The 72,089-nt window shown below is 40.3% G+C and overlaps 3 protein-coding genes and 2 long non-coding RNA genes across 6 annotated transcripts in view; 2 read left to right on the top strand and 3 right to left on the bottom strand.

Moving 5' to 3' along the window:
* Positions 1 to 27,817: 27,817 nt before the first annotated feature.
* LOC112486532 (uncharacterized) lies at positions 27,818 to 56,782 on the bottom strand. 2 transcript variants are annotated; one of them, XR_003048988.1, is made up of 3 exons: positions 56,526 to 56,782; positions 55,386 to 55,951; positions 27,818 to 28,409 (listed from the first exon to the last, which is right to left on the bottom strand). It is a non-coding gene; the product is annotated as an uncharacterized LOC112486532 (long non-coding RNA). The 2 variants fall into 2 exon arrangements; XR_003048987.1 differs by lacking the exon at positions 27,818 to 28,409 and adding an exon at positions 43,395 to 44,510.
* Positions 56,783 to 59,420: 2,638 nt separating this feature from the next.
* e2f8 (E2F transcription factor 8) lies at positions 59,421 to 65,811 on the top strand. Its single transcript, XM_008336978.3, has 13 exons — positions 59,421 to 59,680; positions 60,976 to 61,191; positions 61,270 to 61,426; positions 61,556 to 61,858; positions 62,040 to 62,201; positions 62,365 to 62,502; positions 62,620 to 62,835; positions 62,935 to 63,013; positions 63,125 to 63,593; positions 63,682 to 63,924; positions 64,003 to 64,138; positions 64,445 to 64,806; positions 65,226 to 65,811. The coding sequence occupies exons 2-13, from the start codon at positions 61,009 to 61,011 to the stop codon at positions 65,394 to 65,396; spliced, it is 2,619 nt and encodes an 872-aa protein (XP_008335200.1). The 5' UTR covers positions 59,421 to 59,680; positions 60,976 to 61,008; the 3' UTR covers positions 65,397 to 65,811.
* Positions 63,400 to 69,706, bottom strand: LOC112486531 (uncharacterized). Its single transcript, XR_003048986.1, has 4 exons — positions 68,876 to 69,706; positions 68,673 to 68,784; positions 63,663 to 63,852; positions 63,400 to 63,540 (listed from the first exon to the last, which is right to left on the bottom strand). It is a non-coding gene; the product is annotated as an uncharacterized LOC112486531 (long non-coding RNA).
* On the top strand, positions 66,795 to 71,209 carry csrp3 (cysteine and glycine-rich protein 3 (cardiac LIM protein)). Its single transcript, XM_008336977.2, has 6 exons — positions 66,795 to 67,481; positions 68,323 to 68,434; positions 69,721 to 69,892; positions 70,020 to 70,149; positions 70,285 to 70,378; positions 70,469 to 71,209. Exons 2-6 carry the CDS (start codon positions 68,323 to 68,325, stop codon positions 70,540 to 70,542), a joined length of 582 nt encoding a protein of 193 aa, XP_008335199.1. The 5' UTR covers positions 66,795 to 67,481; the 3' UTR covers positions 70,543 to 71,209.
* Positions 71,210 to 71,660: 451 nt separating this feature from the next.
* The window catches only part of zdhhc13 (zDHHC palmitoyltransferase 13), a 6,956-nt gene continuing 6,527 nt past the window's right edge, over positions 71,661 to 72,089 (bottom strand). The window contains exon 17 of the mRNA XM_008336976.3: positions 71,661 to 72,089. This exon is cut by the window's right edge and continues 95 nt beyond it. Coding sequence (XP_008335198.1) covers positions 72,046 to 72,089 — 44 coding nt within the window. The 3' untranslated portion in view covers positions 71,661 to 72,045.

Genomic DNA, 72,089 nt, shown 5'->3' with positions numbered 1-72,089 from the left:
CTCAGAGGTGAATTAAACAACGATGCAAAAACGGACATGGGTGAGGGGAAACTCACAGGTCCAGCAGTATTCACTGAGCAAGCAAAAGTAAATGTCATAAATACAAACGTTTTTAGGAAATGTAATTAAAATAAAATGCAAAGAGTTAAATTCAATAAATGCCAAATTATGTACATTATTATGGCTTTTTCCCAATGAGCAGCTTGGTCCGCTCAGAATGGTATTTTAACAGTACTACACAGTACTGTTGTTCCATATGGCACACAGTACAGAGGTGTGATTTAATATTCAGAGTGAGTGCTGGTCATCCTGCGTATAAAGACCTGTAATGCCCTCTGGGTTATAAACTTGGTCACTACCATTCTGGGAAATGTGGTGAATGAACAATAATGTGGTGGAGAAAGTGACTCAACCAACACTGGAGACTACAGCTCATTGTTGTAAAAATTAAAAACAACGCCCAGGTAGGGAGGAGTGAGAATCAGCCAGGTTTGATGGCTAAATCTGGAACTGGACCTGGACTCAGACTGGCTCTTTGCCAGCTCCACTTTTCCATGGCTGGCATCCTTTCACTGAACACCACTGCACCTGAAAGCTGTGCAGTGGGTTATTAACAGCTGCCGGAGGGAAAAAATACAAACTGGAGGAAGTTAACTGAAGGCTCTTCACAACTTTCATCCTTTAGCTCTTAGAGAGGATCATTTGTCAGACAGGAACCAAAGCTGGCACTTAGTGTGGGTTTTAAATACAGAGGGCTTTATACCAGACAAGGGTCAGATTTAACCACTGACCAGAACACATGATGCTCCAGTTCTCGTGAGGGTTCTAAGGAGCTGCAGCATGGGAGCATCAAAAGACCTTTTTACTAAACTAATTCACGGTAAACATTAAAAACACTGCTGTGATGGTGCAGGGGAAAAACCTGACTGAGATCAGTCTTTTTTTGACATATAATTACTGAAAAAAATCAAATTTAGTAGTAACTTTTGATTCAAAACTGTATCACTGTTAAATTAGATGAACCAAGTTAAGTGGATTAGGAGGAGCTCTTTGATGAAGATGTCACCATGTCTACATGAGGGGAGCGTGATCATAACAGCTGAGAGACATGCAGCACAGCCAGGGTCCTGTCAAGATGAATTGGTGTAATTAAATTAATCAACAAAGATAATAGCTAAAGTAATGCAATCAGTTTGGATGCATCTCCATCAGGGGCAGCATTCATTCATTCCTTCATTCAAAGACTTAAAGACATTTCTTAAAGACCTTTTATTTTTCTCTTATCTGTCTTGTACCAGTTTTTTCATTACTTATTTATTTTTGGCCACAACGGAATAAAAAGGATTATTGTAGTCCTAGGAACTATGACTCGAAATAATCAAAGCCACAGAAAACGAGGACTCAAATTTTGAGATGCACGTGTTGGCCCGAGTTAGAAGAGGATTCTGATGTTAACGTTGATGTTCCGTGACAAGAACTGACAGCCTGGGAGGAGAGGCTGCAGCAGCAAACACTGGTCTACATGGAAGGAGCTGAGAACAGAGACAGGGACTGAAGTAATATATGTATATATATATATATACATATATATGTATATATATATATACTGTATATATACTGTTGTGTGTATGTATATATATATATACACATATAACTCAGTATGCATATACTGTGTAGTTTATACATACATGTATTTATAAATATATATAAATACATACATACATATAGCTATCTTTCTCTCTTGATGTTCTATGTTTCAAACTTTGACCTCTGAACCCTGACCTCTGTCATCATCACAGTGATTGACACTTCATAAAGACTTGTCTTAGAGGGATAATGTTTCCTGAAGACATCTTCATGGAAACAATTTGCTTTTCAAAGCTAAAGACCCATCACACCATCATGCACTCACGTGCTGACAAACACACACACACACACACCTCCACTCAAGGGAGTCCTCTCTCCAGCGAACAGACCCCTTGCACATTGCCTTTGTCTTCTGTTTCCATGGCAACGTGCCGCCTCCCTCCACAGCATATCGATGAAACAGCCTGAAACACGCAGAAAAATAGCAGGCAGAGCTATTTCTGCTCATTAGGCACCCAGTGTGGCAGCAGACCGACGGGAAGGAGTTCAAAGCCTTAAACATTCTTTCACTCAAGACTGAACTACAAACACTGACCCGTCCCACGGTTCACAGCCAGAAGTAAAACAGGTCCAGACATGCAGATCACCAAATACGTATGACAAAGGCTCATGAGGTGCAGTGACAGTGACCCTCCCTTCTGCACCTGCACATTACCATGTTACATCTATAGTCATGTTTCTGTGCGTGTGCAGATGAGGAGCCCTAATGAGGTGAGGTGTGGAATAAAACTGTACTTTGTAATGACTAGTGCTGGACATAAACACTCCCACTTGGGGGTAATTGGACTTCTTAATAAAACTGGAACTCTGCTGGAGTCTTTGATGGAAAATCAAGGGCTGACCCTAATCAAGACAAATCTGCACACGTGTCTGTTTTATATCCTGCTGATTTATACCAACCTCCCCTGTTAAAATCACTACCTTTGACAAAATGTCAGAGTTTATTACACAGGAATGTGTGTGTCAGGGCAGAATAAAGGCATATTAGCAGAGCATGGAAAACTATAAAACTAATAGAAAATCTATTTTTAGCTGCAGTGTGAAAACTTCTCCAGTGAAAACACAGACAGAACCAAACATTGTTCGCACTCAGGGTTTAGTCTCTTTTCAAAAACCCGGTCCAAATTACTCAAATCGGACTCACACTTACAGCCAGTGGCCAGCAGTGAGAAGAACCAGTGGGTGTCATGTTTTCATTACAGGCTGAGTGACGCACGTGGCAGTCATGTTGTGGTTAGAGGTGCTACAGCTGCTGCTGCCAGAGTGTGGGGGTTCAGGGACCACCAAGGCTTCCCGACTGGGATTCTATACAAATATGGTGTAATGTTCAGTATTACATTGTTTAATAGTGTTTTGAAATGCACAAGACACATTCTACATACAGTATGTCTCCCCTTTTATCCATTTTTATTCAGGCTGGAAAACATGAGACTGTATCCGCGATCACGCGGCTAATAAGACACATGAAGTTTCAACAACAAGGTCTGTTTGAAAAATGCAATGCATCACAGCACTGATGTCAAAAATGACTTACTTTCCTCCTTCCCAGACTATTTGGAGTCAGGGCCTAAAGATGCATCACACGTCATTGTGTCTGCTTCAAAATAAAGGTGTGGGACAAAGCCCAAATATAGTAGTAGTAGTGATACGTTTGGTCCATTTGAACCCATATATCCAACAACTACTACACCATGAGGGATCACATAGACTTGTCTTGCCGTCTGCAGCAAGAACTAAAAAGCGTTTTTGTTAAGTTTCCAGATCAACTCAAACCCCAAAGTTACTTTTTTATATTAACTCTCTCTGGTCGTCTCGTCAGGGAAGAAAACGAGTCACTGTTTGACAGTTATTCTTAGTGAGTCTATTTCCTTTTATTTGGAGTCAATCACTGCTTCATTACCATTTTCTTTTGTTCATTCTACACCAGGGAGCAGTTTCTCTTTAACAGCTGTCACTGTACATGTGACACTGATTGGTAGTGAGGGAGTTGTGAGGGGCAGACAGAAAGAGAGAGAGAGAGAGAGAGAGGGAGAGGGAGAGAGTCAGTGCTGGAAGGAGGCCAAGGCATCACCCAGAGTGTAAATCCCAGACTCAGACACTTACATGTAAAAGAAAACGCCTTTACGCTGCAAGTGTTGGGACAGAGTTACCTATTTATAATAAGTCCGTGACGCACAAATGAGTCCCGATTTCCAAGCAAAATATCCCAGAAACCTCTAATGGAAGGCTGTGAGGTGGGAGGGAGGGAACCCACATAAAGGGAATCAACCACCGTCACAACTTTGGTTCCACTTGGGCTACTTTCCATTTGAACTATATAGCTAAACATCTGGTGCTCAACACCCTGGTCCTCCTTCTCCTCCAATTAGCCTGCCCTCTCTCCTCCGTGTCACTAACAGCATCACAATCACAGCACGACATGGAAGTTCTCCCTGCCCGACCCGCTGACTGGGTTTCAGCCTCTTTTAGGGAAAGCTCTCATGCTCATCAGGCAGGTTTCACTCCGAGTGGGCCCAAACGTGATTCTTCCAGGATTTATGAGCTGAGTTTTGATACAAATATAACGTTACTCGACACATTGTGTCCAAGTGCAGTATTTGAGAAAGGTTTAAATCAAATTCCAGTTGACGGTCAACAGCTCAGATGGTCAGTATTGCTAAGCCACACATGGAGTCATGAAGAATCCCACTCAAATCTACAACTCATTTTAAAACAAAGTCTGTGTCAATTTCAACATTTTTTCCCATGTTAAAAGCCAACAAGTATGTTGAAATCCCCTGCACTTCACTGCAGCCTAATTCCCAGTCTGAAGGTGTTGGACCGTGGGTGGAAACCAAAATATCTGAAGAGAAAACTTATGTGCACACAGGGAGAGCATGTAAACAAGGCCATCTCTACAGGATCTGATGAAAACGTCACATCCCTGCTAAAAGCAACATCACTACCACTCAATTAATGCAGCCACTTTCAGAGTGGAAAAAATCATCTTAATTGACAAATTTCCAATTTATAAAATGAGTAAACCTCTGATGTCAGTGCTGATGAAGGGAAAATCAAAGACATATTGGTTTAAACTTTCTTTGGAAGGAAATCTAAGGAAAGAAATCTCAATGGCTATTTCCGCTGGCAAACATGTTAACAATGAGTTCCTATTGTGTCAGCCTCAGTACTTCAGCTGCTTACATAACCCGCTATGGAAGAGCGATGCTGAGCAGTTCTTCCAGGGACTGAGGTTGTGCCCTTTCAGGAGGCCCAGGATGGGCATTCTTTCCTGGGCTGCTTCCACTCAGCCACTCCTGCCAGGAAAACTCTACTTAGCGATAACACTGTGTATAAATAAAGGAGCAGGTAATGAGGCACGGAGGAGACAAGGCAGGCCTGACAAAAAAAAAAGGGCGTCGGGTGTCATGTGTACAGTGGAGCTGAATGAATTAAGCTGCTCATCATTCTCCTGCAGAGAAATATTATCAGATAAAGTGAGTGCACTGAGTCAAAGTCTGCTCCAAATGAGCTTAGTGCCAACATAAAACATCGGGGCAGTGCTTTGCTTGGCTGCTGCCTCACAACACACACTGTGGCAGTGAATGATGGACTTATTTGGTTGTTCTGGTACCAGACCTACGGTCCAACAAAAGCACAACTAAAGGAGTGATCAGTAAGAAAAAAAATAGAAAGAAAGATTCAGGACAGTGAGTGAGGGAGAAGGGGAGCTGGTGATTTAAGGGCACAGCAGCAGTGTTTGGAAGAGAGTGGGCTTCTGGGTAAACGCTGGACATGCGGGTGCTCCAGGTTTCCTCTGGACCACCAGCAAAGACTAGCATAAACACAAAGATGAAAGACTGGCACTGACATGAAGCTGAATAATGAAACAACATGCAGGATGTTTGAGTGGAGGGCTGTTATAAGGTCATATACATAAAGGAGGGGTACTAAAGTTCTGGCCCAGGGGCCACATAAGGACCACAAACACCTCAAATCCGGCCCGCAACTAGATTTTAATTTCAACATTGACCTTTGAGGTTAATGTTTTATTTTTTCATTGTAGTGTTTGTTGGATCATTATATACTTTAGTTGTTCATTAAAATGAAAAAGAAAGGGTTACATTTGTTGTTTGCACTAATAGTAAACTACTTTATAAAAAATTTAAAAACTCATTTGAACACCAAACAGTGAATTTCCCTCCTCTGACATGATGGTGGCAGCATTGGCCCTCAGCTCATTTGAATTTGTGTATCTGTATCTAAAAGACAGGAGACACAGGACATTTGTGTGACCCGACCCTGTAACAGAGCAGAATGGAAACTGTCCAACATTAGGATGATCTTATTCTAGTACGACATTAACTCCATGCACGACACGTGTCCTCAGCATTTTTGATACAAACGCCGTTGAGGTCTAGTTCATTTAAACCACTGTGGTGTCACCAGTGAAACGTGTGTGTCACCTCACAGTCGAAACAACCATGAGTTTTAATATTACAACTCTTGAAGCTTGAAATTGCCCTTAATTCATTAGTGCAGTAAACGGATGACATTGCCCTCTGGTGGTCAATTTTAGCACCTGCACTTGAGGCTTCTAAATTCAAGGGTGCAGTACACGGTGGTTAAATTTAAAAGAAACAATTAGGTTATTTAAAATAACAGGTGAATATTTCATTTAATTTACTTAGTTATTTGATTATTTAAAAATTAATTAAATAATTTTTTTTTCACTGAGACTATTAAAACAGTGGGTTTTATTACTGTTTCTTTACCCAAATCTTTACCCAATGACAGGTCTTGTTATTATAAATTATCAGGGCACATCCTGCCTGAGGTGTGATATTAATTCAGTTCGATCTTCTTTCAATAACGTTTGGGAGAAATGCCCTTAAATCTTGCACATGTACATTGGCTGAATGGATTTTGCAAGAAAAAAAAAGCTGCCTTACAGGGAAATTATGTTCCTCATTTCCATAAATTTCCCCTTAATTAAGCCATTAAATATGATCCCCCACACACACACTTGAACACACAGCAGATGAGCAAACACACACACATTGAAAACCTCCTGGGAGCATGTGGGCTTGTAATGCGATTAAAGTCTGCCTAAAGACACCACTCCACGGTGTAATTTCACACTCATTGTTTTTGCAACAAAAAAAGAAGATAACCGTAACTGAGCGGGGCTCATCTCATTCATGCTCTCCATTTCACACAGAAAGGAGCAGAGAGTAGAGGCAGACAGGGAGACAGTGGCATTTCACACACCCCACACAACAGGAATGTTTTACTGCTGTGTGAGCAGAAATAAACAAACCTACACACAACTTTTTTTTTAAGATAAAATGACTAAAAACACATTATGTGAGAACGAACCTTCTAACAGAGAAAACATTTACTGCTGTATCCCAGCTGGTTCTCAGGTTAACAATAATAAATTCAGATTGGGTTTATTTTAAACTGAAAAGACACGTGCAGTCAACAACTGCAGACTTTTAGTAAGAATCTCTTACCCCACTCCCCCAAAAAACACTTTCAATCAATACAGTAGACATTCACATTAATATTGAAGTCACTAAAACTAAATTCCTCTGAGTCTGGTCCTTAATTACAGTACAAAGCAATAAGTAAAAAAGGCTAATATATATATTTATACAACGTATCTGTGCTTTTAGCCGTGTATGTGTGTGTGTATGTAAAACTAAGCCTTAATTTTACATAAGAAAAACAGAATTTAATTCAGTTTACAAATTATAATAAGTGATAATAAAGGTTTAACAAAGGACCAGTGCTTTGATTCATCTGAAACCACAGATACTCCTCCTCATCTGCCTGGTTAAATGCATTACAGTGAGGATAAATGTATCAGAGTAAATGGACGTGGTTATTCACCTGCTGAAAGTTGACCATATATATCAACGGTCAGAGGAAGAAAATGTCTTTATGGACAACTGCCAAATATTAATATCTCACATTATATATAAAAACAAAAAACCAGGGGAAAACGTGACATGTTAAAGCCACCAGAAGGTGGCAGCAAATAGCGTCCTTATTCCCTACATCCTTTGTGGCCTCCTTGCCTTGGAAATAGAATGTGCCAGAACTGTTTTGTAGAAGTGAATGAACGAAGGTGGCAAATCAGATCTTGTCAACAGATTGATAATCAAAAAAGTTTCATCATAGTGAAACTCTTTTTTTTTTTTTTTAGCACAGCCTTTTAACTCAAACACATGACGCACTGAGGAAATTGTTGGTAATAAAAAGGAATAAATTATGTAGCAGGCAGAAAGGCTTGTTCTACCCACACCCACTCCCATGATATCTCCAAGATATATACTGCTGCAACAGCAAAGCAGACAAGACGAGCAGCAGACACTTAAGACATGCACATACATACACACGTGCACACATACATAGGGTAAAGTGCCCTTCACTGTGTGGGCGGCTCAGATCCTCCACAGAAAACCTCACCATAACCTAACTGGATCCATTAGGAGGTCTGTGGCAAACACAATAAATGAAAAGGGCTTCCACCAGAGAGTTGTTCAAGCACTCTATTACCTCATCTCATTTATTGCAAATACACACACACACACACACACTGATATTCACAGGACCAAAGCAACAAGCCCCTCTGACTCTCATGTCAGTGTTCAGTGACAGGTCTTCTGCAGGGCCCAGCCAATTAAAGAGCTCTGGTGATGTCTTTAGCACCACTTGGCTTGGAGAAGAAGAAGACAGGGAGACAGTGGAAGGAGAGGGAGAGAAAAGAAAATCATGGATGGGAAATCAAGGAAAACCAAGGAGGGTAAAGGGCTTTCTGGGAGGGCTCCCCTTTGAGGGATTCTATATAAACCCTGGTTAGTCTTTTTTTTTTTTACAAGGGCAAATGAATGAAGCTGAGACTGCTAAAGTCTTCTTTGTCCCAGAGAATCGATCCAAATCTCTTAGACCTGCATGTAATATCTGATTCTTACGAGGCTGACTCACCAGTGCCACCCTATAGGCACTTAGGAACATCAATACTGGCTAATTCTGCACAACGTCCCTTTGCTTTTAGCGTCATGTTTTGGCTACAACAGTAATGTTAAGGTCAAAAGACGATTGTGATTGCTATTTTTAAGAAAACAAATATTGGCCAGTAGGGGGACGGGACCTTGCTCATAAAGGTTGTGTGGATGCTACTGCTCATGTTCTCACTCTCTGGAAGAAGTTTATTTCTTATCAGATATTCTGAACTATGTTCATTTTTATAGATCTCACTTCCTGTGTGTCAGACTAATTCTTTTTGATTTGCTTCTGTATTTCTCGCTCACACACTGTCTATAAAACTGACCCAGGGTTGAATTTCAAGAAACCAATGTCTAAAGAGAACTTTTGTTCAAATATCTAAATAACTCAAATTTTCAAATTATCCTACCATTAACTTCATCAGCCTTGATGGACAGTGGGGCCACTGTGAACACTGACCAGTGTATGAGGTTTTTCTAGTCATTCTACAGACACCTCACAGAGCAGAGGTGATGAGTTTGATGCCCAGCTGCAGAGAGGAGCAGTTAAAGGATGCTATTGTTTATAACACAGTGCTGGGGCCTGGCTGACCACAGCTGCCTTTTCACAGGGGATAAAAAGCCACATGAGTTTTGATCTATGGAGACCATTACTGGGCTCCCAGTGCCTCGGGGAAGTGGAGCAACACCAGGACATGGGCACATGCACACAGATAATTAAGTTTTATTGGGGCTTAGAATCATGGAGCAAACTGTTAGATAAGGAGTGGCTAAATTATTGTTTAATGATTAAACATTTTATTGTCCCCTTCTCTCTACACTGCAGCCACTCCTTTCCCCTGCTTTATCCCTCTCTTCTCTGCCACCATCTGTCTATTATACCCATTACAAATCTCCTTTTATACAAAACCCAGTTTTTCTTCTACCTTCACCTTCTCCACTGTTGTTTAATCATTCATATCCATACCTTTTGTTGTCTTCTGCCCCATTGTCATTGTTGCTACTGTTTAATCACATCCCTGAACCGTGCCTTTCTACTGCTCTACAGGACGGTGCAGATTATCCCAGGCAGACACATCAGTATGTCTGTATATTATGAGAGATCCTTTTATCACTAAATAGTCTCTATTAAAAATTAGAGAAAGTAGTAAGATAAATACTGTGGACAGCTTCTTCCGTCTCCGTCCAATCATTAACAACCAGGGCTGTTAACAGGCAACACACCCTGGACCAGGGGTTGGCAAACTGTTCCAAAAAGGGGCAACTGTGGCTGCAGGTTTTTGTTCCATCCTCTGCAGAGCACACTGACTGACCAATCAACTGTCTGAAGGCTCAGATCAGTGGATTACATAAGCCTAGTCAGGTGGGCTGCTGCCTGGTTGGAACAAAAACCTGCAGCCACAGTGGGTAGTCCAGTCTGTCCTGGACAGTTCACCAGTCTGAGTATAATGAGCCTCGGGGATTATTAAACAAAAAGGAAACAATAAGGATTCACCTGTAGCCACAGAGCAGTATTTTGTAGTGGTTAATTCCGGCTGTGTCATTTCCCATAATCCCCATCTGTCCTTCTGAGACAAGTTTCCTTCTTCTCATCTAAAGCACCTGAGCATCTAATTGGAATGTGCTGTGTGGTGATGTTGACATGCTCTCTGCAGACAGACGCTCCCTCCGCTCCCATCTGTCTGCTGTCTCTGACTGCTCAGCGACAGCTCCGTACAAGTGGGGAACAGAACACACAGCTGACACACACACACACACACACACACACACACACACAGAGGCAGAAAGTCACGCATCGCTGGATTGAAGATGTGAATCTGCTGCAGCCTTGCATGTGTTCAGGACTTAGATGACATGTTCTGAACCCGTCACCCTGCACACTGAAAGGTTAACGAAATCTTACACACATCCAAGGTTGGATCTTGGGGGGTAAAAAATAGAATTGAATTCAGAGTAGTGTGCTCACACGTCTGAGAGTCTACAAGTATACACTGAGGACATGTTAACAGGCTGGACTTTTAAGGTTTCCCAGGAAGGACTTTCATTGGACCAGACTCAGGCTTTGATCCTTGGATGTGAACAAAGCTCTTTCTCATTCTTCTGGTCACACAGGCCTTTTCTTCACGGTGTTCCTCACCTCCTCTCCTAACCTCCATCAAACCACTAACCTTCATCAACCTTCTTCTCTTTTGTCCCGCTTGCCTATTTGCTGTTGCTGGTCTTTGTGGCCCTGCTCAGACCTGCTGTGGACATGTGTCCTGACTCATCTGTCATTTGAAAACTGCTCTGTGCAGAACTGCTCATGACTGGCATTCAAATACTCTGACTCTGGCTTTGAGACGACTTGACCATCTAACCAATGTGGAAAAGCTTATAAAAAATTTAAAAAACATAGATAAGTCTATTAGAGATTACTGACAACATGTAACATAAAAACAAAAAATCACAACATTTCTACCATGAAACTACAGTGGGCCAGTATATGTCAGCTACACAGGCTGGATCATGCTGACACAGGGTAAAAATGTGACCAAACCTGCCCCCAAACAGCCCGGGTGTTTGTTCTCTTTAAATCTGAGGATATAGTCAGGATCAGGTTGCACTTGAAATGTTGGGAGCTGATCTCAGAGCTGTCTTTGTGTGATAGGATGACCAAGGACACATCTTAGCACCAGGTCTGAGCGTGGCTCACTGTTCCTCTGCTGTATGTGCGGCTATGACAGTTTCTTGCCTGAATGAATTATTAATCAGGCAGACAGAAAGGATGAAGGCATTGATAACAAAGGACACGACTGAAAGGTGGACATGGAGAAAAGTCTCCGCAAACACCTGAGAAAGCATCAACGGTCACAAATGCAGGGATGCGTTTCCACTGCTGCACCTCAGTTCACATTTTATTACCATAGATATATATCACTGCTGCCTTTGTCCACGTATTTTCCATTATATATTTTATGGTGAATCCTATTCTGTACCCCTTCTGTCCATCTTCATGGATGGACGTCCTACAGCATCTACGCAGTCATCTGACAGTTAACACCAGTGGCGTTTACCCTGTGAGAATCCCCTCACAATTCCAAATGGGATTACATGAAATTCCCAATGTTGATCCATTTTCTCCACGCCCACATCTTCTGTGCCAGAAGGAGACTCAGATATAGAGTAAGAACACAATCCCATTTCACCAAAACATGCTCTTACTTTCACTCCTTTCACAAGGCTGATCGGTTCTTTTTTGCTTCTTGACAGCAGACACAAAACAAACAGCTCCTTCCTGGCTTCCCCCATTGATTCAATCCCGTTGCTTTGTGTCATTAATTCTAGAAGTGGTGACATCCGCTCCTATTCCTGCAATTATTGTTGAATAGGTTGGCAATTTATCCAGATAAAATTTCATGTTTTCCACTGCGAGGGCAGCTCGTCTTCTCTTCACTCAGCTGGCTCTGAAGCTGCTGAAAGACAACCGGCCTTTGATGCACACAATTGATTCTGTGGCCTTTCTCGGTCACTAAAACACGAGAAGCTAATAGCTGGGAAAGCCTACGCACCCAGACTGTGACCCCAGATGGATGACCTCTCAAAGCTGGACGACAGACGAGCGAGGGAGGAAGGAACATTAGAATCGAACGCTGTAATAGTGGAGGGGTAGATGCTTGGAGGCTGGGAGACGGACAGTTACAGAGTACTGCCGCAAACAAGGCCAGGGAGTGACAGGGGAGGGAAGAAATGGAAGAAACTTAACTAGTTCTCCTGAAACACCTTAAACCTTGGAGATAGTCTGGCCTACTTTACTATTTATACACGTGCAGACTGTGTGTTCATGCAGGTACATGTGTGTATGTGTGTGTGTATGTAATGATGTAGACATAATGGGGACGAATGAGGTCATTCCAGCAGTTGTGGTGATGCTGGTGGTGTTTCATGAGAAGGATGATAAATGTGAGCTGGTAGACTGTTCAAATACACAGAGTCACAATCATCACCAACATCTAAGTCTTCACCATGTACCATCCATCACCCGCCCTGACCACAGCCATTATCCATCAGCCACTACAGCATAGACTGGTGAGTACAAACCTTGTTTCCATATCAGCTATGTCTCTGTTACTTTCCTAAGTATAATATTTGTCTGTTATCAAGGAGTTGAGCTGCTCACCAGACAAGGAAAATGTGACAGAAAGTGACAGATCTGCACTGCAGGCAGGCCAGTGAAAAGACAAGGCTGACCCAACACTGAGCCAACATCAGTGACCCTCACAGAACTGCAGATTCCCACTGCTGTGGATACAACTACACCTGAATCCTAACCTTCATCTTTTGGATCATTTTTGTCCTGCTATTAGTCAAAATAAACACCATATTGGAACAGTCACTGGTTCAGATAGAGAATAATTTTTCCCCTATTACACTTCATAACAATAACATGAGCTAACCCTGGTATATTATTAGCAACCCAGTGCGTGTCATACCAGAGCAGAATTCGTGCCAAAGTTACAGTCATTAACCATGAATCAGTGCAGCTGGGCAGTCTCTGACCTGAAGCATAAACATGACCGGGGCATTCAGAGAGAGAGAGAGAGACGCTGTCCTTGAAGACTAACCCCATCACAGAGGAGGAGTCCTTCTGATTTGTCAGACCAGACAGAACAACAGGGAGGGCTGAACTTCAACAAGTGTACAGGTAAATACAAATATACTGTACAACGGACAAGGTCAAGCAATAGTGCACGGTGTCGGAAATGTGCTCGCTCATCCCAGGCAGTATTTGCACTGTAGGCAGTTCAGTAGGAACATCCAGCTGATGGCAAAATAAACTGCTGCTGACTGGTGTGTATCCTCAGCTCTGCTCAGAGAAAGTTCACATGATGATGTAAGCTGTCATCTCACTTCGACGGCACTTCATTTGTTATCACTGGTTGATCAAATTTTAAATGACTTTTATTCAAGGTGTCAGTTGTGAAGACACTCACAGAGAGCATTTGGGAAATGACATTAATAAATAACTTTATCAACAATGTTTTCTGTCATGTATGATCATGAACAAAAACTACAGTTAAACTACAGTTAATTAAGGCAGTAGTTCATGAAGTATCATCATGAGTTTAATTTTTAAAAAGTATCTAATGCCTGTTTCTGCTGCCATAAAAAGATTTTGCAAGTCATTAATAACAGCCAACGCTCAAGCCTGCAGAGAGAGAGAGGTGTCAGAGTCATGGTCTAAAATTATCTACTGCCTCTGCTCTGACTGGAGGTGGAAAAAGAAAATGAAGAAACTGAAAAAAAACAAAAAACTGGAAAATTAAAGCAAACGAATTTGGGATGGAAAAACAGGTACAATATCTTCTCATGTGTTCAAAACTTTAATTAGATGAATCTTTTAAAGTTAACGTGTTAACATGTCGATTTTCACAGCCTTAATGGAGGATCGTTCATTTTAACCAGTGCAAAATTCATTCTCATTGTATTATTGGCTTTATGATATATTTCGCAACACTTGATGTTTAAAAAACAAATCTTTCTCCTTCTCACCCACACCCACACACACACACACACGACTGTTGACTGTAAGGTCTGACTCATGTATAAATATTTTTTAGTTCTGACAATACTGCCTGCTTGAATACAGAGAGTGGAGAGTCATTTTAATGTGATGCAGATGTATGGAGACAGCCAGGACTGTTGCACTGAACACTGTCTGCATAGGACTGGATTTCTGACAGACCAGGGCTCAAAGAGGGGAAGAGAACAAACAGTCTCCAAGGTTGAATGAATTTTAGTGTTTGTCATAAACAGCAGGGGTCGATGAAGCTAAACTGTAAAATTTCAGCACCAAACATCATCTGCAAACATCAGACCGCAGCGTCTCTTCAAGGACTGACATCAGACCCAGCAGGAGTTCATCCCAAAAACATTATTTCACAGTCACAGGAGCAGCTGAGCTCATCACAGGACAAGTACAGAGGAAAATGACTGAGTATTCACTGACTTACATACAATAATAATAACCAGACAACATCATATTTACACTTTGTCACCAGTATTTCCAGTTTAGCCTCAGGATGTCTCTACAATGACAACACTATCACGTCAGAAATAACCCCACCCATCTCCTACAATGATGTTTGAAGTGGGTTGTATATAAAGGTTCAGCAAATGACAGCTCAGAAAAGCTTCTTCAAAATAATGACCTTAATTACACCAAACTACTGGACTTTGGATTTCTACTAGCCACAGGAGTCAGTGCACTTTACTGAGAGAATATAGACACTCCGTCTATCAAACAGTCGACAAATAAAAGTCTAACAGAGACTGTCGAATGAAAACCGTTTATAAACCTTTGTGAACTTATATCATCTATAAATATGTGGGACAGATATGTTAACATCTAAACAGCTACAGTTTTTATGTAATGTATGATACTTTAGGATATTGAAGCTAACTGCTACAAAAACTTTGGCAGTTTACTTTACGTGAGTAAAAAAGCTGTTGTTAAATAAAAATTCACCTGTATTCTGTCAAAGTCTCTATAAATGAAGTCAAAATGAGGAAATGAAATACTAAGAACTATAAATTCTACTTTCCACCACAGCAGTAACATCTACTGCATAGTATTTACAGGCTTTTACCCCACTGTATGATGGGCTGTCTCAAATGCCACAGTCCTAAAGCATTGGAAAATTGGCACAAATGAAAGAAAAAGGCTGTAAAAACACAGGCAGTCAGGCGACCCCACGAGAGGACGTCACATCTGCCCTGATGGAGTTTTTATGGGGCAGGGCCAGAGTGACAGTAACACTAACAGCCTCATAATGTAGCTATTAGCCTCAAATGGGATGAGATGTGGTGGCGCTGCAGCAGCACCTTGGTGACAGCGCTGCTCCCTGGGGGAGCAGGGAGCCAGTGAGAGGAGGACAGACAAGTCTTCATATGAACACTGCTTCAGCTCAGAGGCTTCCACCTCCTCCTCCATCCTCTGCTCCTCCCCAAAAGACTTATAAATCAGCTGGCTCCTGACAGCTGTGGTGTGGAGAGGAGTCACCTTGGGTGGAGCCCATGGCTTCTGGACTGGTGGATCTCCACTAACTAATGACATTTTCACCCTCTTCTTTTTCTTACATCACAATGTATCCTCACATACACTCTGAAAGTGAGGGAAAGAAAGAGTGAGCGAGAGAGCGAGAGAGAGAGAGGAAACGCCCTGTTGTGCAAAAGCTTAGCAGTTCTCCCTCTCATCCTTTTTTTTTTTTTTTTTGCATGATGATGTTTCCTCCTCAGTGACTGCAGCAGAACAACGTCACAGCTTTTTAGCAAAGCTCTGCCCAACACTGCTGCAGCAGCAGCAGCACTGAGCTGAAGAAAAATGCTGGAGGAATTAAAAGGATAACAGAGCTTTAACAAAAAACTTGAATATTACCCATTCATTTTCTTTCACTCTCTCTCTCTCTCTCTCTCTCTCTGTGTCTCCTTCATCTCTGTGTACTCCAGTGACTCAGTAGCTCGTCTTCCCTGCCTGACATGTTGTGTACCTGATGCCTCCTGTCTGTCAAACTCACTTCTGTCACACAACAGTAAGGGAATCATTTGCTGTCAAAGAGTTTTCCACTTCCTCCCTTCCCTCCTCCTCCTGGTGGAACAAACAAACCCCCTGTTCATGGGTTCAGATTAACCCAGCAAGTCAACCCCGTAGATTTCCTTTTATCTGCTGATGGTGCAATCTTGTATTTCTGTCAGGAGCACACTCTCTGCTCTTTCTGCAGCCCCGATGGAGCCGATGAAGTCTGGCACTTGTTCATCAATCAGGATGAATCTGTCAAGGCACCGGAGGATGTAAACTAGAAAGAACTAAAAAAAAAAAGCACAAACATAAATGCTTCTGGTTGAAAAACTCTTAAAAGTCCCACAGGTTGTTTTGTTTTCTCTTCTGTTTCATGCAAATATTCAACTTTTACAATAAGACTTTAACCTACTTTATGAGATCATAAAGGCTGCTATCTTCCACCAACACCTCACATGTTGGACCTGTGAGTTTGAAAGCAGGGAACAGCTGTGAGATTTGCCATCGTTTGCTCTCTTCTTTACCAGACAGCTCATCGCCCCTTTGAGATTGCACCCTACTGCAGTCTACTCATCTGCAGCGAATCATCAGGTTGCCTTTCTTTCTTTCTTTCTTTCTTCCCTAACCCTGACTGTTTCCAATATTTGGTTTGTAATATGAAGTAAATTAAGGATGACTTACACAGAGCACACTTCAGTGATTAGTGTGTCCGACCTGCAGCTATGTGACAGATTTATTTTGAAAGTTTAACCGTCTCATGATTTGTACACAATAAAAGAAAATTAAATACATTTTATTTTCCTTCTAGGAATAAAATGAGACTTGATTCCTTTTGTTTCCTTGCATTAATACCAAACAACAACCACAACAGTCAAAACCTGGACTAAAAACAGCTGTTTTTAAACTACATCCCAGACCAGAACGTACTGTGTGATAATGATTTATTCAGCCTTTTGTTTTGACTCTCAGACTTTTTGATGTTTCCAAGATGCTCTTAGGTTTTACTGTCACGTTCTGTCTTTGTCTCTAGGGTGTCACCGTATACAGAACACATGCATGTGTGTCTGCGGGGGTGTGTGTTTGGTCTTTCTCATAGTTAATTCCTGTTACTGTAAATTAAACACCACGCTATTCCAGACCAGAACCAATTCAATTCTAATTATTTGAGTATTTTCTCTCGTGTGGTCTCTCTGGAAGTTTACATGGAAAATTAAAACTTTTGCTTTGTCAGAAAAACGTTAACCTTCCTTAAGTAATAATGTCAGTTAGTTCAATGTGTATCTCAGGAGGTGAAGAGATAGAAAGCAAAAGAAAACAGTGATGATCTAGTTATTTTATAAGAAAACCTAAAAGTCATGTGACATTTGACATGGCATCACAACATGGTCACCATCATCATAATGTAACATGGAATTTGATTGGCTAGCTGTACCATATGTTCTTACTATAGAAAATAGAAATCAGTATTAGATGTCAAAGTGAACAAACTTCACCAAGAGCAAGGGCAAATTTAGCATGTTTCCAAAAAAGTGAATTTTCTTTTTATAATAATATTATATATATATATATATATATATAAATAAAACTACTCAAACCCCCTACAGGTCTCTGATGGAGGGAAAAACAAAGAAAGCAGCGTTTCACCACAAGTACACACAATGCAAGCCTCCGTTACCATAGAGACAGGGTGCTGTGGACATATTGAGGATTTATTAGGGGAAAAAAAACTCTGGCAGTATTTTTCCTATTACACCCTGAGAGCAGAGATATAAACTGTCACCAGGCTGCAGGGGAAAGGAGACACGCAGACAGTCTCAACGTCTAACGACGTTAGAAGAGCAAATATTTCATATCCAGCTCTTGCTGACTCCATATTGTCATATACACATTATTATGACAATCCTTAGCATCTGTACAGCATTTGATTTCATCGTATGGTTACAGCTAAAGTTATGAGGCCACAGTACAGAGACAGTGTTGTCAAACAGGAAGTGACAGCAGAAGTATTTTACATTCTGTCCTACGTGGTGAGGTCTGAGACTGGAGTAAACACAGACCTGCCTGAATAGCACCTTAGTGACAAAATAATATTTATTATTATTATTATTTTTTTTTTTTTTGTGCCTTCCATTTCATGTTTTTTCTAAACAGTGTCAACACCAAGAGGAATATGAATGTGTCAGAATAAAATTTAATATAAAATCATTCAGTTCTTCACTTTTTCTCATTTTGTGTTAATTAATGTATTGGCATACTTGGTTCACAACTGTTTTAAAATAATTTAATCATAACTAATCCAAAATCAATAACATGTCATATTTAAATATGACATGTTCGAAATGTGTGTTTATTCACATAAAAACAAATACGATATAATACGCACACACACACACACAGACCTGGAACCCACTTCTACTCTTGCATCTTTATGACACCATGAGAAAAAGAAAGTGAAATGTGAACAGAGGTTTGGGGAGATAAACAGATAAAAGCAGACATGACGGATGGAGTGCTGCTGGTCGGAGCAGCTGTGTAATGATTCCTAATTTCAGAAGGAGAAATGAAGCTTCCACCTCTTCCTGGTTTTCCCTGGGGCTGTTCCACATGACTTCTGCATCCACCAAGCAGAGTGAGGCCAGACCCACGACTCTGTGACATTTGACAGTGGAACTGTGTGCATGCACGGGTGGCAAAGAAAGACAAGCCTGTCCATTATTTCCACCTGCACAAAGAACATTGTCCCCAGTAAGGAACAGTGCAGGGGTTACAGCAGGAAGCGGGAGGACAGCTGAATGTCAGAAGAGCTCGACATGGGGAAAGAAAAGGAAAGTGGGAATGGGGGGGGATAAAAGACCTCACCCCCTTTACAGAGAAGATCAAATATGACTTAGAGGACATGAGAGAGATGATGAAATGGGACAAAAGAAAAAAAAACGACATGGCGAGACATGAGGAAAGCAGACAGAATTAATGGTTAACATCCATTTGGAATGACAAAAAACACACATTTTGTGAACCCTAAATTTTCCCTCTGCCCTCTCTGTGCTCTGATACTACCAATTCATCAAGACACCCACCTCAACCTTTGAAGTTGTCCTACATGCTGCTGTTCTTATGCATTGCCAGGGGTCTCAGCCATACAGGCAGGACACGGAAGAATGGGACAGGATAGGCCTGGGAGTGGGTCTGATTTATATTCGTCCTCACACCAGTAACTACACTGCACCCCGAGCTAAAAGTAAAGTGAAATATTCCAAAACCAATCATGGTTGCTGGTGAATAGGAAAACAGCTCAGTCTGCTGAATTTAAAAACACGGCTGGAGAAACGTCTACACATGTAAATTTGGTTTTAAAAAAAAAAACGTACCCCAGACCACAGGTTTGGGTAAACATTTCAGATGGTAAACCCACAGGTTAACCTGTGGTGTTAGGTTTATTGTTGATAGTGAGAAAAATGTCTGACTTTCCTGAATGTCATTCTTACTCTTACTACAATGTACGACAAATTATGGCTCCACTGATTGGCATCCCAGTGACCAGACTGGGCACTGCACAACTCTGACTTCGTTTTAACATCTTCAACTGCCGTAACATTATATTGAACACATCAAACTAAAACCCTCTCTGTTGCCTTGTGTCTTGTCCATCGTTTGACATATAGAACAATAACGTAAGGTGAACTGTTTTACATAAATTATTCATTTAAGCAGCGCTAGACACAGTTTTATTAAAGCAATAACACCACGTTGTTAAAGAACGCCATGGCAGCAGGCACTAATGTTTCAGTAAAAGCTCGTCTTTAAGGAAGGATGATGCCAACTACTTACCACCGTCTGCCTCGGCCTCTGTGTGAGTAAATGCTAAAGGTGAGAACAGCAGCGGCTTCTGCAGGGGCTTGGCCGCCCTTATCCAAGAGTACGATTCAAAAGTCACCAATCAGGAGCTGCCACTGATTTAAACTTCGCCGTTCAAAATGCAGACCTCTGCTCCACTCTCTCCAGTTAAACTGTCAACGTGTAGCGTGACCAGAGTTGAATATTAACAAGAAGATGACATCATGCCGTCTAAACCGACATCAAACAAAGAACAACAAAGTGAAAGTAATAACATAACTGCTCAGCACTGGTTTTCTCTCATGCCAGGCAGTTTTTTTGACAGTTCTTGTTGCTTAAGTAAATTATTCCCAGACTAAATGAATCGCCCACTGTGTAACTAAATATAGAAAAACACATTTTTTTCATCATTTCACAGGAGAAAATGAAGCAGGATTAAACCATCAACACACATTTATGTCTACTGCACCACTACACATCTGCATTTACGGCAGCGACACCATTTCTTCATTGCAACTCCCGGCCAAAGACCCCGGTGCTGCCAAACGCCAAGTCAGAGACTGGTGGCCGACTGTTACTTAAAACACCAGCGTCTCTGTTTGGATACAATGAAGTACTCTGAAATAAAGTCTCTATTTATGGAACGGAAATGTGTCGTCATGGCAGAAGGAGATTCTTGAGTCAAATCCTGAAGGTGTAACGTTTTCACACGTTCATAAAGATCGGTCTTCAGGATTTAATATAAAGCTTCAGATACGGACACAAAAGAAAAACATTTAAATAACAATCGTCTCAAATGTAACAGTAATGAAAAACCTTACTTCCTGTGTGCCACACCCTGATGTCCCCAACACACGATCTGAACTGGAAACCTAGAGAATTGTGGGTAAATGATTCCTTGCATCAGAAGTTTTAAAAACCTTACATTCCCACTTGCCTTCATTTTGTAGTAGTACAGTATTTTATTCTAATCCCGTGTTTCTTTGAACATGTCGGTTCTTATTACAGTTTTTTTTATTATTATTATTTGTCAACACATGTTATGCAGTTTAAATCAAGTGGGAATTTGTCTAAAGTTTACACGGTGTTAAATCCCCCAACATCTGTTTATCATAAGAGCACTTTGGTGCTGCCTGCAGCTTTGAAACCAAACAGAACTTCTGAGCTGATGGTGCATCTGGGGACAGAAAGATTTTACTTTTTTGCAAGAGATCATAAAACCTCTGAGGAGAAGCTGAAAAAAATGAGCAGTGTCAGCATTAAAGGCAAGCAGCCCCATCCCAGGCTGTATTTTGCACAAGATAGTTTCACATACGACGGGGGTTTATATTGATGTCTGGAGGATGAAATTTTGAATCTTGTACCTTTTCTCTTTCATGTGTGCACAACAGAAGACCTCACCACAAATCCACACTCCCCAGATGAGGCCGTCACTGTTTAATGGAGACTCTGGTGAATTTATGTGCTGTGATACAGTGTTTGGGTTGTGGAGATGAAGGGGAGTTCACTGGAGACTTCATTAACAACTAATTGATTTCATTTACAGTATGCTGAGACGGATGGTGCACAATTTGGACCAAATCAGCCTGAGATGAAACCTTAATATCCATCAGCAGATAATGGATGGGAAATGAGCGGTCTACAGTGGGGAGGAGAATAATGGTTACTAATAATCTCCAAGATACAACAGTGTTTGACAAAGGAAGAGACATTCACTGCACACTTCAACCCCACCTCCTTTACATCCACTATTCTGTCGTAATCCAGGCTAATCCCATTACAGATGTTAAATTAAACATTACGCGACACATTAATGTAATTATATGGATTTTTAAAGCAACACTTCCAACACACAGAAACCAACTACTACTGTATAGTACGCACCTCTAAAGTGGCTTAAATGTGCGCATGTTCCAGTCATTTCTTACTGCGTGGAGCTGTGGCTGTAATGACCCCTCACTGTAATTTATTACCCTCTTAGGATCTATCATAAAGCAGTCCAACAGATGAACGGGGGCTAGAGATAGGATGGGCACCACTGGTTCCTGTGTGAAAGGGGAGAAACGACCTTGGATGCGTAAATCTCTGGAACCCTTCATTAGCGCACGACAAAGCCACAATAAGCCGTCAAACTGCTCCTAACAGCTCCGCAGTCAGCTGCCGGCTTACTGACTGGGATGCTGTGGTCACTGACACTGTGAGTGGTCACTGAGTGCCTGGTCTGGAAGGTGGTGTAAAAGTCTATCCTCTCAAATTAGCAGCTCTATTTAAAAAATATGACCTGGCTGCTAACAGCCTGGCTGTGTCTTCCAGTCAGTAGTAATTAGCCAGGACCCTTAGGAGGCTCCGCTCACTTGCTGATCCGAGGGCTACTATTAAATCCGCTCCTCATTTCCACAGTCCTCTCTCCCACACTTCAGCAGCAACTGGAAGCCAAAGCTGTCAAACCTACGTTGTCCTGGCAACCATCTCTCTGGAAACAAGGGAAGCAGCCGCCCTAACATTGGTTTATTGTGTGGCAGGAACAACAAACAGTAGATAGATAAAAAGAGAAGAACAACTCAGGAGTACAAAGTTCACAAGAGAAATTTGAATATGAAAATACTGCCAACTCTTAAATAAATAACACCAGGTAAATGACTGAAGATCAGAAAGAAAAGAAAGTTGACGCATAGGCTGGTGCACTGTAACACAGTTCCCAGTGTCAATGTGGCTGTAGACCACCAATGTCACCTTAAGATGTTAAACATCACATGCCAAATAAAATCATGATATTTTTTTTCCCAGTTTATCTCCAACAAAAGAAGATATTTTTGTCTCCCGCACATCATCCATTCCAGACACATGCAAATGCACAAAAACAAACAGTGGATCTAACACACGTGTGTGAAAAAAAAGACCAAAAAAAAAAATTCAAGCCAAGACAAAACTGAAGCCTTTCATTAGAAGAAACAAAGAAACCAAAAATAGATTCCAAAAACAAGTGGACTGTGTTATTTTTACGTGTTGTCTTAGTAATTCAACTGACAAGGGTTGTTAAATCTAAGTAAAGCAATTAGGTTCAGCTTTTTAAGACACATAACACATAATAATATACAGACAGATCAACTGAAATTATAAACCCATATGATGTTAGGAGTGTAGTATCTGTATGGACATGAACAGACAGAAGACATTTTCGTGTCTTCAAATGCCCAGTCTGGTGCAGTTAAAGTGCCGTCACCTCCTTTTAGTATCCCATCCACCACCAGTCAAGGTAATGGGAGCTCCGCTGGAGCCAGACTCCATTACGGCAGGACAGATACACCACAGTTTCACCATTAGCACCTCACACACACGGCAGCACAGTCTCTGACTCTCTGACTCTGAATCTACGGAACCATTGGTATCTAACCCTGCCATGGTTACAATATTACAATCTTAGAAAACACATTTCTATAAAAATGGTTAGATTAGTTCACCTTTGTTAAGCATAAACTAGTTTATCTTATCTTATATTTTATATTCATTATACAGACTTAGGCAGAGACAATCAAATATTTTTCCACTGGTGTTAGTTTCATCTAAGATGAGATATTAAACCTGCACAAAACTGTATAATTCAACAATAGAATTTATTTGGTAAATGCTTGATTTTGAAGCAATAATAATTTCTTGAACTAGTTCTCTTGCTTCACCCACCACGGTTACCTGGCTGTTTCTAATATGCTCCAAGAGCTTGAAGGTCATGCGCATTAAGCAGTGGTTTCCATGGGAGGACATTTCTTGTTTCATGGTAATGAGCAGGTAAATACTACATGTTAAGGTGATAGGACTGGCGTATTTTCTGGGTTTATGCATGACAAAGGTTTTGCGTCTGGTTAGTTCAATAATCACTATTTACTTTGTAACTTGAGCTTCAGGGGAAGTTCAACACAGTAAACAAATCTCGCCTTTAAATAGCTCAGTAAACGCAGACCTAATGACGAGGAAAAAGGTGAGGCCCTGGTGAGACTGGCATGTTTGAATCGCAGCCTGTCAGTTCCTTAGTAACCACATCAGCCGTCTACACCCGCCATTAACTCATCAGCCCGAGTGTCCCAGCTGCCTCACTGCCAGACAGACTCTCAGTGTCACTGCATGCTGCATATCACCTGTGTCACCATTAAATTTAGCTCCTTTAGAAGAGCTGCCACACCCACACACATATAACCAAATGAGCCAATCACTGCAATCTGCCAACCACCTCTGCCATGAGTCAAGCCACAAATCTGCAGGAACCTGAGCATCCAAACGTAAATTAAACAGCAAGCTAAACATCTGCCAGAAAATGACGTGTTGATTATCAATGTTTACAGCAGCCTGATGATTGACAGCACCGCCAGGAGAGCTGCGACTGTTTAGATTTACGTTTGTCTCATCACCAGTCCGAGCATTTTCACATATTTTACACTTCTGTTCATCATTAGAAGGCTTCAGTGTGAATTCAGTATGCTGGTGTGTTGATGCTTGACATTGTAAAATATGAATGACCCAGTCAACTACCCAGGATTCCTTGCAGGACACTCACAGATCATACTAGCAGCATCAATTGGCACCAGTCAGATGACTCAGTTCATTTCCTGTTTAATCCCCATCTCTGCTCATCAGTCACAGCTCCACAGGAGACAGCAGACCTAATGATATTGATGTTTCTTCCAACAGATCCTCGGGCATTTAGCCGCAGCTATTATAGTGATTTCTGCCTGTGGTTATGCAAAAAGGAGGATGGCTGTGAAAGAAAACCTCACTCTCTCTCTGCTGGGATCAAGGCTGCTCTGATATAACCCAAATTAAAACAAGCTACTGTGAAAAAGATAAAGCTATAGATAATATATATATTTAAATGACTGGTTTACATGAGAAAGTATAACATGGTGCAGATGCACAGTTATCAGGATCAAGTGTTATTAAGTAAGTTAGAGTCTTATTTTAGGTCGATTTTCAGATGATTTTGTGACATGGTTGTCACCCACAAGCATTTTTAACTGTCCTTTCTGACAGAGCAGAATATCTAGGATAATAAAGTAAGCACACTGCAAATACAGTAGGCATTTGAAAAGTGCTCCATTTCTGACGACAAATACCAGCTCTGGTATTAAACCATAACTATGACATTTATACGTCTTTCCTCTGATCATCATCAACGGCTCTTCCATTCTGTAAATGATCAAAGAACCTTTAGAACATCATGTAGCACTGAAGGACTTACTTAAGCACTACCCTGAGGCCATACAGGGTTTGACCCTGATGAAGAGGCACTTCAGTGACATATGTTTTTTGAAAACACATTACATTTTTGTATCTTTAGCGACAGTTACGTTTTTAGCACGTGGAATTGTTGTTGTCTGTCATGTCTTGGTTTCTGCAGATACACTTTAACCTCATTATCTTCATGCCAGGCTGAATACCAACCTGCCATCTAAAATGGATGAAGGCATTATGCAACACACAGCAGCACGTCTCCCACCTCCTGGCACTGCCACCACCTGGGGCAATGGGCTGTCATTAACAGCACGGCTGTGGTACTTACCATGTAATGATGACTGTTGTGTAAGTGTCCTATCAGTGATGACACAAGTCATGGTGTGGAGACAGACCTGGACTAAGATCCACTTTAGACTCAGCCCAAAAAAAAAAAAAAAAACAGCGTTCCAGCATAGAGCCTGACATCAGCACTGAGCCCTTAATCTATACCAACACTGCCTTGTCATCTATAGCCAGTCAGTCTGCCAGCAACACACACACACACACACACACACACACACACAGGATTTAGACACCAGCTGTGCAGCCCAGCTGCACCAAAATGCCCAGTACATTGTGTGTGTGTGTGTGTGTGTGTGTGAGAGAGAGAGAGAGAGGAAGAAAGATTGTGAATGATTATACACAGATGACCTATGTGTAAATAGTAGAAAAATGGAACTTCAGCAAATTCCCGGTGATAATTACCTTTGTTTTATTCCAAGGCTCAGGTTTTACAGCTTCCATTAAACCACACCAGATAAAATATAAATACAAAAATCAGCATTAATTCCCAAAGAGAACTTCTGGTCACAGTCAACCAACCATAGAAACAAGTACATGTTTATAATGAAAATAGTTCACAGAAAAAAAGTGGATGGTAAAAAGAATAATAATAGAAACAAATAGTGGCAGAATAAAATAAATGAACCAAATAATGTTCATCATTTAGGAAATCATTTAACATCATCTGTTCTGCTCGTTACAAAACATCAAACAAATATTGAGAAATAAAATACACCATGACTGTACACTAACTATAACTATAGAGTCTGAAAAATAATGCAGGTTAAATCCTGAAAAAGTGAGTGTAGAATGGAAACTCCAAAATTGGCCTCAAGGTCATTCTCTGGAACGAAAGGAAAGAATCTGTAAAGTATGAAACCAGTAGGAATTCATCCGGTGACACCGTAGGTAGTAAAAGCTGTAAACTGCCTCTGCTGATGACGAGCACAGTCGGTGGCAGGAGAAAGTCTTTGTAGTTCCCCAGGTAGCAGAGGAACCTGTCTCTAACTCCAGCGGCTTCCACTCAGAGGCTCGGAGCATCTGTGCTACATGTGTGAGTGTCCGCAGGGAGTCAAACATCATGGAGTTAACAGCTCACAAAGAATCATTTAACATTGTGGCAAAGGAAGAAACTAAAGTAGTGTATGATCTACTGCTGGTCATGGAGACTGAAGGATGGACTGAAGAGACCAAACTAAACCCAATAAATCTGATTTAAATACAGCTCAGCATCAAAGCAAAATGAAGCCCAGACCAGACAATGTATTCACACATCTGACTTCTCTGCATATGAACTGCGGCCTGGAAACAAGTGCTTACAGGCCCCGACTCAAAAACTTGGATTTAAAAATATATATATTTAAACCAAAGCCACCTGAGATCATGGATTAAGGTTGATGATCGCCACATGGCAGCAGGTCCATGTCAGCTACAGCTTTCCATTTGGTCAAGCCACACAGATGACAGCCGTCAGAGCTGAATAATAAAGTCTGCAGTGAGTGAAGGTGACATGATGTCAGTGTGAAGGTACCAGTCATCGCTGCGGGCTGAGGAAACCTGACCACTGTTATTCTCCTGCAGAACGGCTAAGCTGTAAAAATAACAACCCGTCTTCATAGGATTGGACATGATGATTAGAAGAAATTCACGTGGAAAACACAACATTACTTTTAGAGCAGAAGTGAAGCCTTCCATGCTAAGTGGACGGAAACTTGAATTGAGTTTGTCTCCCTCTGCACACGTTCAGACCAGTGTTTCCAACCAGCAGAGACCCAGAAGGTTCTACTGGCACAAATTAATTAAAACAAACACGCTGCTAAACCTGAATGGGTTTTTACAAATGACTTCTCTGCTGGAACTTCACGCTAGATAAAGTGTCAGCAGCAAACTTCATTAACCCAGAGGACTGAATGTTAATCCATCACTACCAATTCTATCTCTTCTCCTTCAGAACAGCAGACCCTCCTGGTCAGTTGGTTATCTGCAGCTTCAAACCAAACCCAACCCAATTTCACTCATGTCTGTTCTTCTTCACCTATTTTTATGCAAATTACTACAACCAGACCTCCAAAGACAATGACACATTCAATTTAGTTGTGGGAGGTCACGATTGTAAGGCATCAAACTATTTTTTTTCTTCTAAACCTCATTTAAACGTCTAAAAACTCAAAAAGGATAACTGTAGTACTATTGAAATTGAAATGTTAACCATAAAAAGGATAACTGTAGTACTATTGAAATATTTAAATTCAATTATAACAAACAATGAAATGTTAACCATAAAAAATTAAAATCATATGTTTTTAATATATTAATTTCCACTAGACATTCACTGTTATTAGTTGTGGTGATTTAATGATACTGTATCAATATTCAAGTCTAGAGTTGACTGAGTTTGAAGGATGGAGGTGAGGCGACACAACAACCTGCCTGTGTAGGAGAACTTTCTCAGGGAAACACAGCTACACGCCCGCCATCTTTTTCTTTAACCACCACACTCCTTTAATGGCCGCCCATCAGGGACGGTTTATTCTGTGATACAGTTTGGTTTCTCTCTGTGTTTATCCACCAAAAGCCTGCGTCGACATCCTCATCTACCCCCTGGTCTGACGGCTCCTGTCCCACGGGGGGACGCTCACCTGTCACAGTTAATGAGGCTTCTCTCACTCAGCGATGAAGGAGCAGGATAGTGAGGAGGTACAGGAAGGGGGAGGCAAAGCGCAGAAGGTGGTGTTGAGATGCAAAGCTTGACAGGCCTCTCCCTGTGATGGATGGTAGATGGGAGATTTGGAACGCCAGCAGCAGATTGATTTCTGCTGGGAATAGCCTATCAGCTGCTTGGAACGACATGAGAGTGGGTTTGATAGAGAACAGAAATGCTGTTAAGTAGAAAAGAAGTTATTGAATATGCAAGATTTCCCTGAGAAGAAACGATCTCCGTTGGTTTAAACCACACATATTTATAGAACACAAACACATAGATTCAGACCGTCAATCGAGCAACTCACTGCTCTTTTACAGTTTCGTCCAACGTGTGAGACATTTACGTTCAGTTGTAGATGAAAACATAATATGAACGAAAATGTTCCCCTCACAAGTATTTTGGGGTTTTTTTGTGTGTGTAATATTTTTCAGAATGCTAGAATACATTTTTAAAAAGCATGACACTGATGTTTATGAGTCACACAGGCTCTCAGTGTACCACCTGCTCCAAGCCCCTCACATTTAGACCACCCACCTCACACAGACACACCCAGAGACGCCGTTGCTCAAGGGCAGGTAACAGGAACAAACTATACAAGGCACAGTTTGACATTGAAGCAGGGTCTCACTCACAGTGAAGCCCCTGAGGAGAGCTTTAATAGTGCCATCAGAAAAATTGGATGCAGATGCTGACAACAGCTGAGATGGGTCTACATGTCAGTGACGGGGAGCAGCAATTAACATGACAAGGAATAAGAAGGCAGTCAAATGAAGGTTAAAGACGGAGAGACACCGTGAACAGAGAGACAGAGAGACAGAGACTAAAACAGATCCAACAGCTATAGTCTTGTCTACTCTTTATCAAGAAGGTATTTAAAAAGAAAATAACAACAGAAAAAAACAATAGTTCTTAAGCAGCTCTGAAGTCAAAGTGTCTTTTTCTTCTATTTCGCGTGTTAAAAAACGATTTCTAACATTCAATGAGAATTGATTCAGGAATTACTTTACTCTCTTTTAATTTCTTTCACCTAACATCTATAAATGTGTGCTGCACGGCTGTAAATATCATGCAATAGACAATAATGATTGTTTCCCCAATCACACACTAACCCTCTGACTGTTCTTTAACCTTAAATAAACTACATGTGTAATTTGGTGTAAAATGAGATATTTTGGGCGTGCAGTTAGACCAGGCAGTGTTCATTTTTGTTCATTCAACACCACTGCAGCCTCCAGAATGACAAACCTAGGCTTCAAAAACAGTGGGCGGTTGGCAATCAGAGGAATGGGGGGTGGATTCTAGAATAAACTGTGTTTATGTTTGTCTTTGACCTCACATTCACCCAGAGGACCTAACATTTCATCATCTCTGCATTATTATCTCAATTTATCACAACACTGCTGTACTGCTGTAAAAAGGTGGTTCTAAGAAGGCACAGGGAACAGTTCTCTGCCCTTTGTTTTCTAAACACACCTCCATTATTCCACACATCACACCTTCAAAGGTCACCTGGGCTGGGGGTGTTGGGTGATAAGGGTGTTGGCCTCTATTTTAATTGGTCTCTTTGTCTCCTTTCTTCAGAGCACACCAGTCTGGGCTTCATTTCAATGCTTTGTGCTTATCTATTAAAGTGACAAAACCAGTGTGATACTGCACTGGAAATGAATATGCAGAACATGCTGACTGGTGGTTGGTTGACAAACCAGGTGGATAAGTTAAGTTAAGTTAAGATTATATCATGTTCTAGTACTTCTTTTGAAAACATTTCAACAATCTTAAAGATAACTGAAAAATGCATTTATTCCCACCCAATAATCACTTTTTTTTAGCTTTTATACTTTGGATAAATTAATTACTAAATAATTCAAATGGGCAACCCCTCTCCTCTCTTCCTCTTTCTCCCGAATTTCCCAGAGCAACAATTTTTTCAGACTCTTTAAAGTTCTGCAGGCTCCTGGCATCAGCCTTTCTGAGAAAAAAACAGCGTTGCATCACACAACTCACAACAGACTGCACAGAGACGCACTGAACAGAACAAGTGCACTCTAATGACAAAAGCAAAAAGAGCACAATTAAACAGTGACAGATTAAAGGAAGCATTTGTTTGTCAGAATGGCAACAACAGAAGATAAGCAGGAGGTCAAGTGTGACTGACTGAAATGTAACAAGAAGCAGAAAAACAAGACTTCTTTAACTGACATGAAGGTGTCATGGATGTGACGGCTCTACCAAGAACCACGAGGAAAATGTTTACTTTGACGATACATTTTTAAACGAATACATGACCTTGACATTAGGACAATGGAATCTCTTGTCCTCTTTTTTCAACAGGACACGAAAAAGGTCATATAAATATATCATGGAGCATGTGTCAAGTGCAGCCAGGTGTACTTTCTGGCAAAACGCAAGTCAGGTTGTCTTAAGGGTTTTTCTTTTTTATGACACTTGTTTAATCATTTATGGAGAGGATGCCATTTCCAGGATGCGGGGCTCATTGATGGCTGGAGCTGTGATGCTCCTCATCCACTCTCTTTCCATGCTCACACTCAGACACACACGCGAGACATGTCTGAACACAAGCTTTAGTTTCCCCCCCCACGTGGAATTACTGCTGAAACTGTTGGCAACAGCTTGTGGCTGAAAAGCCTTTCACCAAATGTCCCCAATAACAATAGACAGTAAAAGGAACCTCCAGTTCTCTGCTGTAATTCCTACACAGTAGTGATAAAAGTCCAGAACCAATCGCTCATGTCACCACATTATAGGGCCTCACACAGAGGCCGACCCCTTCGTTTTAATATTTTATTAGTCTCATCCGCTGGCTCCCAGCAATCAGTCGATATCCTGACAGAGAGAGCACAGACAGTTACAGCGGCTGGCGTCAATCATTTTTACTGTCTGGGTCAGGACAAAGTTGTACAACAGATGCAAAACCCTGAGCAGTTTTGCCCAACGTACCTGCTCAGAGCTGGGTTTTGCAAATATGAGTTGAAGGCAGCCAAGAGTGAGAGAACACAACGTATACAGTCAGTAGATCACCACGCATCCTGTAGTAAAAGTCTGAACTGAAAATGTCTTTGCCCACAATCTTTCACCCATAGACAAACCACCTGAGGCTCAACTGCTGTGTCTGTGACACTGAAGGTCACAGCTGTGGCTTTACATGCTCTGGAATCTAACATATTTATTTGGAGCAAAGCCAATGCTTGTGTTTCATGTCACTGTAAGTGCAGTTTTATTAAATAAATCAAAGTTGACACATTTAAGTCAGAATTCTACAACGAGTGTGTTTACTCTACTTTATTATTTTAAGGATCCAAAAGATTTTCTCAAAAGATCCAAAGCTTAAAGAAAAATATTTATTACAAACAGGGACATGCCCAACTCCTGGGTCTTCTGACTTAAGACTTAAGACTGAGAAAAAAATACTACCCAGAAGTGAGTCCTTGACAGTAGTTAGTCTCAGTTTTGTGAACTAAGTGAGCTCATCCACAAAAAACACGATATCTGACAACAACATTTAATTCATTTAGCAAAGACAACCAAATGTTGTTGTAAAATAATATTTCCAACTTGCTGCAACATAATCGGCAACAATTCCACCTTAACGATAACAACCAGATCACCATTATCACATAACAACCTTGAAACTCTGAACAAAGGGACAGATAATGAGAAAAGCCACCGCAGCAGCGCCTGCACACGGAGAAGGTGAGGTGTCTAATTATCGCAGGTCTTAAACAGTTTTCTCCACGCCGCGTGTGCCTGCAGTTCATGTGCAGAATGAAGATGGATTGTTCTTTATCGGAGACATAGAAAGTTGTTTAAATATTCTGATTCTGTGCAGCAGGCTTGTTATCTCCGAGATGTAGAGGTGGAACAGCGTGTCACAGGAACACCAAAAAACCTCCCCCTGGTGACGAAAGACTGGTTACTATTATTAACTTAAAAAAACCTTATGATCTTTAACAAGGTGCTAATTGGTTCTGTAGAAAACTGTAGAGATAATAAACTGTAAGCTTTTCTACCTGATTTACCTGTGACATCACCTTCCTCATGAAACACCACGATCTCATATCTAAGCTATCATCGACATAAAAATGTTTTCTTTGAACCACAGGGGGACAATAGTCTTTATATAGATGCTAATGGATATCAACGATGTCATTTTCTTGACATTGGGATTTCAGAAATGTGCTGAAGTGTAAAAATCAATTTTTTATTTCAGAAACCGTAAACGGTCCAGGGTGTCAACAGAAGTCTGCTGCCTGATGCCGTCAATTCTCCAAAAACTCCATAAACATTACCTGTGACTGTAATGTCTGCATGGCAAAACACAAATACAATTTTTATTCAAATGTGACCGTCAAACGCCTTTCCTTTTGAATCATTTCTCAATGCTATCAGAATCTAGATCTGCTCTTAGCTCCGTTGCTCTTCCACAGTATTCTTCCTACTGCTGCTCTCTGGAGACGGAAAGCTGTGAGTTGATATTCTGCTGAGGCTGCAGTGTCTGGGTCACTAGTGTTACCCAGGAGGGAGGAAACACAATGGAAACAGATGAGAAGAAAGGAGAGCAGAGGAAGACGTGATGTGGGATTAAAAAAAGGGACCGTGAAGCAGGGATACATTAAATGCACTTTATGTTTGCAAATAAAATCAAAACAATGATGGCTGCTTTATCTTTAAACACCTGAGACTGATTAATAACTGAGGATACCTGGATGTAGTCCAAAACAACCTCAGAGTAGAGCGCTGAACCTGAAGAATAAGTCATTTCAGAACGTGTGTGTGATTTCATTGGGAGGCAGGATCAACGTTATATTTTCAACACCTCAGCCTGGTCTCCAGGTCCTCGCCTGCTTATACAGCAAAAGAGGCCATGGAATGAAAAGGAGGGAAAACCAGCAGTGGTGAGGGTAACTGTTACGTTCTTACAGCCTGAGTAAATTTGCACAGTGGGGCAAAAGAAGGTGTGGGGGCTGGAGGATCTGGTTCACAGCGAGGAGGCTGCAGGCCATCAGTGAAATAAGAAAAACAACTCCGAGAACTGAGCAGTTCAAGACAGGTGAACGAAAACCAAAATAAAATTCACACATGGAAATGGTACTGGAGTGAAACAAAGTGACCCAGAGAATAAGGTGAAGATGAACAGTTAAACCGTAGTCTGCTCAGACCAAATGTTAACTGTAGTGCAAATTAATGTGCATATTTTTAATGGATTAACCCTAACTGACAATTTAATTAATAATTTTTCTTGGTAAAAGTAACAATAAAAACAGTAATAATAATTAATCAATGACAGGTTAAGTCATAATTTGAGAATTTTTTTTTTCTACAGCAGCTGAAACTGAAGAACTGTAAAAAGAGATTAGCCAAAGCCCAAAAAATAATGCAATACCTTTTTTAACAACTCTTTAGTCCTGGCTCAGGAGCAGTGCCTGAATGGAGGCTGTGAATATCTACCCACAGCATGTATTTAACAATGGAACTAATCCAGGTCTCTGGTACTTTGCAAATCCCAGTGGTTCTGACCTTCTTCTCTGTGTCCATTTATTTAAGCTCCTCCCATGTGATCCTGAGGTGTAACCCAAACAGATGTGTGTGTTCAGGATTTGCCCCAGGCTCTTCTCCCAGATGGGTCCATATACTGAGTACATTTACAGGAAGACTACTTTAAATGTAACTGGGTCTCAAAACATAAAGTGCTGTTTAATATAAAATAAAATGTAAGACCAGGGCTATCAAAAGTAAGGCTTTGATTCCATTCATTAATTTGCAGAGATTAAGCTGATTTAAATCTTTAATGCATTTTAACACATGGTTAGAATGATGTGCACTTATTACATTTACACTTATTAGCATGTTAATTGTTCATTTAAAACAAGTCGGAACAGGGCTGTAGAAGATCGATACGGTATCTTGTGGTGATACCCCAGTGTATCGATATTTTCTTACATGCCTAATAAATGTACGGCTCTATTTAATTGAATTTCATTATTTCATTATCAAAAGCAGAACACAGACAAAATAAAGGCTGAAAAACAGCATCTATTACATCAGACATCACTCTGGCCGCCAAAAGAGCACTCATCTTCACACATCATTTAAAAAGTTTAATAACATTTTCAAGAGAGGGAAAGAAACAACAATTTGCTCAATTGGCATCGAACAAAAGTATTTGTTTATAGAACAGAATGTAGGATGGTAAGAAAATTAGAAATATAAGGAGTTCAGAGAGTCTCTGCCATTAGTCTCCACATCTGTTTAGATAGAAAAGAGGAGACGGAACAAAAGTGTTGACACGTGTGATCTACACTGCTTATGATGAGCCAGATATGTGCACCTTGTCAGCCCTGCAGGGAGCATCTTCCCATACGCCTGCAAAAACACACACACACACACACACACATTGTACTTCTATTGTTTAGTATTCTTCTACTGCAAACACATCTCACTGCAAACAGCCAGAGAAAATACATAGAAAAAGAAGAGAAGGACCAGAGAATGACACATCAAACACACACACCGTGTCACTCAGCTCCACCTTCACGTACTGGAAGCTGCCTTTCAAACAGCAGCCTCTCACACACTTTCTAGGCCCAATTACTAGCAGGGAGCACAGTACGCGGTCCATCCTACGCACCACATATTCCTCAGTGGCTCACGTGAGGAAATAAATCTCTAGAAAACTGAATGAAAATGCTTGAAAATAAGCAGAAAAGGCGTAACTCGCATGAACATGTGTTAATAATGTAACAGGTATTTTACTTCAGGTGAAATCTGCCCTGTGTTGTGTAGAGTTATGAATACTGTGAATCCTGTGATGGAGTTATTGTTAAAATGATAAACTATAAAACCAGGAGCACTTGATATTTTAGAGAACGCTCCAATGAAGAGGAAACAAAAAAGATAAAAGCTTAAGATTTTTCATTTGTGTTGGTTTCTTCCGTCAAAGGAGTGAGAATCAAAGATGAGAAGATGAAAAGGAGGAGACATGAATAATCTGTAAGTTGGCTGTTAGAGACGAGCTCCCTCAGGTTCTGTGTTTTACTGCACACTGTGTTCCAGCACTAAACCTCTCCTTTTACAGCTCTGCATCTCCTTCAATAATGTAGTCATTTAATTTTTTACTGCCCTGCTGCATTTTTAAAGCTGGCTGTCTAAAGAGTAGTGAACATACTCTAAAGTTTAAACTTGTATTTTACTCTTTTGGCTCTCTGTGATGTAGGAACACAATGTGGCAAAAACAAAAGAATTCCTATTCCCGCCCACTCGGCCTGCAGTAGGAAGAGATCCTGAAAATACCTTGACTTTATCCTTAATCCTGTAACACAGCAGTCCCCAACCTTTTCTGGACCAGGGACCAGTTGGATCTGCGGACCAGTGGTGCTGTGCAAATCATTGAAGGGTTGTTAAGGTTTATTACATTTTCAAAATAAAACATCTTTCAACCATTGTTCTGTTAGTATTACAGTCTGAAAGACCTGTTATTTTGAAATATTGTGGATTCTCTTATAATGAAGTCAATTATTAATTTCTCCACTGCGGCCTGCTGCAGCCCTCTACTGGTCCATGGGTCACGGGGGGTTCTTTAGATTTACAAAATATTTATATAAAAATGTAACTGAAGTTAAATCTATAATGTGACAAACTGTCATTTGATGAAAACTGCAGTGATCTCCAGTCTGTTACTGGTCCTTAATGAGGGCTGTTCAGATCCTCCATTTAATCCACCTTATAATAACCACTGACTCAGTGCACATAATGAATGTCAGCTCTATGATCCATTTAATATGTTTAATATGTAATATATGAAGGTATTTACACAGTATTCATTAATTTATTAGCTGTTAACAACCTTCACAAGTTAATTCACACACTAAATCCACTGAAGACAAAAACAAGCATCTTAATTCACTCGCACACATTCTCGTCACTTCATGAGCCATTTCCCTGCAGCTGAGTGAATGATTTAAAGCTCAGGAAGGCAGAAATCAATTTGGACCAATCGCTATTCATGCGTCTTCTTCCCCGACTCCATTTTCCTCACCTCCACTTATTTACATAACCATTTATTCATTTATCTCCACTGAGGTCTGGCAGGCAGCTGCAGAGGATATATGGAACCACAAAATGCTCATTAATATGCACATGCGTGTGTGTCTTTGTGTGAGTAACATGGTCAGCATGGGACAATGTGTGTGTGTGTGTGTGTGTATCTTATTACTTCTTGTAGGTATAAATGCTTATATTTACATAGAATTAACTCTGGATGTAGTGTGTGTGCGTGTGTATATATATATATATATATATATATATATATATATATATATATATATACACATATACCGTATATGTGTGTGTGTGTTTAACAGGATAGAAGACAAACCTCAAGCAAATTAATTTTGACTAAAAAAGTTAAAATAAATGAACTGAAGATGTTTTAATTAAATTAATTAAATACATTTTTGGCTAAAATAAAGCTTTTCTTTACATTGTTTTGTTTTCTGTGAATTGTTCTCTGAACATATGTTGTGTATGATTATTTAAAACAGGGTTCACCGAGTTCATTTCAGGCAACACTCAAACATCTGCACTTGTTTGTTCCAGCTTCAGTTTAATTCCTGTTCCACAGCTGTTTCTGTCACACTGAATGATTATGTCCTAAACAATATGAATATAAAGCTATAGGTTATGAGACCTGTTTGGTGTCTTTGGTTCATCATACACCTGACAATGATCCTACAAAAGCTATTAATGCTGGTGTAAATGTTAAATTTAAATGTCTTCGTCTTTGCTGCATTTTACCTCTTAACTGATTTTTTAAAAAATACATTGGTAAAATAAAGCATTATACACATGACCTATGACCCTGTTCTCTCCTGACGGCAATGATGTTTCTACACACTTTTATTTACTCACGTGGACTCTCTCACCTCAGGTGAAACAGAACCTTGAAGCCCTGCCCAAGGAGACGTAAAAGAAAAAGAGGACTAAAGTACAAGCTCAGATATCTCAACAAAACAACCACACTCAGCTCTGTCAGGCAGCGCTCTCCCACCGTATATTAACTGCATGGCTGCACTCGTATGAAGGTGTGCGACTCCGAGTACCTGTTTATTCACTGTTTGGTTCACTGGGAAGATTTGTTTGTCAAAGAAATAGAAGAAGGTTTTTGGTTTTCACAAACACACTGGGAGGAGACAGTGTTCAAGAGAAAGAAACGCTAACGTGTGGAAATGTTGTTGTTGTTGTTGTATGAGAAAACCCTTCTCACCTCATCATCAGGCATTTCTTAAGGATAGTGTAGGTTTTAAAACTAGTGCAAAGTAAAAAATTTTTTATTTAAATGCAAGTTGAAAACCAACTCTTAAAATGTCAAATAAACTGGCTGTTAAAGAAACAGATGAGATGGTTTGAAAACACAATTCACCACCACAGTAACCATGATTCACTCATTTGGTTTAACATTCAAAATGTGAAAACTAACTTACAGCAGCCAGTTCATTAAAACTGAGTTATTACAGAGCATAAAAGCAGAATTGGCTAAAATAAAAGTGAGCAGAGAGACCCCTCATCCCGGGCTCATTTATGACGCCTGTAAACATGTCACCACGCTCGTTCTAAAAGGAGGCCAACTTTGTGGGAGCTCACAGTCGGTGGAGTTTGCTCTCCTGACACACTTTTACAACGTACAAGTCAACACACCTGTATCCTTGAGAAGTCGTTTCCCAACACATTAATCCTGAGGAGCAGCAGGTAAATAAAAATCAGACAGACAAGACTCTGAGGTCCATTAATCTTTGGTCAAAGCCTCTGAAGACAGGCGTCATCAATCACAGCAAAGGAGGCCCCCAGAAAATGTGCTCACAGAAAGTAAAAATTAATGTAATTTAGGAAAGAGTAAAATGTATTGTTGATCACTCAGGTGAGCACGACAAACCTCAGACTCATCACATGTCCACATAATCCATCTATAACAAATACAATTCATGGGACTATAACTTTACCTTCATATAACTTTATCTGACATAATCATTAAGAACATGTTAAGTCCCAACAGGGCAAAATTAATTGTGATTTTAAGATTAAAAAACATGTTAAAAAAATCACTTGGTTTTGGTGAGTTAGTTTGGCCATTTCTGTATCATTAGAATTGTCCTTTTGATTCAAAAATGAGAAATTAGACTTTTTGACTCAAATAAAGTTTACTTTAAGACTGAATTGTTAATATTGTTCATAGATATTTACAAAAGTCTGTCCTAAAATGCATTCGTAATGAGTGGAGAAGATATATTAACTTTGTATACTTCATTTGATCGTGAAGCAGTCTATGGTATTTTACAGCAAAATTGCATGTATACCAGTAGAAAGGCAAACAAAATGCATGTAATTAAGTTTGTTGAATATACTTAAAACCAACAGGCTTTCAATACAAGCAGAATAACAGCTGGAACTGTTATTCTGCTTGTGGATCAGTTGTGGTTTTCCTACTGGCTGAGTTGGCATTCACCAAGTGAAAAGCCCACAGTGCTGTGTGGTGTGACTGCTCCATTCAATCAGTGGCACTGACTTAGTAAGAGGAGAAATTCCCTTCTGTTCAAAGCAGAATATTGGTCCTCGTGTACTAACCACCAGGCCCAGTTCATTTTAACTCTGCTCTGGAGCACAGTTCAGTTCAGCAGATATGAGCAGGCCAGGAACATAACTGTCTGCTATTAAAAACCCCATTAATGCCGGCATTTAGGTGACTGTCAGCAGGGCATTTAGATTAAAGAAAGCAGCAGGTTGTAATGAGATTCTGTAGTTATTTGACTGCGCTCAACGTGCAGAGTGGACTGATGAGGTAATAATAAAACTGATCATAAATCAAATGTTGTTGCTGGCAGAATTTTAAAGGCCCACAGTGGACAGGAGACACATTCATGAGAAGGACCAGAGAGGTTGATGGCTCCACTAGATTAGGTTTAGTCTTGACTCAGACTGATTGTTTGAACTCTGATTCTGAATTGACTCTGAATTGTATAATTCTGCTGCATCACTGGCAGTTCAATGTTCGGAGCTGAAATAATCAGAATAAAATGTGAAATACAAATTTAACATGTCTCTTTCTTTTCTCTATATTGTGTGGACAAAAGCAGCTGAGGAGCGACAGTAAAGCTGCACAGCAACCACTGATCTCATCATCTCATTTTTCCCTTTAAGGTGAACAGGCAGTAGGATCATGTCCTCCCATTTTCACTGCTCTATGCTGTGAACACGGGAGGCACCGTATTTCACACTGCATTTCAATGTGCTATTTTCCATACTCCAATATAAGAGTGTTATCACGCATCGCACAATGGTGAGATATGGTTCAGGCTTTATTGCATTTCCATTGAGCTGAGCCTTTTTTTTCTCCTTCCCTCAGCGGAGTCCCAGTGATATCACTGGCAGTTTACGGTCATCCTTCAGCGGGACTTACTACACTCATCAATTCTGCCCGTCGCTTCACTGAACCCTCAGTGTTTGATTGGTTCTCACTGAGGGCTGTTTTCAGTAGAAACGAAGGCTGATTGGCTAAGCCGTGTTCTTCATTAGCAAGGACGCGGACAGCTGACTGACCCCTGGAAGGTTCTAGAGCACGTTGTGATAAATGAGCCTTTTTTCTTTCCATCACATTACCATTTACATATACATAAACGCACACAGCAACATACGTTATAAGCCTGCCCACGCAGATACAAACCGCCATGTAAGCTAACACTACATGAATCCAAATAAGCTGAAGATCAGCTGCCTGAAGGACTGCAGCTAAAATCTACCCCTTACCTTCAGACGAAAATGTTTCTTTAGGTTAAAATAAGGACAATCATTCAAAATGCCTTGTTTAAGCTTTTGCATTGAAAGCAGGACTCTGTTCCTTGGCTTACACTACGGAGGCAGAACCTCAGGGGTTGTTAACTGTATATCTGTGATGTTTCTGTGTAATTGTACTTAAATTTCAAAGTTTACGTTTTCATGATAATAAAGAAGTGATGGAAGTGAAAAGTAGGAGTAGTAATCCTTCTTAATGAGGACTTGACTACCTTACACTGCTAAACAGCCTCGAGAACTTTTCACCCCAGCCCCTAGATCATCTCCATCTTATGGCCATAAGATCAGAACAACTGCAGTATCACCGTGAGGCTCTGCTTCAAACTGAAGGATTTTCAGAAGAAGACAGAGGGAGAAGCCGACAGATGGGGGAGGATTTTACAGGAGTTAAGAGGAGAATTTATGTCTCTGCAGGAAAAACCGCGGTGTCGAGAGGATGGTTCAGAGAAAGCAGCAGGTACAGGAGGTTCACTAGGTGAAAAGCTATCGGTCGTGTCTTTCAGTGTCACTGCAGGTGAGTAAAGGCTTGTGGTTTGGAACAGAGCAAAACAATTACACAATACTTCAGGTATTCGACAGAATTCACTCAGAAGAGCCACAGAAATCCAGACTGGAGTTTGGTGTTTGTGTTTGTGTTGGTGTGTGTTCGCATCTCTCTTCTGTTCATTTCATTTTGTTAGGATACATCCAGTCTTTTAGAACAACAGAATTTGTCTTTTAAGAAGACGAGACCTGTTTATAAAAGCTCTTCATTTTTTGTGCTTCTTTTATATGCTTCCAATCACATCATACATTTACAACTAAAATATTTTCTCAGAATCTTAGTTCACACAGAAAATAAAGTGATTAGGCCACAGCCTTGTCAAGGACACACAATTATTCAGTGTTGTGAATTGGAGGTTGATGAATAAATGAAGAAATACTGCATATGCTCAGAAAATGTTAGCTTCTGGCAAGTAATAATTCTGCTTTAGGTGAGAACTTGTAAGTAACCGTCAGTGTCGTTTGTATCTTTACAATATTTCCACATCAAAACGCAGGGAGAGTGGACGGGCAATCAGAGTAACGGTAAAAGATGAATAAAAAAGTGGAATTTTCAACTTTCCTCTGCTTTCAGACACACACTGACACGCCAAAGCCATGCTCATACGCACACACATACAACTAGTCGCTTTTGTCCACAGACCAAGGCCATACGTTCTGCCCTGCTGCTGAATTCCTAAGCCACTTCAAATTCAAACCTCTCCAAACATGCTGCTTTTATTTGTCTTATCTCCTGCTGCACACTGCATCAAGGTAGTCTCTCCACCGCCTCTAAATCCCCCACTATCACACTGTTATTGCTCCAGCCGGGGGTTCTTCTTTAACAAGAAAAAAAAATCAAATTCTCTCGTTTCCACCTCCAACCACCACCACCTCTTGCAGCACCTCCTCCCTCATCACTGCTCTCCGTCTGCCTGCTCTAACACACGGTGAGCTGGGGATCGGTGGCGTGAGATTATTACGAAGCAGCCGCCGATAGCCAAAACAGCTGGAAGGAAAAGCTCAATGGGAGAGGAAAGACAAGCCGCAAATTAACCCTGTGAACCCGACAGCACCAGCAGCATCGAAGCTGCAGGAGACTGTCGAAGAACAGACCGAGGAACACAGATAAACACACACTCTTAAAGCAGACAGGAGAACACAGACGCCCTGGAATCACCTCGTCCAACACTTCCAGCCTCAGATTTAAGGTAACGTCGTTTCACGCAGGGATAAAGATGGAGGAGATGAGCAGTAAAGCCTTCCAAGAGCAAATCATTCCCCATGTTTTTACATGACATTATCAGCTTGTTACATTTGAGAAAGAGCTGCTTACATGCAGCACAGCTGAAAAGGGTAAACTGTTTCAGGGTTTATATAACAGGGGTCGCAAACTCCCGGTTCTGGGGCCCATCCCAGTGCGCAACCCCCCCCCATTCAGCCCACAGATTCATCTGTATAATACAGTAATTACATTTTTCACTATTTGCAATTTTTACTTTCAACTGCTTTGTCATTAGATATAGAAAGAAAGAATATATTTGTACTCATTTTGTCAACTGTATTAGACAGGATTTATATCACAAAAACTACTTTTACTAAAATATCTAACCACAAAAATTCTCTATCTACTCATAGAAGGTTTTATATGTTAACAGTACAATCTAGGCCTCGACTTCTTTGGCCCTGTGAGGACGTAACCACGCTGCATTACTACTTCAGTCTCAACACAACACAAGTCACAGCCACATTGATCCAAGGGAGACTGACTTTAAAAGCCATTTTCTTTTCATTGTCTGTGTGTCAACAGACTCTTCGGGCCCTAAGGTTGACTCCTGTTACAAAGACAGCGAGGCTAGCCGCTCACAGACAGTCACGGAAAAAGATAGAAATGAGAAGAGAGGCAGGGAGTCTATCCCTCTCCCTCTTCCCAGATAAATATTTGATCAGCGGAACTCTGATGGCTATTGATCAGAGCATTTATCCGCTCTTCTTCGATCCCTACAGTCTGTGATCACAGTTTAGATAAACACACGTGTGCCTGTGTATCCTCTGAATGTCAAATGAGAACAGAAGGTTAAAAGCTTAAAGCATTTATCTTCACTTAAGTGTTTTCTAATGACATGACAGTAAGAGTGTTGGAAAAGCACAGATAAAGTCAAAGCTATATTTCTGTGTGTGTGTGTGTGTGTGTGCCCTGTGATATAGCCAGTCATCAGGTTACAGGTTACTCTTCACCTTTCATCTCTTCGAACAACTCCTATTAAGAGCTACGACTAGACGACCATGACGTCCTTGGGACTCACGTTCACTGACCCTGCAGTAGTGCTTACACAAGCAACTTTGGCTTCAAAAAAGATGGGAAACACCATCACAGAGCATGTGTGTGTGTGTGTGTGTGTGTGTGTGTGTCTGCATGGTGCAAGTTAGAATAGAGGAGGAACTCATGATAACTTCACTGCCTTAACTGAATCCCTGTCACCTCCACTGTAGTACCAAAACTATTTTAAAATTTAGTGGAAAAAAACAAATGAAAACATGTAATAACACTAAAGAAAGTAATACTAGAAAAAAAGTGGATACTCATTAACTGTGATTAAAAAATTGAAAGATAATGAAAACAAATCAGGTCAACAACAATGCAGAAAAGGCAAAAAATCAAGAATAACATGTTTGATAAATTCCTCTCTAAGTTGTAAAACAAAATAATTCTGGAAGAATTTAAAAGGGTTGACATTTGTGAAAAGATACATTTACTTTAGCTTTAGTTTTTAATTGTGATTTATTGGCAAAGACAACAGAAAGTCATAAATGAGATAGAGAACCAAGTTAAGGGCTGTGGTTCTCGGTTTGGTAAGAAAGAGAGATATTTTCTATTCTAATCAAGATTACAATCACAAATACACAAAAAACCTGTGTGTTGTGTAGCTGATCTTTTCAGATCAGATACACAATCTGCAGTCAGTTTTGATTTATCTGAAGAATCCCCTCAACTCTGGTCCTCTGGCCTGATTATCGTCACAGCTGCACCTGAGACTCCACGCCTTTTTCAGTCAGAGCGCAAATCCACTGAGAAATCACATCATTTCTGATTTCCTTTAATTGCACAGATTGGCTCTGACAGAGGGTAACGCATACAGGCATTAACTGTGGGATTACACGTAATTCAATTCCAGTGATGCTGTTAGGATCTGTTGTCATTAAAGACAATTCCATCTGCACTTCTCCAGGCCATATTTACTCCTTCTGCAGAGCCTAACTAAAGCCTTGGGGTAATCAGCATCCACACAGTGAGGAACAACCGCATCAACAGTTTGATTCTATTTGATCCTAACCTTGTTAGAAAAGTTTATCTTTCATCCTTTTTTAATTGATGTGCATTCATGAGTCGAGGAGAACATTTAGGAGAACAGGATGAATTAACAATGACCAGAGAAAATAAACAACATTCTAGTCAGCAGTCCGCTGAGTTCATTCATCTCTTCAATGGTTTGTTCTCACCAGTAAAAGTAGAATTCTGTTAAAAGTTAATTAGACCAATTAGCTGTTAGCTTGCTATCATCTCCTCATATCCACTGACATTCAAGTCAGCCATCACGGTAGATTGGTAGTGAAACGCTGAGTCTTCATCACTCTCTCATCTTGCTATTCCTGGTCAGGATTTGACTATAGCAGCGGCAAAAATTCCCTCACAAGTAGGAATACTTTCTCTTTGAAGTCCTCACTCTTCTTTGATCTCCCAGTTCTCAATGTGTTCTGGAGATGAATGAGAAGATCCAGGTGCTGGTGATCAAATGTCTGTTTCTGGCTTCATGATTCCAGGCAGGAGACCACAGTCTGGCCTCAGCAGCTGTGTATACACAGTACATGGATCGATAACAGCAGAGAGTGTGTATTGATTATGTGTGTAAGTGATACTAGAATGGGGGCTGTTACGGAAGGGAAGGAGGAGAAGGATCAGGAGGGAGGGAGGGAGGACGGTGGCCTGGATTAAGGTAACAGAGAGATACAGCCTTGGGGTGACCCTGGTGAGCTTCATGTCACGTCTGTGTCCACGCTCTTATTCGGCTGCTTTTTCTCTGATATATGTGCAGTATGTAACAATTACACCGTGCAGATGGGAGGTTATCTAACACGTCCTAAACATGTGCCCTACATACAACAAGAACATTGACATTGAATCTTGACATTGACCAGGACGCATAGTTTTCAGACCAGATGTTTTTCAGATGTATCAAAGAACATGAAGGGCAGGAGCATGGGGCAGGAGCGGGTCAAAGGGTTTGCTGTAACTCACTGAGACCCTTGATGGTCACCATGTTAGGTACAACTGCTCAACGAACTCTTAATCTTTCTAATGTTTTCATCCAAGTGATCAAAGTTTTTCAATAAAGTACGTCTCCATATTTTTTCTTGAATTTTTAGATCCCGATACTTTTCTTCTTATGTACAGTAGGTGTCTCTTAATTGTCTTGATTTAATTAATTCACTGCTCCAAAATTCTAACCGTTGGCATTTTCTAATTTCAAATGATTGACCTCTACCAGTAACCTCCTGCTTTCTGCCAAAACAGAAACCTGACCCACTTGACTTGCCTGTTGCCCTTTCTTTATATTGATCACTTTCTGCTGTGGACGGAGTCACATGGAAAACATCTGTTCTAATGTGAATCTTAGGGCTCCCATAGGAATGAGATGGTTCAGTTACACCAGCAGCTCCACCAAGCACAATATATCTGGGGATCAAAATATCAACATATCAAATATCCCCATGTTGATCCCAGTAATGAAATCTCTATAGCCATAGAGTGTTGAGATATTTTTATCAGCTGGAAATAGCTGCACGGTGAGCAGAACATGTTTACACGGATGAATTAATGTGGAGCAAAGACAAGTAAACGTTCTGTAAAACACAGACTAGCTGTTATGGTTAACAGGGTAATTACTGTCCTAATTCCTCCAGTTAAGGGAGGTAAACATATTCATTAAATGTGCTTCAATGTCAATCCAGTCTAGGACACAATTTTTCCAACGTCCTTCCACATCATTGATTTTAACAGCGTCACACTACCATTACTTCAACAGCATGAAATATGTTCTATTTGCTGACAGTACTCACAACAGTAAGTGACATCAATGAGCAACAGCTTAGCCCAGAGAATGTTAAGAAATCTGAACATGTATTAAATGTATGTGTTTAAAAAGATACGCACAGGAAAAAGCTGGACTCTGGAATCACAATCGTATTCTGTCACGTCAAATTTTCACACCAGATTCAAGGTTGTGCAGAAGAACAGGTTCACTGCGCAACACAAACACACAGGTTAAATATCCAACAAACACACATATTTATTAAAAATGCTAAGCAAGTACTAAAACTCCGACACAGAGAAACAACAGGTTTTCAGCAAGTTGATCCACATGTCAAATTATGTCCCTCTTCCTGAGACACTTTAAATGTGTCGTGATGGCGTGTTGTTCTTGAAAAGTAGGTTCTCAATTTATTTTATATATTTAAAAAAATAATTTCACAACAACAACAAGGAACCATTATCTGTCATATGTAGTGGAAGACAGTGAAAAATGGAGTCGAGTCACTCGGTCGCCCTGACATCAATCTTTTTGGTACATACATCACCACACTTCAGAGACCACCAGAATTCACTACAAAAAGCAGACAGCTGCTGTGTCAACACATGGCACACATGGTTCTTTTTTCTTTGAAGGCGTACAACAACCATGTCATGTGACAAAAAGGCAGGTCAAAGTTACCAGTTACTTACCTTTGATCTCTGCTATATAGCTTTTATGTGGCACTGTTATAGGAAAAGGCTAAACCTCGTCTTTTCGAACATCTGGGACAACAAGGACATAAAAATACATATACTGTAATAGAGCGCAGTAAAATTCTGAGAGCTCCAGTGGAGCACCAACAACAAACAGGAAGAGATGGTTGAATTTCTGTCAGGACACTGACTAAGCTATGGTCTAATGGGACTAAAGGGAGCTTTTCCTACAGAACACCGTGCAGTTCCCCTGCTTTGATGCTACTATCCTTTGTCTATACTTAGTTCACTGCACTGTCCTAGATACAGCCTGTGGTCATTTGTGATTATACCTTAACAACAAATAATGTCCCAAAAAAGAATTAAATTATGCCAGAAAAAATCTTGTGATCCATGGATAGAAGTGTTTTCACACAGGACTTTCATGGAATGAAGTACTAAATGAAGATAGGTTTCTGTTCACAGACGGTTTCTCTTCTCATCCACCACATGTCCCGCCAAACTACACAAACACTTTCACCACTTGTAAGAGCTCCAGTGAGGTTTTGTCTTGGCTTGGTTGGGCTGGCACGTTTGACTGGTTTAAGGTGTAAAAGTATCGCTCTAATGCGCTCTGGTGCCATGGCTCCACCCACAATTAACATTACTGCCAACGTGGGATTTTTTGTCTCACTTTAAAGTTTGTGAGTGTGGGCTTCTTTTCCTATTGTCACAGTAACAGAACGCCAGTCAGGGCTGATCATGCTGAAAACTGTAGATGAAAGTGCACAAACGGTGGGAGAATAGATCAGAGCTGAGCAGTCAATAGATTTATAAGATAAATAGGTAAAAATCTTTTCTATTAATAAAAATCTAAAATATTGAGTGTAGATCAGTGATCCCCAACCCCCGGGTCGTGGATGGGCACCTGTCCATGGGTCAATTGGTACCAGGGCTGCACAGAAAGAATGCATAACTTACATTATTTCCATTTTATTTTTATCTGATTCTGAATGATGTCTATGACTCACACTGGACACGTCACGATGCTTGACTCGGTCACAAAAAAACATACGTCTTAAAAGAGTCAGTGAGGAGACAGAAGAAGAGTCTACGTCTTCAAAGAAAAAGAAAGCTCCATTTAACAGACAATTCCAGGAGTCCTACTTGAAATATAGATTTTTTGGGCCAGGTTGTTCCCATGCACCGAGCCTGCGCTGCTTAACACGCTGCGTGCGGCTCTCTAATGAGGCAATGAAGCCTTCAAAACTGCTCTGCCACTTGGAGACCAAGCGTTCTGCATTAAAAAAAGTTGCATATGCAGTGACTTAACGTTTATTATTATATTTAAAAAATACCAGTTTTTATGCCGGTTGTATCATTTTATTTAACTGTATTTATCTGCCGCACCTTAAAGGGCGGTCGGTGAAGGTTGGGGACCTCTGGTGTAGATAATACATGAATAAAGATCAACTGCTCTAATGTTGGCAAATCTCTAACAGCTTTTCATCTCCTAGTATTTAGACCTAATCTAATTTTAGAGCATTGTTAACACATTGAGTCTTTGAAAATGTAAACAAATATGCTCTGGTTAAAAAAATGTCACCTCAATTCCTCCTAGCACCATCGTTCAGTGTCACGGTGATAATTGTGTTCTCACAGCCCTGTAGGCAAACCCTGTCCAATTATAGGTCAATGAACACCATGTGATAGAATTCTCTATTTCTCTCAACAAAAACAGCAAATGCGGAGAATCCAGCAGCCTTTCCAGCAGCTCTGCTTCTTTAATTCTGCTCCAACGTGACAGATTTACACCATGGGTTTACTGATGGATTCTGTGCTGAGGTTATGAGTCTGTGGTCTGTGTCCAAGTACAGGGGTATTGGCTGGCTCAACCTGAAGCACCTCCAGTTCCACGTTCAAGGCCAGAGATAAAAAGGCAGCACATTTCTCGACCCTCTATCTTCTTTATCTCCACAAAATTTCTTGAGGATAAAATTGAATTTCAATGATATTTCCAGGATCAAGGCGAGAGGGCGAAGACTGGGAAAAACATAATGTATGAAAACTGCACTTTACTGCACACACACACACATCCACACACAATACGCCTACATCCTCTGCAGACACAAGATAAGAGGTCCTACATTTTTCGGTGTTGACTTTTCACAATCATAACTGCTGATGCTGTTTTTTAATGTTTAATGTTTGCTCAGAACAGCGTGGCCAAAATATCATAAAATAAAATAGTTCTATGCTTTCCTGTCACATACTCATGCAGCCTGACCCTGAGGCTACTATAGCAGGTGTTGCACACTGATTTTACTTTATATTTTATGAGTGTCCCATGAAGGAAAAGTGAATAAGTAATAATATAGAATATATCTGCGGGGGAGAACACATCCAGAGAGCTGATCTTGGAGAAAATACTGTGACTTGAAGTCAGGAGAAAAAGTATGGTTGAAATTTAAAGCCATTTAGTTATAGTATATATAAGTAAGTAAGTAATATATATTATAAGTATAACTTATAATTATCTTTTAAAATATATATAATATAAATGAATGCATAGTAAATTAAAAGCATTTTCTCTTTCATTGCCATCAACAGAAAATTTAGACCCAAGGTGGTGCTCATGGAACACACACAATGAAGTTGCTGCAAAACACAAATAAAATATTAAAGTTAAGTAACAAAGGTGACGTCAATAACTGTACTCAAACTGAGTTAAGCTGACTACGGTATTTAAAAGCCTTTTTGTCTGGAAGAATAACATTTTCTGACTTTGAAACAGCAGCGGTTTCAAACCTTTAACTTGGATAGTGGAGCATATTTAAATAGTCACAATGCAGTAGGAAAATAGAGACGAAGAAGAGTTTGTCTGTGAACAGGCTACAATTGTTTCGTCCTTTTTCAGCAGAAACGACAGATCTTATCCAAAATGAAAACATGATCAGTCTTTGACGTTATCAGGAAATAGAAGGGCCACCGGCTGAGAAGAGAACAACCTCGTTCTTACAGTGATTATGGATGCAGTGACCACGGCAGAGAGGAAATCCCATCACCACAGGAGTCAACTGAAGCACCTGTTCTCCACTTGTGCACCTCCCCTCGACCACATCCTATCCCCTTACCCCCAGACAGGGATTACACTGTTGTTTGAGTCAGAACAGCCGGACCATCACACGCCCTGCTGAGTGTGTTACTGATAACACCATTTCTACAGTAGTATAGACATGTGCTGTTAACACATGTCTACACAGTGGGAAAAAAAATGGACTTGTCCCAAATAAAAAAAAAAATTGTTAGTCCAGATTTGGGTGAATTCTGCTGAATAAAAACACACTGTGTTGAATGCAAAAATTGTGAAAAAGTGAAGAATTAGAACAAAAATAACATTTTAACCATGCAAAGTGAGTAAAAATCAAAATGAACACAAGGACAGCATCAGCACAGATTAGTTCAGCGCAGTGTACTCCCTGTGGTCCCTGAAATGTATATATACATTTTACAACTTGCAGCATACTATATATTTAGGTGAAGACCCCTTTGTATGGTTAAATATATACAGTACATTAATCAACATATATTGTTCTGTGATTGACCAAAAAGTAACCAGCCGTTTACAGAGACCAGTGTCCATAGATTTCTTCGTGCCGGTGCAGAGCAGTTCATCAATCGTCTTCATCCAAAGCTGAAGTCCAGTCAATCCCACCAGCCCCTGCCACCTGTCCTTCACCCTCCCTCAGGGTGAAGGCACAGGGTGATGGCCAGATGGCTCTTGAAGGCCAAGCAGCATCCTGACTGAAGCATCCTCCCCACCCCCAACCTCAGAGCTTAACGCCTGGACCCACCTCCACCCCGTGACCCCCCTGCTCTCCTCCTCTACCCAATCTGAAAACCCGAGTCCCAGTGCTCGTCAGTGCTGCATGACTGAGCAAACACAGTCCTGCACCAAAATAAATCCCCCGTCTCTTGTAGACAGCAGCCGGTTTTGCAAGAAAAGCTTAGGCTGTGCTCTCTCATCTTTGCTTGCAAAACACAAGTCGGGACAGAGATTTTTTTTTTCTATCACAAAGAGCCAGTGCCTGGCCCTGGATCTAATCCTTTATTGGTTAACAATAAGAAAGTAGTCTGTAATTCTGTTCAGGCTGCAGAGCAGTGAGCTTGACCAACCTCCAATAATAATAATAGGTTCAGGGCATTCTGATCTATGACGACAATAATCCTTTATCTGGACTGTCCAGTGAGGAGGTAGACTGTAAGGCAGGCCAGTTAAAGGACAGATAATGTTTACAATAAACTCTAAATAATCTGACCAGCCTGCTCATTTATCATTTGGAAGTCCCTGCTCTCTGATATTACATTCAATTAGTTTCAGACAGCAGCAGTGCAGCACTGCAAGCAACAACAATCAATCAAACCTGGTCTATGACAAATTGTCATCTCTCTAGTCTCTCATCATATCTAGGCAACAGTAATGTTGGAGACACAGTACTGATAAAGTAGTGGACCTTTAGCAATCAGAAACATTGCAAAATAAGCATTATTTTATCGTTAATATTGCTTTAATCTGTATTAGGTTAGCAGTTTTGTTAGGACAGAGGCTACAGTTGGCAATTTAAAGGGTGACTTTGTTCACTTTAAGAACAATACACTCAGTTGACGGTTAAGGGTCAGTTTGTCGAGGTGTTTATATATAATAAAAAAAATCTTTAACCGATGTACGACTAACAGATACAGCTGCAACGTGACCTCTGAGGTTTTTCTATGGACGCACTGAGGGATCAATATGATGGAAACTGGAGAGAAAGCTGGAGTAATGACATATTTATGGATGAGTGAACACCGTCAGGTGGATGGATGTCAGTTGGTGCAAGGACAGCAAGGACTATTGACCAACCACTGTTGCATCATCACACCGATGGATCATTCAAGGCGATGGAGAGAAACCGGTGAAGCTTCCGAACCAGAACTTTTCCTACGGCACAAATGCAGCATCCTGAAATGTCACACTCCTCGACCTCTTCTGGTGCTTCAGGTGTGTCACTCAAATAGTTACAAAAAAGGCTTCTAAAGAATAACCACAGCCTGAGGTCACAGCACACACACACTCACACACATTAGCCATTAATAGCTCATTATGCTACCAAGCCTCATCCAAGCATATCAAAGTCCACTTAATGAGCAGTCAGAAAGTAGAATGGTGAAAGCCAACACAATTTCCAATGGCTTTGTTTGCACAATTAGTGTCACATTTCCTTTCATCTGCACTGTGCTGAATCTATAATAGATTTCATAACAGCCTGCTCCCCGTCACCTTCTCAATGCCCTTCATCATCTATTAGACACTAATGGAAGAGGCTGGGACCTGTGGTCAGACTGTGTTTTTATTTTTATTTTTTTTTCTTTCTGGCACACGAAGTGTTTCCAGTGTTTCCATTACCTTACACATTAGCATAATGAAACCTGGCGGTGGATAATAAATACACTCTAAACACGACCTGCTCACCAAACATGGAACAGTAACGCATGACTTAGAGAAACACAGCAGTTATGTCAACGCCATCTGCACACTGACATTTGATGTGATGTAAAAAAAAAAGGACATGCAAATGAATCAGCATTTTGGAACATGAAATTTTGTCTTCTGTCTTAAAAAAAATCCAGTCTTTATGGCGGGGCGGAGCCAGAGGGTAGGCCAGGTGTTTAATATGCTGTGCAGCCACTGTTAATCAAAGATCAGCTCAGAATGTGCTCCAATAAGTGAAGCATGCCTTCTAGACCTGGAGAGCACAGGCATCTCAGCCTTTCCAAACTCATTTCACGCTGGCTCTCACAAAGCCGTGGTAAACTGGAGGCGCAGTTCATTAATCAAAAATAATGAATATGTAGTGTATGACCCCGCTGTCACTGGTAAAAACAACTTTTTACTAATTTACACAGGCGACCTATATTTTCAGATTTACAACGTGACCTTCCTTGTATCATTTCACCTAAGTCTCAGTGTCAGCAAGTTCTGTGTAGATGATTTAGTTGTTGTAATTTGTTCTTTCCAAATCTATTTTGAATTGAATGAGAGGACATGTAGATTTATCACATTTTCAAGAATATTAGTATTAGAGTACTGAGGTCCTGATTAAGTAACTAATGTATGTAACTAATGCTCTGGCTTGTGTTTTTATTTGTGTAATTATGTAACAAATTGTAAATCAGTGTTTTATCGCTGGCACAGTTCTGTTTTTCATGTTTCATTAAATTCCTCATATCATGACAGGACCAATCTTACTGTAATTTTCACTCCTGTATTTGTCCCTGAAGTTAAAATACCTCCAAACTGCTGACATTGTTGACCTACTTAGATAAGATACCCATGAGGACAATGAGACACTAAAATGAACACACAACACTAGCTGTAAACTGGCTAAATTCTACACCCAAGTAGGAGTGCAAATGTATGTTACCACTGCGTTGCCGCTAGACTGTCCTTTGTCTCTGTTTTGCTACTTGTCAGATGCACCATTTACCTGTTCTGCTCCAGATATGCCAAAGATGTTGGGAAAATTAACTAACAGAGAGCTGTGTCTGCATTGTTTGGTAAAGACCAGCACACGAGAGAAGCTGGGTTTCTGTGATTTCCTTCGAGTTATTTGAAATTATTGTTAAGAAATTTGGTCCAGACTCAAACAGCAGTACACAGACCAGATGTAATGTAAATAAATAAGAGAAAATGTCTCTCATACACGCAAGACACAACAGAGATACATAACCTTAGGTGTTGACATGGTCTCCTGTAAAAGTGAAATGTTTTGGGAGACTGATGTGTCCCAGTGACATCCAGTCAGAGTCTGGAGCTTCACTCCTTCACAGCTGGATAAAAACACTAACCATCCTATCTGAAAGCCTGCCTTTCTCCATTCTGCTTTATCAAGTTTTGAGCACGTGTTCATCACAACGCGATCATTTTCTGTTTTCCCATAATGCACTCCATGATTGGGACTAGCTGGACAATAATACGTGAAGCAGGGGACAGGTGAGAGACTAAATCTACGAAGAGCAGAAAATCCAATTACTTCCTGCTGCGGTGAGTATCATATATAGGATCTTGAACTCACACAGTCTGGGTAATTGTCAGGGACATTGAATCTTGCTGCATGGGAGCCTGAGGTAATTCTCCAACAATGAGAGCCTCTGTGTCCACATTACTACCTCAGTGCTTTCAATTTATTTAAGTCGGCTCGTGTCCATTAAGAGGGAAGGTGAGTATTGGCTCAGACAAGCACAACCTCCTGTCCCTGGAGAGAAGTGCACATCAGGCCTTGTCTGGACTGATAATGCTGCCACATCTGCAGATGGAGAGGAATTATTTTTAAAGTGCAGACATGTCACTGCTGATTTCTAATTGAGTTAGCAGGGGTGAAAAAAAGATGCATACAGAAAAAAATGTGATTTTGTATATTTTAGGATTTGAGCTACAATGGAAAAGTCCCTCAGCTGCCTGCTGTGTTCCAGCTTCCAGGGAAAGGCTCTGCAGGCAGGAAAAATGGGAAAAACAGCAGCTGGGACTTGGTGGTAAAAAATTAATATTCATGTTCTACATATTCCCATGTGACTAATTCACACACCTGATCAAATCAATAATTAACAGGGGAAGTAGCAATGAGGATAAGAAAGAAACCAAAGAACAGACCTTCTCGTTCCACTAATCTCTAACACGTGCATACAATAGAGTGAGGTTAAAAAATAAATTAAACTAAATGACATGGAATCAGACTTAGCAAAAACGCACTACACAGCAGCCCTAAAAAACAAACAATTTTTATCTGATTTAATCTGGCTAAATTTGATAAATAATCATGATTAAGCAAGATAAATCAGAATTCCTAAATATGTAAAAATAAATAAAGCAACTACATGTTTTTGTTTCTCACCTGTTTTGTTTTGTGATTATTCCAAATGATGGAATTATTAATCTGGACAAAGTGAATACGTCAAGCAAAACTTCAGTGAGAAATAAAATGGGGAGGGGGTGGAAAGGGAAGATGGGGCAGACTTGTTTTTTCACACTATCCTCCTTCATTATGGAAGCTTTTATACATACACTTTCCAGTGAATACATTGGTTGACTTCAATGTTACTTCTGTTAACTTTATGTTCATGGTTTGACTGTTGGCTCAATATTAGAACTGAGTTTCAATGCACAGTTTGATGTTTCATGTTAGGCTTTTACTATCTGGACAAATGTCATTTTAATCAGATCGGCATCGGTCTAAACAACAGTCTTTATTTAAAAAAAAACCTGAGTGGACATGAGCCAAAGATCTAAGACATGAGGATCATTCTCACTTCGCTGCCATAGACATAGATGCACCAAATGCAGCAGAAAGTGAAGAAATGCATTCAACCACATCACATCAGTTCATTCACTGGTGGAGGTGTGACTGTCTTTAAACCCGCAGCAGCAGCCTATCATCCATACATCCCTTTAACTGCAGCCTCATCCAGAAAACCACCCAGAGAAACTATTCAACAGCAGCACTAAATCAACACCATGGTGAAAATGCAGAGGGAAGCTCAAACACAGAAAATGGGCAACGGTGTTAAGTACTCCATCAATCAATCTTACTACAGACCACTAAAGTTAATTCTACTCAGCCACAAAGCATCAGAGAGAACTCAACAGGATCTTTTCACTGACTGGAGAGACTTGAATCATTTTAGTGCTTCTTAAAGGGGCTAAGGTCAGAGAAGGTCAGGATGCTGTTGGTCAGTGGCTGAGCAGAATGTTTAAGTTCTTCTTCCTGACATTTAATAATCTGTGTCATTTTATTTACCTTTAGAGCAGCCAAACCTGTGTCTTCCTTGAATGTTTTGTCAACAAGTTCATCACTATGTAGCACTACAGGATAAATCTGTTGCAACAAACATGTAGAGGAGAAAGGGGATGCATCATTTCCTCACCTTTTTCTGGTCCTCCAAGCCATGCAGCACTGCTTTCCTCCTCTGGTGCTGCTGTGGACTCGCCTCTGCTCCTCCCTCCATTTTCCCATAAGTGACTCCTTCGTTGCTTCCACAGATAAATATCCGTATAGAGAATTAAGAGGAATACTTTGTCAGAGTACTTCAGTCCCCTTCCAGTGGGGTTTCCAGTTCTGGTGCATGAATTTAAAACACAGAAAGATTGTGTGTCCATCAACTTTCCTTCAAGGAGAAGATGCCACCCATTCCCCAGTGGGGTCCAAGCAGATTCACGTGCTGTGCCTTGGCCATATCACTTCTTGGTGAGTATTCTCTGTAGTGTCAGGTCAACAAAGGCTGGACTGAGGACAGACAAAAGGAGGACGAGACAACCTCAATGACAGAGACCATCTTTTATCATTGGCTTTAAAAAAGGGTTGGGGTGGATTTCCATTTCTGTGTAGACTTCAGTGTTAGGATATATCCACAGGTATTTAAAAAAAACAACAGAAAAGGCAGATCAGTCACAGGTCGAAGGTCAAGTGAGGCATCTTGGCAGGAAACAAGTGCTGATGTTGAAGAAAAACATGTTAAAAAGTGACAAAATGACAATTTAACATCTTCACGGTGCTACACACACTGTTAAAGCAAATGAACCACACCAGTTCATAAAATACATGATTCTTTTTTTTAGATATCAATGACATTGCAAATAGTTTGAAATTATTACGATAAAACAGCAACTCCTTAAACTTCAATTTTCAAGTGAGAAAAACAATTAACAGAAAATCTGTGACTAATTGCTGCAGGTGTTTTTCCACCAATCACAGAAACACCTGTTTAAAACAACATCTGACAAGATTGTTTTCAAACACAAACTTCTTAAAATGCATTTGGGTTTTCTGTCTGTAGAGTCTTCTTTAGATAATAAACTAACATTTAACTCAGTACAGTTACATTTTCTTGCTGGCGGCTTGAGCCACTGCAGCATCCCTGCAGGAAAATCTGTCTGCACTCACGGGCTGCTTGGCTGACACACGCTGCACCGATCTTAATGAAAAGTCATCACATTTCTAGGAATAGATTAACTACTCATAGACATACTTTGTGAGAGAAGTTGAAGTGAAAAGACACGGTGCTCACCTCCGCACTTCTCCGTCTCTCTCCGTCCCCGTACTGAGGGTCCCTGCCTCGTGTGAGGCTCTGCCCGCTCCTATGGCTCAGAGCGGAGCGGCTAGATGCTGCATTCACGTGCTGTTGGAAACATTGCGTTCAAAAGGCTCGCCACAATCTAAAAATACATATGTTTTTGCTAATGGCTGTTATACATTCAATCAGAATTTTCTCTCAATTTTGTCAATGCAATGAAATTCAATGCAATGCAATACCATACAATACAATACAAGAAATGTCATGGCAAAACACAGCAGCACAGTGAGACAAAATAATCTCAAACAAAATTGCCCAGAATATTCTTGGGAGGTGGAATAAATAAATAAATATTAGCATACCTAAACTGACTAACTAAAAAGTGAAGTGACACCACTTCAGTCACTGGTTATGAAGAACACCAAAGTGTTTTGGTTTGTATGAATTGAAATGTATGATTAATTTGCCAAAACTAAAAAAATACCTTATGAACAGCTTACATGTCCTGTGCCTTAGATTACACAAAATAACGCAATGAATAGCTCAGGCATATGTTGCATGCCTTGTATTGTACGACATAATGTTCCAACTTGTTTTATTTATAGTTAAATAGTATATGAAATGGGACTGAAAATGTTGCATATCAGTTAAAATGTCCTAAATTTCTCCAGTTGGACTGTTGTTGGGCCTACAAATGGGTTGTTATTTTTGTAAATATTAAAAAAAAGTTTAAATTTTGTTTTATTGCACATGTTCACATCTGTTTCAATTGAACTTCAGTCAAATCTGAAAATGTACAATTTATATTGTTAGGTATTTATATTTGATAAGTGGTATTGAAATTAAAATGTGATTTTTTTTATGTGATTTTGGGGTAAATGCCACCTGTCCTCCAAAAAATTATTTCCCAACCAAATTAAGGTGCGAGACTTTATATTATTTTCGGGGAGTACCTGAATGCAGCATTCAGGGTACTCCACGCTTACTCCTGCATCCGTAACATTACGTCACTGAATGCCTACATTCTCTCCCAGCATCCTTGAAGTTTCTGTCCTGTTCCCATGGAGATTATTCGTAAAGAGGACTTTACTGCCATCTAGCGTCCACATAGAGACAAGCCAACAATGAATCATCATTCATAAAGATGCAAAACGATCAACATAACCAACTACCAGTACATAAGAAGGGCGCCGCCCGGCACCGTGTAGTGAGTCCAGAGAAATAATAGTAATAGTTGATGTGTGACATGAATGAATGAATGAATGAGTGAGATAATAAAGTGGAAGTTTGCAGGCGAGTGGTGGAACCTGCTTTAATGTTTGGGGACAGTGACATATATGACACATTTCTTCTCTGCACAAACATTTGTCTTCATTCTACTTCTACTTCTACTGCTTTGCACCAACAATGCACCAGTGAACATTTCACATGAGATGTGATCTGAATTCCTAATGCCACGGCAGATTGAGCAGTTATGGGATTAAGGGTAAACATTTGCTCTTGGTCCTTTACCAAACATATCTCCAGCTCTCGATGAATTATGCATGTGCCCTGTCACTGCTAAACACAAAAGGCTATTTGTACATTATTTTGCCAGATAGCCAGTGCATGATTTACTCATTGCCACCCTGACCTGAACTTTACTGATTGACTGTAGTATGGACTCCACCCACAAGGTAGAACAAATATATGAACTGGTAATTGTCCAGATGAATTGAATTGGTGGACATTGTGTTTAAACATGTGTGCTGAATTTTCTTCCTAAATTTCCAATTCATTAAATTACCAAAGCCCATCTGACATGTTGTTAACAGAGAAGGCTAACTTAGGGGGAAACCTTAATTGTGCCTTTGCCCTTCATCTCTCATTGAAAATATCTTTCCTGCCAACAGCCAGTATTCAGCCAGTAATTATCATGTAAATTAGGATTAAGTGCAAACAGAGAACACTTTAATCAAATAAGTCTGTTAGTTAACATTCAGTAACATGGTTGTAGGTTGCATCTGTGCATGTGGGTCTGATGGATGGTTCACGGTTGGTCTGAATTAAATAATTAGTTTGTTTTTGATAAGAATGTTGATGTAAACCAATAAATAAATAAATAAAAGAGAACACATGTCCAGACATATGGGCTTACAAAAGTGCAACACAACTGAAGCATGTTTGTACTATTTGATAAATGCTACACAATTTAATTTTAACAACAGTGCCATTGACAATAGCATCTAATTAAAATGCATTTCTGAATACAAAGGAAAACACACAGGACAAGAAATATATTGTGACCTAAAATGTCTCAGTGTACACTAAAATATTGTTTAGCTTACACTGTATGACTTAGTCACAAGATGATTATCATAAAGAGAGCTTATAGTCAAAGTCATAAAGTTCCGGCACAGATGCTTTATTTTGAAACATCTTTTACTATATTTTTGTCAAGCATTGCGTGGTGCTACTTTCTCCTCAAAAATAAACTATTTAAAAATAAATAGTAAATGTGTTTTTGACCGAACCTCAGTGGAACATGTTAAAATGATTGCCGTTTACACTAATAATGATCTAGGACCATGCTTTTCTTTTACAAAAATATAATTGACTTTTGAAAGAAAATTGATTTCAGGCCTTAGACGAGGCGAAGTAGCAAGCATGTTCTAATAGTACTTATAATATTCTCAGTAAGTAAATTACCAGGGATATACGATTAGTCCTGCCTAATATTTAGGTCATTTGCCACACAGTAGAATATTTAAAACATAACATTAATCTTAAATATCCGCTTAGATTCTTTACTTTAAGCAGGAGAAAAGTTATTTTTCCTCCCAACAGGAAGTGCTGCGTTGTCGTCACGGTGACGTCGAAACGTGCTCAAACTGGGCGGAGTCAGTCCTGTGGTCATTCATACAAGTGGGAAAACTTTGCTGTGCTACAGTAAAGTTGACCAACAGAAGTTCCCGCTAGCGGAGTCAAAACCAGCGCCTATTATCTTGTGGGCTTCTATACATGCATCGAACTTCCTGTTCTAGTGTTGAAAGGGAAGAAACTAGTGAACTATTATAAAAAGTCTCCACATCTGGAAATCTGTTACTCCCACAAGATTATCGTTTATATGGACAGATTTCTCTGAACACAGCTTATGTCGTGAGGCGTGGGTAAGTCTGCTAATATTTTTTAACATGGCGTTATGTTTTTTAGCGATTTTAACTTAGAATGTGTAAACTAAACCGTTGGTTTCGCTGAACAAATAGTGGTTTCGGTGTCGTCGTTGCCGCCCCGTCGCTTTAAACCGATCGACACGTACGTTCTGTGTTTCTGGCTGTATTTATGTTATAGCTGTTTTAACTGTTGGTACAATTAAGTTTTTTCCAAATTTTTAGGTTTTTTATTCCTGGTAAAAACGTATTATTTTCAGCCTCAAATATTACTGTAAGCGGTCGGCTCTTGCTACACAGCAACACACACAAACCATGGTTAATCTAATATCGGTAAGCCTATATACTGCACTGATGTCATTGTAGTATGAGAAGAATGCTAATCTGTACTAAAGATATTAAACTTAAAGTAAGGCGCCGGTATTACATCAGTAAATACGTTCCGCGCCAAGGATTTCAAACACAGTTTACCTGCGCGGGACAGACTTGACTTCCGGTGGGATGCCTCGCGACGTGCTGCTATTGGCTATTTTACATAGACGAGGGTGGGGCTTCTTCTTTAGTTTGGCTCCAGGATTCGTCAGTTAACCGCCAAGATGTTTGTGGACAGATATATGATTATTTACCACATTTCAAGAGAAATGTTTAAAAGGAACTTTTTTTCTTAACTCGACTGATCCTCTATATACAATTGTCAGAATAAAGAGTTGGTGCATCTTCCTGCGTACTAGTAACAAGTTAATTTTTTTTAAAGAAAATAAGTGTTGTTTCCCCCGACGTAAACAGTTGTACAATATATGACTAAAATCAGTGAGTTCCAGTGGAATATTGTAGCGGCAGAATATGTTGCAACCGATGTCGATTCATTTAGAATTTAATTTACCATACCTAACCTAAATAATAGGTCACAAAATAGCATTCGTTCTAGTGATTAAAACAAACGCACGAGTTTTATTGAGTGGATTTGGATCTGTGCAACCATAAACACTACATTTGTTAAAATATGTCTATTTTGTTTCATTTTTAATAAATTGTCAAATGACAACTGATAATGTCGTTATATGAATTAATTAAGCTATAAAGTTTGTGCTTTGGCCTGAAACAGACTCTGTTGGTCCACTGCGACCACAACTACACAGTTTATTATTGTGTAGTCTGACCCAACGCCCTAACTGAGTTTCTTACTTGCAACATAAATAGCATGTACACATATAGCCCAGTATTTAAAACATGATGATTTAAACAGGAGGGAGAAAAGATTCACAAATGTTTTCTTCTTTGTTTTTGGTTCTTAGGATGGTGGCCTTTTAATACCTCAGTTACTGTGCATGTGTTCTGTGTCGGCGGAGAACGTTTTAACCATGGGTCCCCTGACCACACCTAAAAAAGGAAGGGAGGGACCCTCTGGTGATCCATGGACACCAACATCTAACCTCAAAATGCTCATAAGCGCTGCTAGTCCTGACATTAGGAACCGAGAGAAGGAGCTGTGCATGGACCACGAGGGGCAGGTAAAGTACACATTTTAGAATTACCCACGGATGTCTACCTTTGAACAGATGTAAATTACAACTTGTTTTATTATCTAGTTCCAGGATATTGAAGCTGGAGAATCGGAGAAATTGATCAGCAGAAAAGAAAAGAGTCTGGGTTTGCTTTGTCACAAGTTCCTTGCCCGTTACCCAGATTATCCTAACCCTGCTCTGGACAATGATATCTGCCTAGATGATGTGGCCAATGAACTTAGTAAGAAATCATTTTTAATTTTATTTGGGCTTTAAAAGAAACAGCATCATGTATCGGAGATTCATTATTGTTACGTTTGTTTGTTACTCATTCTTTTTCTGCCACTTTGTGTCCCCTTCCTCTTTACAGATGTGGAGCGCAGACGAATCTATGACATCATGAATGTGCTGGAAAGCCTTCATATGGTGAGTCGCTTTGCCAAGAACCGCTACACGTGGCACGGCCGCTCAAAATTGGCCCAGACACTGGCGATTTTGAAGAAGGTGGGCGAAGAGCACCATTACGGTCAGCAGATGCTGCAGATTAAGCAGCGGCTTTTTGACTTTGACGGTGAAGAGAAGGAGAATGAGGAGGCAGCAGATTTGCAGACAGATGAGCAGGGACAAAAGGAGTTGTTCTTTGTGGAGCTTCCAGGAGTTGAGTTCAAAGCAGGTGGGATTGTTGGTTAACTTCATTTATATAACAAAAATTTGTACATTTATGGTGGACTAGAGTATGTGATGCAGTTTGTCCAATTTACATGGAGGCCTATGGATGTTTACCACCAAAGAGTGCAGGAAGACTGCAGTGATTCTAACTGTCCTCTTCTCTTCTTGTCCATCGTCATATCCAGCCTCTGTCAACAGTCGGAAGGATAAATCTCTACGAGTGATGAGTCAGAAGTTTGTCATGCTGTTTCTGGTGTCTGACACTCGCATTGTATGTCTGGATGTGGCGGCAAAGATCCTCATTGGTGAAGACCAGGATGCAGATCAGGACAAGAACAAGTTTAAGAGTAAGCACAGCACAGTTCTTTCTGGCCCAAGAAAAAGTAACCAAGTACTTTTTACTTCTCTGAAAACTTCCATTATAGACCACATATAGTCATTCAAAAACAAGCTCTGCATTAACAGATTTAGAAGGATCACTAACTAGCAATTCTATGGCTCTTTTTATAGCCAAAGTGCGGCGGCTCTATGATATCGCTAATGTGCTACGAAGCCTTAAACTCATCGAGAAAGTCCACGTTACAGACCAGAGGGGGAGGAAACCTGCCTTTGAATGGATCGGCCCAGTGGAATTTCCACACATCAAAGGTATTGTCGATGCAACCTGTTTATTTTCAAGGATTCACTTTTGAAAAAAATCCTGCACTTTTCTTCAGTCCAGTGCTGTTGTGTCGTTTAAAACCAAAATTCAATGCCCTGTTTTAGACCTTGAGAGATCAACTTCTGAATGTTCATCCAAGAGGACAAATGTCCTGGAGTCCAGGGCGTCTCTAGACAACTGTGCTAAAAAGCTCTTTTCATCACCGGGAACCAAACGCAGTTTTACACGACACCCCTCCCTCATTAAGCTGGCAAAGAGCATCCAGGACGACAGACGGAAGATCAACTCGGCACCTAGCAGTCCTTTCAAGAATTCACTCAGTGAGTAAAGCCATGTGTTTGGATGTAAACGTTTACTACAATCACATTCAAAATAAAAAATATCTCCATTTTCTTTCTTTTCTTTTTTTTTGTCGTCAGGTGATGCCTCAAACATGGAGTCAAACAAAATGGCCCAGCTTGCTGCTATTTGTAAGATTCAACTGGATCAAGAGTCTGTGTAAGTTTGAATCTCATCAGGCAGTTTGGTTAAAATAAACCTTGTCCCTGAAGATTCATTTGTCTATAACTCAGTCCAAGATGTGAAATAAAATGTCTGCTTCTATTCCAGGACTAAGGCTGAAGACCCCAAACATTGTTCTGCTGATTCAGAGCCTGCACCTTCTAATTCAATGGAAAAGCCTCAGATTTCCTTGCTTACCCCGATCCAGGAGTCCAGAGGCAACACCACTGTCCACCTCACTCCAGTGACAGCTCAGCCTTCAGGCTCCGTGGCTTATATTCCTGCCCAGTGTTCGTCTTTGATTCCAGTCATGGTGTCTCAGCAGCAGGGAAACAGACCCTACGCTGTGTATTTGCCCACCTCGTCCCTCAGGTCCAACTCTCTGGCCCGGCCGCAGCCCACGAGTCTTGCTGTGCGCTCTATGACATTTGAAGATAAGATGGGACAGAGTCCCATGAACCAGTTTGCTGCTGGCAGGGCATCAGAAGTGAGCCCCCTGGTGTTCAAACGGATACGTTCGGACTCTGCATCAGACAGCAGCCCCAACAAATCAAGGAGAACTGGTCAGAACTTTAAGGTAAAGACGTTTATCTATATGGCTATAGGTGGTGAGTGTCATGATTTTAACAGATACAGAGTGACAAACCTTTATGTCTTGTTTGTAGGACTCTTCTCCAAAGCTCTGTGAGATTCTACAGGCCCGCCTGAAGAGCCACCGTGGCAGTCAGCTCTCCAGTCGGCCCTCGCCCCGTGCCCTCCACCTGGACCCAGAGTTTGTCAACACCCCAGCTGATTCAAAGGCTGACCAGACACTAGTCCAGAGCCTGGAGACCTTCCTGGACAAAGAAGAAAAGGCAGTGACTTCTGACAGTGAGGCAGGACTGACACCGGGATATCTTCATACTGAGGTACAAACGAGCTGCTGCTCTGCTTTTGTCAACCCATCATGAAAAACTCCTCTAACATTTTATCTTCTGCTCTTCCAGACTTTAGTTCCAGCAGGATACCTGATCCCAATCTCCCAGCAGTCCCTCCTCAGCTTCAAGGAAGCTAAATGTTCGGGAGGTGAAAACAATGGAGCCTTAACGCCCACCTACAATTTTCAGCTCACACCAACTGCAGGTGATTTAAATTAAATTTTTTTAAATTTTCAAATACTGACAGACAGTTCTCTGAGACAGATCAGGTGTTGGGTTTCTTTTCTAATCTGTTCAGTCTTTTAGTTGGAGTTATCTAAGGCATTCCGGGTGTCATTAAATTAAGAAAATTACCAAATTGTATTTTTAATAATTGTTTCATTTTAAGAGTGTACCAACCTTTCTGCAGATTAGACCTCAATCACTCAACATTTAAAAAAATAGATTTGTTGTCTGGTCACAAGATTATTTACACAAAAATAACATTTGAATGTTATTTTATCATCAACAGGCTCCAGACCCACCTCGGCTCAGGAGGTCACACCCATTAGTCTCCGCCGCCACAGACCTGCTGCCACTCCTCCTCCCGCTCCTGCTACTGATTCTCCCCGCACAGTTTCCGCACAGCCTCTCCACCTCCACAGCCCCAGCCCTGCAATTCTCAACTTCACACTGCAGAACCTCGGTCTGATTTCTGGCTCCAGCCCAAGAAATAACTTTGCTTCCACCCCGACCTCAGAGTACAGCACCACGCTGTCCAGTCCACTGGCTCTGCAGCAGCAGAGGAGCATGGTCTTCATCAAACCCCTGTCCCCGCTGCCTGTCCACCAGTCTGTCTCTCCTCATTCTGTGGCCCTGCTCAGTTTACCACAGGTACGGTTCAATTACTGTGACGCGTTGGTTTGTCACTTTAAACTTCTACACTTGGATTGTCTGCTAGGAATATTTAGTTGTAAGAACTATAGATTATAGAACATGACACCAGTGGTCCATGCATCCTGGAACCCTGAACAACTTTTTAAAATGTATTTGCAATTTAAAAAAATTGTGAATACCAAGGCTCAAAGAATTCACCTGAAAGAATAAAAAATTAACAAATAAACGCACACGGCAGTTTAAAAATATCAATTAGTTTAATTTGTTTTCATTTTTATTTATGTAAAAAGAACTATTTTTAATAAACATATTGGAAATTTGGAGTTTTGTTCTTAACTCTTGTTTTTAGTTTTCAGAACCATGTTGAGTTAGTAGATGATCCTAAAATAACTTTTTTTTTTCATTCCATTGTTTAGTCTATGATGGCGACCCCTAAAGGGAATGGACTCCCCCAGCCCAGCTTCTTTCAAACACCTGTTCCTGTCTCACCTCTGGCTGCCATGGTAACGGCCAGCGCAGCTGCATCAGCCACTAAAACAGTTTATGTTCCTCAGAGGAGGCTGGATGTCAACACGGAGGATTCCTGAAGGAAAGTCTGGGTGGATTCTCACAGTGAGGTTCAACGGTGCATTATGTGGAGGGTGATTAGTTGTTGTTTTTAATTATAATTTTTTTATCATATGTGTAACAGTATTCATTACCTGTGAACATTTCACAGAGGCCTCTCTGCCTTCATCCTTATCAGCAGTAGCTCTAAATATAGTTGCTCTGATAGACGTTGGCCGTGAGCCAGTGGACTCATGGAAATGTAATTTCTGACCACAGTCTCATGAACACTAGAATATTTTCAGATGATTTTTATTTTGTTACAGAGCAGAATATCTGAGAATGTAATTTCTGCTTAGTCAGTCATGTAATGTCCCCCGCCCCAATTTTGAACTCAAAGCTCAATCTAAAAGAATGACCCATTTGTGTGATGACATAATTTAAGATATAAAACACCTTCATTTGGAATCAATGACATTACGTTGTGGTTGAGTAGCATCTGACGATGTTACTTTTGCATATGTTCACTGTTGACCCTTTAGAATATGTGGATATTTGTGAAAAAAGAAGTCTGAGACTAATTGTTCTGTGAAGTTTAATTTATAATTGAATGGAATGTTTTTGATAATCTGCTGACTGTGAAATTTTAAATAAATCTTTTTCTTAAAGAATTTTTTTTGTTTTCTTCATTTTAAATAAATCTTTTTCTTAAAGAAAATGTTTTCTTTTGTTATTTTGTGCACCGCAAACAGATACATGAGGCTGACAGTTATTAGATATAATACATACAAGTGTTAGATTATCATCTGCTGTTGACCGGGTTAATGATCCACTATATGTAATCATTTATTATTCATTTACAGTTAATCTGAAACTAAGAAACAGAAAATTTAAAATAGGGTGTCAACATTTTTTGGTTTGGAGCTGCTTTTGAAATGATGCTAATAATGATATTTACTTTGAGTAAATGCATGTAGATGTATGGCACAATACCTATATGGTCACTAATTCAGTCCTCCAGATTTAATCTAAAAATAGAATGACATGTATATTTTTATTTAGCCACATTCATTGCTCATGGTCTGCCAGTACTTCCTTGTGTTCAACTGGTAAACCGATCCACTTATTGGGCATCCCTGATCTATACCTAAATACTTTTAGATTTTTTCTAAATTAAAACAGTTTTTCACAATGCTGTGAGAATTTCTGCTTGACGTATGGGACGATTCTGAGATAAACTTGTTTTTAGTTAGTTTAGTTACGTTTTATTAATATTAAGTTTAATATAGAAATAAAATATCTAAAATTCATCAATACCAGATGGAATATATCTTGCCTTTTCTTTCTGTTTACATCAACACTGACATTCTACACTATTTTCAGCATTTGCAGTTGAAAGCAAATTAAAAAAAAGAAACATAATACACAGGTTGGGCAAATGAGTGGATTATGGGTGAGACACTTGTGGAATTATATAATTATTATAAAATAAAAACAGATTAAAGAGAAGTCAAAACTAAGATATAGACCAATGTATATAAATAACCCATTTATATTTTGGATTGGGCTGAGAATATATCGATCATGACTAATAATAATTATAATAATACATTCTGTGTTAACATTATCAGACATACAGTACACGTCACTCTGCGTTAAAAGTTTTAACTCGACTAATATGACATCAAACAGACGCTGTTATCCTCTGCGTTCAAACATCTGAACAGAACCTCCAGCCGACCAACCAGTTTAACTGCTCTGCTACGAGCTCCACTCCACAAGGTCACGACTGTGGCTCCGACACAACACAGTTGTCATTTACATGCTTTAAGTTCCCCTCGTGTGTGTGTAATCCCAGGGCTGTTTGCAGCAGTGGCTCAGAGTTTCCTGCCTCCTGTGTCTCAGCGGGTTCATGAACAAATGTGGGCGAGTGGCTGATGGTCAGGCCTCTCTTGGACTGTGATGAAGGGTCAGAGGGGCTTCGCTCTGTCACATGTTATTTTCGGTGGATGCTTTCATTCCAGTGTCAGCAGTGGGCTGTGGTGATGGTGAGATGGACGCTATATAAGCTGTGGTGGCGCCTTCACCTCCAAATTTGGACAGAAGCGTAAAGACCAAAATCCAAGGTAAGGATTTGTTTTATGTATTTATACGGCTGTATTTGTGGGTTCTTGTCTTCTCTATATTATTTTCTTATTTTATATTGTTATTGGCCTGAATATATACAGTACTTTTCTGTTTATGAGAAGATGCAGTCTAAGACAGCTACTATTCCAATGACCAGGCTAGCGTGATCCACCTACTGGACATACAGCCCTTTATACATGCCTTGTATGTTGACAGGGTGATTTAATGTATGTAGCTTTATGGTACAATATCATTCAGTTCTCACAGCACACTGTCACCACTACACACTATGGAATTATATTCATATTTTAATGTTTTTATTTGAAATGGTCGTGATCTACCAGCACTGTCTTTGCGATCTACTGGTAAACCTGATCTACTTATGTCAGGAGTCAGTTCTGTACGACACGTCCATCTGAGGTCTATCGTCAGACAGTATTTACTGGACTCATTTATCAGTACTCTAAGGTGGTGATCTGCCTCTATCATGAAGAGGAACAGCAACAGTATAACAGACCATTGGACATTAAAATCATCAAAATTGGGCAAACAACACATTTTTGCTTCTTATTTCATCTGGATTTCAGCTAAATTAAAAAATGTAATCTGTTTTGGGAAGATGGAGGATTTAATCTGCAAAATGGTTTCTTTTATTAGTCATATTCGATTGAAATGTCATTGGTCATTTCATACCATCCTGATAACTTAAACAGTTTATTTAGTATCATAATATTTTCTGTTACACGAGGAAAAGAAAACTGTTGGTTTCTAATTCACATTAAATTATGTCATTTACCTGACATGAATATTTTTGTTTCATTTAATTTCATATTTTATAAGATGCCAAACTGGGGTGGAGGAGCCAAGTGTGCAGCCTGTGAGAAGACGGTGTACCACGCAGAGGAGATCCAGTGCAATGGGAGGAGCTTCCATAAGACCTGCTTCATCTGCAGTGAGCACTGGTTCCATTAACTCTGACCTGTGTGTCTGACTGGACATTACTGGACGATGTTTTAACCCAGGAGATCATTTTGCCCACACTTTATATCTTCTAATAAACCTGATGAACTAACTTTGACTAATTTTAACAGTTTTTATTCAGGGTCCACATGTGAACAACATGTTTTTTCAAACACAGCTTTATCCTATTGTACTGTCCTACACGATTAGGGAACACAATATTCACTTACCTGTTTTTCAGTTCCTCCTTAATTCCTTTCTTTCCCTCAGTGAGTCGTCCAGACAGTTCTGTCGTTGTCATTGACCACAATCATGACCGTCGGTCCAGAAGTGAAGCTCCTCCTGACCACAGAACAACAAACAAACATTAAACTCTCTAAACACTGACACCTCATCCTGACAGATATTTAGAACCCTAATTTAACCTTGTTACCTTTGGTTTACTGTGTGGTGAAACCAAAGTGTCAGGAAAAAAAGAATGGCTGACGACTCTATGAACATCAGGTGAGTTGAATGAGCAGCCAATGATGGAGGGAGACACAAACAGGGGAGGAGCAAAGGAACAAAGGAGGTAGACACTGTGTTGAGTTCCACTGAGGACCAAGATGGAGAACTTCAGTAGTTCTGTTTTATTACCTGTCGCCCTGCTTCCTCTGTCTCACTCAGACCTGCCAAACAGCAGCAGGAAAAATAACACTGAGAGGAAATGTTCATAACAGTCAGGAGTATTTTCTCTTTGTATTGGCTTTTTTTTTTTACATTTCCCCAAAATGATTAATTTAGCTGCTACTACTTTGTTCTTTAACAGTTTTACCATCAGTGGCCACCTTCTGTCACAGTGACTCTTCTCACCCTGTTACCATAAAAAAAAACCCTTTATCTTCTGCTTGAGAAGATAAAAGTCTGAGGTCACTCTTTATTTACTGGTTATATATTGTTCCAGTCACTTCTCTTCCACTCTGGCCTGAATTTCTTCTTCTACTCTTATTGTGATCCAGACCTACTGTATCTCTTGGGTTGACATGTCTTTCACAAGCGCTCACTCCCAAGAGGAGCTCTGAAAGGTCGCTGCGATAAGCAAATCCATCTGCTACGCATTCATCTTTTCTCCAACATTCACATGGCACTTTGTTCTCACTCTAAAATAGAAACACACCAGACATCTGCTCATGTTTAATGCCACTGCTGACTGATAAAACCCCTTGTCTGGACGCTTTATTTAACCTCCACGGCCACAGGCCTCAGTAATGTGCATTATTTTGTGTTTCTTGGTCACAGTGAGCTGCAGAAAAGGCCTGGACAGCACCACGATGGCTGCACACGAGTCGGAGATCTACTGCAAGTCTTGTTATGGAAAGAAATACGGTCCCAAAGGTTATGGATACGGACAAGGAGCTGGAGCTCTGAGCTCGGATCCCCTAGGAGACCACACTGATCTGCAATCGAATGAGTGAGATAATAACATCACATGGTTTTTACACCTCTCGTAGTCAGAGAGGCAACATCTAGACACACCCATGGTAAAACTATGTGCATAAGGTAACAAGTAAACACTGTGAAGTGTTTTTTTTTTCTAGGTCTAGATCCAGACCTGCTTCATCTAATGCAAATACCAGCAAGTGTTCCCAGAAGTTTGGAAGCTCAGACCGGTGCTCCCGCTGCTCCAAGGCTGTCTATGCAGCAGAGAAGGTGATGGGGGCCGGGAAGGTAAGAGTGGTCCAACTACTGAGTGATGCTGTAGTTAGAAGTTTTGGGAAAAACAAGAAACTAAATACTACTCCCAATACTTTTTTGTTGACTTCTTGACTAAAGTACTCGACCATGTCTATTTCCTTTGTGCAGCCCTGGCATAAAACCTGTTTCCGCTGCGCACTGTGTGGCAAAAGCCTGGAATCAACCACAGTGACTGACAAAGATGGAGAGCTGTACTGTAAAGGTACATGGACATACACGTACATCATCGAGCTGGAAAGTTCTGTCCATCTAAAATAAACACGCACAAATACTTTCTCCAAATCTTTTTCAGTTTGCTACGCTAAAAACTTTGGGCCTAAAGGGTTTGGACTGGGAAACGCTGCCATGTTGGAAGAACGACAGTGAAGACAAAGAGGAATAGTTTGTTTTTGTGTCATTGTTTTCAGGATCTTTATGTATTATTACATTTACTGTTACTCTCAGTTCTTACCTTCACACTGAACAATGTCTGGTGATGCAATAAAAATAACTGCAATAATGATGTTATATTTAAAGCAGAGCATCATGTGAATGTGATGTATCTAAATATGGCATTTCTGGAATACAAGAATATTTGAGCAGACTCTTATATTTACATCTTTAATGGAACATGTAGTCCATTTGTAGATGCAAGTAACACATTTCCAGTTTTGCTTCATTATATTAACAAAAGTCCAATATCATAAAGTCTGGTGGACATTAACGATAAAGCAGTGGATTAGATCAGTAGAATATTCATTAGATCAGGTCGTAAACAACTACTGTGTGTGTTAGCAGCCAATCTGATCACAGGATTAACACAGGATCAAACTACAGGGAGACAGTAATTTAGTTGTCCAACATCAGGACATTGGACAAAAGTGTTAGGACATGAAATGCTGATCTACATTTGTAGCTGAAATAAGAAGCTACAGTGACTTACATGCACAGAGCTGCAAAAAATGTAAAAATGAAAATGTTAGTTGCTACAGACCAGGGGTCACCTGGTAGCCAAGGGGTATGTTCTAAAAATAAAACTGGTCAACAAGAGGGTCAGAAACTGTACTGCTACTGTGCTTTTTGAATAGAAGAGTGTTTACTATATTGTATGTCCCAGAACTGATTATTATTACATTGGTCAGGAAGTCTGTATCAGACAAGTAGCTCTCTGTATTACTAAGTACCCTTGAAGTAGCTCTCAGTTTCAAAAAGGTCGGCGACCCCGGCTATAGACAATAAATGACCTGTACGTTTTCAAAACAATAAATTAAGAAATCTGTATATAAATGAATTTGTGAATTTGAAACAGGGCTGAAGCAGTTACTACAGTTACAACTGTGGTCGTGGGAGGAAACTACAGTATCTGGAGAAAACTCACACACACAGTGGGAGAACATGCAGACTGGAAGATCGACCGGGATTGAACATGAACCCACTGATCTTCCTGGAGTAAATGTAGGTGTGTATTCTACAGCAGGGGAGGAGTTCACACACAACCAGGTGAAAGACAGGATCAACATTGCTTTATTGACTAGTGGTCACTCATTATGAAACACATGCAGCTTTTACAAAAGTCATCAACTTGTACAAAGACCCTTGTTCCAGAAGTGTTTACAAAATTATGTTTAAGGTTTGTAAAAAAAGCTCTCAGAATCACAATTGCACCATTTAAATTTTCAACTTCACCAACTGTGACTTGATAAGGCGGCGGCAGCAACAAAACACAACTCAATCACTATTTACAAGTTGCCCGATGTCAGAGCAATGTCTACAGTCACCGTACTCCGTCCTCTCCAGACAGCCCACCCGTAAAAAAATAAATAAATATATTCTATGGTTTTTGGTCCACAACCGTTGGTTAAGGACTGTGAGCCTTGACCCTGAGGGAGGTCAGACCATATCTGTGAGTCCGAACATGTGCTGGTCGTGTCCAG

This window comes from Cynoglossus semilaevis, unplaced genomic scaffold (assembly GCF_000523025.1).
Source record: "Cynoglossus semilaevis isolate Cse_v1.0 unplaced genomic scaffold, Cse_v1.0 scaffold1033, whole genome shotgun sequence".
Classification (NCBI taxonomy): Eukaryota; Metazoa; Chordata; class Actinopteri; order Pleuronectiformes; family Cynoglossidae; genus Cynoglossus; species Cynoglossus semilaevis.
The sequence above is the reverse complement of the archived record's forward strand: the minus strand, read 5'-3'. Positions and strand labels throughout refer to the sequence as shown.

Bases quoted from the DNA above. Each gene is read 5' to 3' on its own strand.
- e2f8 (XM_008336978.3), top strand. From the start codon at position 61,009: ATGTGTTCTGTGTCGGCGGAGAACGTTTTAACCATGGGTCCCCTGACC. The intron at 62,202-62,364 runs GTAAGCACAGCA...CTCTTTTTATAG, and splicing joins GGACAAGAACAAGTTTAAGA to CCAAAGTGCGGCGGCTCTAT. The intron at 62,836-62,934 runs GTGAGTAAAGCC...TTTTGTCGTCAG, and splicing joins TCCTTTCAAGAATTCACTCA to GTGATGCCTCAAACATGGAG.
- csrp3 (XM_008336977.2), top strand. From the start codon at position 68,323: ATGCCAAACTGGGGTGGAGGAGCCAAGTGTGCAGCCTGTGAGAAGACG. The intron at 69,893-70,019 runs GTGAGATAATAA...TTTTTTTTCTAG, and splicing joins ACTGATCTGCAATCGAATGA to GTCTAGATCCAGACCTGCTT. The intron at 70,379-70,468 runs GTACATGGACAT...AATCTTTTTCAG, and splicing joins TGGAGAGCTGTACTGTAAAG to TTTGCTACGCTAAAAACTTT.